Raw genomic sequence first — 72,089 nt, 5'->3', positions numbered from 1 at the left:
ATGGTTAGTTGGGCTTAAAAAAAGGTTGAGACATGTGAAATCAGAGGATAAAACCTCACAAATTTTCTATTTTGGTTAGGGTTTTTACCCACAAGTAATGTTCAAGCTTAAAGCTTGATGATTGTATGATTTAGGATTAACTTGGGCTATCCTACTTGAAAATCCACACATTGCATGATGTTTTCTGATATGCGCAAAATGCAACATGTAAATTATATCAAATGTGGCATAAAACTAACCTTTTTTTAGTACTAATGTTGGAAAAAGTGTGTTTTTGTCTTCCTTTTGTATTTTCAGGATTAAATGAGCTCAAATTAACAAAAGAAGCAAAAAGACAGCAAAATCTAACATAAATACAAGAAAAGGAGCTAAAGTGAAATGCCCGACCCCTCAACAGCATCTTCCCAAGCAAAACCAAGAAAACAGAAGACTGAACACGCCCCGTGCTCAGCGAGCACGGGGCCGTGCCCATGAAGCAGCAGAAAAGATTTTCACCATTCATATCTCCACGGTCTATATGGAGGTATGTTGGCTACCTGGTCGGGGGTTAAGGGAACGGTTTAGTAAAAGTCTTGCCATTGTTCAGCGTTTAGAGATCCTGCAAGGGACCTGGGTCAAATTTAGTAGGACCTCCTTCAATACCCAAAGGTGTTGGATGGCGGGGGTCCAAACTCTTTGATCCCCTCATAAGTTAAACTACTATTAAAACTTTAACCCAGCTACTTAGGACTGTATCCCTGCTGACTCAAACTACTTAGCTGAGGTTAACGTCGCCTTCAAAAGAGGGGCCTACCACATTATGCATTAATAACTTAATTAATTATCTTTCAATAATCCGACCCTTTAGGATTGTATCCTTGCTGACTCAAACTACTGGGTTCAGGGTGACGTCGCCTTCAAAAGAGGGGCCTGCTACAATAACTAAGATAATCTCTTAAATAAGTGCAAAAGTGCGAAAATAATCAAAGGTTACACTAACACACGAGTCGGATCCAAGTGATTCATCTTGTCTATCTGTTTTTATTTTTATTTTTATTTTCAGCATTTTAGTTAGTTTTATTTTCTTAGTTTAAAAATCTTTTCCTAACATTTTGGTTTGATTAGACGTTGAGGATAAACCGGTACTAAAAGCTCTTGTGTCTTTGGACGACCTCGGTATCTTACCAACACTATACTACGTCCACGATGGGTGCACTTGCCCATATGTGTGTTTAGTGTTAGTAAATATCGTGTTTTATAAATTTAAAACTTGGCTAAAAAGTGTTAAAAGGGCTTAAAATACATACCTAAAATATAACACACTTCACGCACATCAAGTTTTTGGCGGCGTTGCCGGGGACACAAGGATTTTAAGAAAGTTAGGAATCAATGGCCTAATCATTTTTTTTATTTTCTTTTTATTTTTTTAGATTTTCTTATATTTTTCAGCTTCTGCAGAACTCAGCACGGGTCGTGCCCGCTGAACATGCCCCGTGCCCAATCTTTGGAACTGGCAATCCTATTTTAAGTCAGACAGTAAGCTGAACACGGGGCCGTGCCCACTCAACACGCCCCCGTGCCCAAGATTCAATTACTGAAAACAGAAACGTAAGATCCCGATGGTTGGTAAATTCTGACACAAAAAAAATAAGTGATGATGATTTTTTTTACTTTCGGCACTCTTATGGTACGTGGTGTCAATTATGTGGAGGCGAACATAAAGAATTAGAATGTTATTTTCTAAACTATAAGCCCCACTATATAGACCCATCGTTCCCTTGTATCCTTAAGAGGGGCGGAAGTAAAAATAATCCTTATCTCTCACTCGAAGGCGCCCAATCAGATATTTTAGGAGAAATGCTTCTTGATGAACTATTTCAACTAGAAGATCTGATTCTTGATTGGTTAAAGGAAATTAGGATGGATTTTCTAAATTCATCTCAAGACAATAACCAAGAAGAAGTGTTGAGATCGCATTCAAACAACCTCGTTGATCCCGATAATACCTTCGACTCTAGCAAAGACTTGGACGATAGTCGTCCCTGTGTCGATTGTGCCATGAAGGACTCCCCATCGACTTCGTTCGATGCATACATAGACCTGAGCGATTCGGCATACACCTTCTTTAACAAGAGCCCGGAAAAGGGTTGGACTTGTCCACCTACATATAGCATAGGAATCACCCTCACCGACAACCTCTTGCGTTCTCGTCTTAACCTAGGTCAATTAAGGTATCTTAGGCACTTTGGGTTTGTTCCATCCAGTAAGGAACCACCCGATCCGGATAAGTTCCTTAAGACAAAATACAACCTTCCTAATCAGCCCTTCGACACGGGGCCGTGTCCGGCCAACACGCCCCCGTGTCCACCAAAAGATTCTTTTCTGATTTTATCAGAATACGGACAAAAATGTGTCAGGATTCTGTCTGCACATGGGGCCGTGTCCAGCCGACACGGGGCCGTGTCCAACGTGCTGTCGTTTTCTATAAATGCAGCATGATTCCTGCTCATTTGGACCACTTCAAAAGACAGAGATTCCTGAGATCTTCACTCATACTATCCTAGGTATGTTCTAAAAGAAGGTTCTCAAGAACCATCTTGTCTTTTCCACTTTTGTCCATTACCTTCTTCCTTAATTTTTAATTAACACCTCCATTACAGTTGGGAACTTTATGATTCCAACCTTTAATGTAGTGTTTGTAAGATCTTATTCAAGAAATCTTGTCTAAAATAAGTCATGCAAACTTTGTTTTAAATTATTTGTGCTTAAACTTTGCATATAAACCAGTAAAATAATTTAAAAACTGCAAGATTTCTTAATATAAAAGCTTACAGACATCTGGACACGGGGCCGTGCTCAATGAACACGGGGCCATGTCCGAGGTACTGTTTTACAAAAAATTTGAGCTCGTTACGGTCTTTCCTCTCAGAATGGCAAGCAGAACAAGCGGAACATCTGCATCACACGCAAGGAACAACCGAAACGGAAGGAGGTCATCTACGGCAGAAGACTCTCTTGTAAACTATGTTTACGCCCTAAGAGAAGCTATAGATGAAATGACGGGGGTGGAAGAAGCCTTGGTCGACCGCATCAACCATCTAACGGTAGGACTGGAAGGATGTCTCCGGGAAGTTAACCTCTTGCACCAGAGGTTGAACATTCTCGCATCTCCCCCTTTGGTACCTATAATGACCCAAAGGGCATGGAACGTGGTGCCTGAAGTTATTATACCAGCCGAGTGGTATGCCATGCACCCAGGGCCTCCTAGGGACATATTACAAGGAGTTCCGGCTGGCGCTACCCCTCCTCCGCAAGATGTTGAGGAAAACAAAGCCACCTTCTTTCTCCCAAGAGAAATAGAAGAATGGCTTTAAAAGCATCTAGGAAGATAACACTCGGCTAAGAAGTCCTACTACATTACCGAGAATGAATTCCCGGAATTTTGGTTCTTAACAAGGGATTAGGACTCCTTATGATAACTTTATGTTTCACTAAATCTATCTAATTTAGGACTTTTTATTTCTTATTTATTTTAAATTTTTAGGACTATGTAATCCTCTCTATGATTATTAATGAAATGATGGTTTGGATGGTGTTATAAGAAATAAAACACACTCTGGATGGTGAAGGATAACCAGGGAAACGAGAAACATCGCCCCATGCACTGAAACAGAGCAATCCGACAACGATCTCCCATTACAATAGGCTCAGCACGGGCCGTGTCCACCCAACACGGCCCCGTGCTGCACAATCTGCAGCAAATCGCCCAGTTTAGGTAATTAGACACGGGGCCGTGTTCACTGAACACGCCCCCGTGCCCAGGCTTCTGTTTCTTTTCTTAAAATTTTGTCACTGGCACCTGAACACGGGGCCGTGTCCAGACTGCCAGTAACATAAAATTTTGCTTTAAACACCATTTTACGCATTCAATCAACCTAAAAACTTATTTTTGGGACACATTGAGGACAATGTGTAATTTAAGTGTGGGGGGGATGTTAAAACCTTGAATTTTGCAAGTCCTAATAACAAGCCTTACACAAAACTCTATTGGAACCGCTAATCACCCCAAATTTTTTCCAAAAAATTTTCATTTTTTTTACTTGTCTAAGTTTAACTTGGGATTCAAGACTTAACAAGGTTATATTTTTACAAATTTACAACCGATAGCGTTGTGATAAAAAGAACCAACATAAGAAAATTATGAAAAGGCATGACAAACTTAGTTAAAATTTGATTATATACTTGATCACATAAAAAAACCCTTTTCCCACAAAAGTGAGCTTTGAGCCTTTAACGAGCATACAAATATATATATCATTACACTAGATGCTCATTTTTCGTTTCTTGTGTGAATAGCCGCTTGGTTCATACGACTCTAGAACTTGCCACAACAATACATTCCCGGTCCTTACCAACTTAAACCCGAGTATGTAAATGATGGAGGCATTAGGACTAACCCTTTTTCATTCTATACCATTATTTTTCTTTTTCTTTACCACCTACCCAAAATCCCCCTAGTTAACCCCTTTGAGCCTAAACCTTTCCATTTCTTAACCCAGAACAACCCTTTTTACCCACCTAAACCTTTTATTTATTTTTTTAGTAACAACGTTCGGTTCTTTTATGACTTTCAAAATATATATATATATATATATATATCGATGAAGCCAAACAAACAAACAAAGTTTATCAAATCTCTTTGTTTGAACAATCCATCGAAATAAAATAAAAATATGAAAAATAAAAAGTCTTTCAAACCGACGTTTGTTACGCCTTTCGCCCTTTTTACTAACCACTAACCCAACTATCCACCTTTAGCCCAAGCCAAAAAACCCATAAAGTCCTCTTGATATTTACAAAGGTATATAGTTAAAAAGGAGGAGGATTGATTGCTTGGCAAGCTTATGGTAGAAGTAAGTTCCATGCCGCTCTCGAGTGATTCACTAAAAATACACCTTCGGCCGAGTGTTGAGTGATCTCCCGTGAGGTATGTGAACTTGTATATAAATAAGATTTTAAAAAGGTACGTTATGCCCAAATAAGTAATTTATCTTAAGGAATGTTCTTAATAAATCATGCCGAATAGGATTGTAAATAAATAAAAATAAAACCTCAATAAAGAATCTTGGAAATCCCGACACTCTATGACAAGCCCAAAAAACCTTCTCTTCTATCAATTCGATTTGGGAGTGAATAAAGCCACATTATAAAGAGTTTTGCTTGAGGACAAGCAAAGATTCAAGTGTGGGGGTATTTGATATGCGCAAAATGCAACATATAAATTATATCAAATGTGGCATAAAACTAACCCTTTTTTAGTACTAATGTTGGAAAAAGTGTGTTTTGTCTTCCATTTGTATTTTCAGGATTAAATGAGCTCAAATTAACAAAAGAAGCAAAAAGACAGCAAAATCTAACATAAATACAAGAAAAGGAGCTAAAGTGAAATGCCCGACCCCTCAACAGCATCTTCCCAAGCAAAACCAAGAAAACAGAAGACTGAACACGCCCCGTGCTCAGCGAGCACGGGGCCGTGCCCAAGAAGCAGCAGAAAAGACAAACCTTTAGAAGCTTCTATTGCCCACCACGGGGCCGTGCCCAGTGGACACGGGGGCGTGGTCAGACTCCTGCAGGCGCATTTATTGTAATTACGAATTACAATTAATGAGTAGAGAGACAAGGATGGACACAGGGCCGTGCCCAGCGGGCACGGGGCCGTGCCCAAGCTTCTGTTCAGCCTATAAATAGGAGTGCTTGGAGGCATTTCAACTCATCCCTTGGCACACCACCTCTCTCACACTTCACCCACCACCCACCACCACCATAACACCATCATCCACCACCATCATCCATTGTCCATCATAGAGTGTGTGAGTTGTCTCGGGATCCAAGATTGATCGTAAGAGTTCTTGACAATCAAAGGCCATGATTGCCTAAGTCTCTTACATCACTTGGTGAAGACAAGTGTTTAGTGTAATACTTTTTATTTTTAATCTTTTGCACTTTTTAATTGGTTTTGTATTAATGACTTTAATTACTAGTTTCTTATGTTGAAGGTGATTCTTCCTTATCGTTTGTCAGTGGTGTCTTGGCATTATTTTACTGTCTATATAAAATAAAAGATTTTCACCATTCATATCTCCACGGTCTATATGGAGGTATGTTGGCTACCTGGTCGGGGGTTAAGGGAATTGTTTGGTAAGAGTCTTGCCATTGTTCAGTGTTTAGAGATCCTGCAAGGGACCTGGGTCAAATTTAGTAGGACCTCCTTCAATACCCAAAGGTGTTGGATGGCGGGGGTCCAAACTCTTTGATCCCCTCATAAGTTAAACTACTATTAAAACTTTAACCCAACTACTTAGGACTGTATCCCTGCTGACTCAGACTACTTAGCTGAGGGTAACGTCGCCTTCAAAAGAGGGGCCTACCACATTATGCATTAATAACTTAATTAATTATCTTTCAATAATCCGACCCTTTAGGATTGTATCCTTGCTGACTCAAACTACTGGGTTGAGGGTAACGTCGCCTTCAAAAGAGGGGCCTACTACAATAACTAAGATAATCTCTTAAAAAAGTGCAAAAGTGCGAAAATAATCAAAGGTTACACTAACACACGAGTCGGATCCAAGTGATTCATCTTGTCTATCTGTTTTTATTTTTATTTTTATTTTCAGCATTTTAGTTAGTTTTATTTTCTTAGTTTAAAAATCTTTTCCTAACATTTTGGTTTGATTAGACGTTGAGGATAAACCGGTACTAAAAGCTCTTGTGTCCTTGGACGACCTCGGTATCTTACCAACACTATACTACGTCCACGATGGGTGCACTTGCCCATATGTGTGTTTAGTGTTAGTAAATATCGTGTTTTATAAATTTAAAACTTGGCTAAAAAGTGTAAAAGGGCTTAAAATACATACCTAAAATATACCACACTTCACGCACATCATTTTCCCATAGATTAGTTATTCTTATTCATTTATTACTTGTACGTTCATGACCCTACTTGTTGTTTATAACAACAAGTGTAGTGGTGAACAAAGAGGTGCCTAAATGGAAGACTTGTTCTTCCTACCTCATGCATGATTTTTATGAATTCTAAAGAGGTTCCTAAATGGGGGATTCATCCCTCTACCTCATGCTTGACCAATATGACATATTAATATCCATATAACTTATATTGTACATTCAATAAAACCAAACTCTTGATGATGATGAACAAATGGCCTTATGTCAAAAAAGTAGGTTACATCATCTTAGGCCTTGATAACTTGTCACGATTCTAATGGAACCTTGTTCCATGAAAACATTTAAACCCTTAGAGTTTCATAGTGTCAAGAACAAGTGTCATGGGTGCTAGATGATTATTTTCATATGTTTATTTTTCATGTTATTTAAAACTCCGAATCTATAATCTTCCGTTAAACTCTCAATACTCACACACTTATGTTTCTTCGTGTAGAAGGACAAGGTGCTCAACTCTAAACAACCAACTCTCGCGGGATTGTCAAGTAGGAAAGCTTGCAAAACCATGAGTATATTCGATCTCGTTGTCCTTTTATCACCTTTGGGTGCAACATGTATGTTATACGAAATTACACTTCACATGAAGCTATTTTAAACTCTATCCATGCTTAACATGAAACTATATGATGCTTGTTAGACTTGTATGCTAATGTAAACTATTTGTGTCGATTATATGCTTCATTAACTTCGCTAGCCTAGTTTAACAATTATAGCGCTATAGGATTAACGCATCGCCCACGAAACTTGGGGTATTGTTAAGTTAAACATGTTAACCTCCCGTTATTCTTTGGGATAGGCTATATTAACGCGTTGGATTCTTGGGTTTGAACATATAGTACACCGTTTCGGCATGCTTGTAAACTTGCATATTGTGATTCATGTTGGATATGAGACTTTAAACAATTTTTATTCTATATTATGCTATGTAACAAAACTTGTATACTGGCCAACTTTTGGTTGATATATTTTAATACATGTTGCAGGTTGATTGATGAGATGATGTTACAAGATGAAACAAGATTTAGGTGGACTAGATACACACCTTGATTAATTTACTATTTTTATGTTATGTTTGTTTTTGAGACAATGTTGTTCTTTTTATTTGAATCTTGTATGACAATTAGTTTTGCAACGAAATTTAAATTTAATCTATATTGTCACATAGTGTTATGAAGTCTCTTGCAATTTCATTTTCGTCTCATCCCGATGTTTCCGCCATCGGTTGGGGTGTGACAGATTGGTATCAGAGCCATAACTATAGGGAATTAGGAAAAGTAGGAATGTTTTGCCCTAGTCTATAGTTTAAGGAATTTGATTCTTATTTGTCATTTAAAACTTCATGCATTCTACCTTATTTGCTTCTTATTTCTTCTTCTTTGGTCTATTAAACTTACATGCCTTTCCTAAGGCTAACACAATACACTTTTGAAGACTTGAAGACACTCGTAACAAAAACGAGACAAATTTACCAAAATAGGCGTGAAATCCAAAATTTGGTAAACGACTCTCATTCCGTCCGATTCTATTTTTGCACGAAATTCATCATTAAACTAGGAATGAAATCCACATTTTAATGGTAATTTACATTTCAAACTCTAGTGGACCCTCGTCAAAGTGTCGAAATTATATTTTGACCCAACGAGTACCAACCACATTAGGGTACGAAATCTTCAAGTTAGGGGTGAAACCCGCATCTTGTCGATTAAGTCCCATTCCTCCATTTTCAATCTCGCCAAAGTCCCGATTGTTTCAATCGATTAGAGACGTGTAGTAACTGGAAGGGTAAGATACCGTTAATCGCTTCTCGACGAGAGTATCTTACCTATAGGCCAAAGCACGATTTTCTCTAATTCGAAAGGACTTTCAACACACTTTGGAATAGTCAACGTTTCTCTACCCGAAACAATCCAATGTTTTATGAGCCTCTCTTTTATGTTATCTCAATTTATATGTGATTTTATACTTGAAACTTCGTTCATTTCAAAACTGTTACACAATTCGCACGTTTATCGCAATCAAAAACAATATTAATCTCTCGTTAACAAACTAAATTTACGATGCTTTCATTATTCATTGTTATGCTATGTGGAATTCATGATTATGCTATATGAAACGTTGGAACCTTTTATGCTATGTGAATCAATTTGAACGCTCTTATGCTGTGTGAAGTTAAGACACTAATGATGGAATAATTTTGCTCTCCGCATGAGCAACAATGGTGGGAAGAAGAATTTTGGGCTTTAAAGCAAATTGGCGACGATAACCTAGCCTATACTACCCGTTTCAAACAGCTTAGTTTCGTTGTTCCCCAGCTCGTTATGACCACCGACCGCAAGATAAGGAAGTACATCAATAGGTTACTCTCCACAATGCGTGATGCTCCCGAGGCAGCCAGACTCGATAATATCGAAGCCGTGTACCGTTTGGCCGCTTCCCTGAATAACAATTGCATTCGTGATAAGCAAGTTGCGAACCCTGTTTCATCCAAGCCAGCCATATAGTACACCGTTTCAGCATGCTTGTAAACTTGCATATTATGATTCATGTTGGATATGAGACTTTAAACAATTTTAATTCTATATTATGCTATGTAACAAAACTTGTATACTCGCCAACTTTTGTTGATATATTTTAATACATGTTTGCAGGTTGATTGATGAGATGATGTTACAAGATGAAACAAGATTTAGGTGGACTAGATACACACCTAGATTAATTTACTATTTTGATGTTATGTTTGTTTTTGAGACAACGTTGTTCTTTTAATTTGAATCTTGTATGACAATTAGTTTTGTAATGAAATTTAAATTTAATCTATATTGTCACATAGTGTTATGAAGTCTCTTGCAATCTCGTTTTCGTCTCATCCTAATGTTTCCGCCATCGATTGGAGTGTGACACATTCTCAATATAGGCTAGAGTTAGTGTTCAAACTCTTTTAAGTTAACCAATACGACTTTTTACCTACACATTCTCACGTAGTAAATAAGCATACCCCTTAATATATAACAAGTTTTTTTATCCGCCGCGCGTTGCGGCGGCGTTGTACGCAAAATGATAACGTATAGACTACAATCCACCAGATTTGGTTTCGAACTAAATTTACGTAGAAACGTATAATAACTCAAATTTATATCGTCGAATCAAAACATATTAAATTTACGTCAAAACATAGTTCACTTAAAACGTACGTAAAAGAAAACATTTTTATCATTGACCCGACTCATCTTCAAACAAAAACTACGTTAAAGCGTATATGAACTCGAATTTACACAGACACATCCATAAAAAAAAGGTAACAAATGAGTATTATGGTAAAACTTTAGAAACGTGAAGGGGTGAGAAAGTGACATTTACAAAGTTAGAGAGTTACCTTTTACATAATAGCAAAGTTTGAGGGTAGAATGGGTTACATGACAAAAGTATAAGTGTTAAAGAGAAGTTAGAAAGTGTAGAGGCTTTTTTGTAAAGTTAGAAAGTAGAGGGTCATATTGTCAATTGTTAATTTAATTTTGTCTGCATATCACATAGAATAGTTGAGAGGGTTTTTTGACAAATAAGAGTCATGGTCACCGACCATGCTCTTTAATATATATGTAATGTAATATATCTCCAACAAAAAAATAACATTCAAATATCCTTTTATTTGATGTATACTTTCTACAACTTTCATCTATTATTAGTGAACAAACAACCTTTTTTTACACAAATAACAATCAACAAATGCCAAAAGTAGTCACCGTAAACATGAAAACCATCAAAAATTGATCTAAAAAACACCTAAATGGAAACATGCTTCTTACAAGTTTGGTTCACAATCTCTCGGCTGGTTACATTAACGGAAAAAGAACAATTCATAGTTACCTTAACATGTCTCTTTATAATATTCAATATCTTAACCCGCCATCAAATCACTAGCAAACTGTTGGTTTCTGGCTATCTCGGCCACTATCACCTCAACCGTAACGTTTAATCTCATCGTCCGTCTCGCCTTGGCTATCCCCGCGGGTATATCCGCCACCCCCACCACCTTACCGTGGTACAAAAGACTTGAGTTAGATTTTTCAAACTTGAACGCCGCAACATTAGGGTTCTTCACGGACACGTCTGCCACAACGGTCAGGTTCACATTACTTATGTCGACTCGGTCAAGCCCGACGATTGTAACCGAGTTCATTTTGATTTTAGGGTTTTTAACATGGAGCACGGTGAAACCTAAGACTAACATCACAACGGATATGATGAGTATAACCGCGGTTATGATGCCGCAACAGATGGTGCGGTTACGAAAGCCTTTCTGCTGTTTACTCAGTTCGATGGACAACTCTTTGTCAACGGTGAGTGGCGGAAGAGGGGGCTTGATCGCCGGAGCTAGAGGCTTCTCTTCGTCTTCCTCCGTCATGATCGAGTTTTTTTTTTTTTTTTTTTTAATTTATCTGGTGGAATGTTATTGTTGAGTTGTGGGTGGGGTGGGAGTCATTTGTATTGGTGAATCGAGCAGTGACTTTGACCATTGACGTGGTCGTTGGATGATTCCAAATGTGAGAATTTTCTTATGGAAATGCAAGCTAGGTAGTGGACGACTTGACGAGCAATAGCATCTTTATTGACTAAAAAGTATAGATTTTTGCCTCGGCATGACGCAAAATGTTACTCCCTCCGTCCCATTAAAAGTGTCATGTTTTGAATTTTCAAAGTCTTTATTTATAAACTTTGACTTTAATTATATATTTTTTTTGTTATATAAAACTTGATGAAAATTAACTTGATAAAAACACTTGTAAAACACACTCAAATCATATAATTTTCATCAATTATTATCTAACACAAACAAAATTATTTAAGGTCAAAGTTTATAAATAAAGACTTTGAAAATTTAAAATATGACACTTTTAATGGGATGGAGTTAGTATTATGTAAAAACATGACTATCCAATAGCTTATTAGTATAGCAAATAGTTACAAAACTTTGAACAAGTCTTCGAGACACTCTTTACTTTCTCAATGACATCATTGTTACACCTTAATATGTTCCCAATTTGTTCTTTAAAATTAGAGTAAATTACGATTTAGCCCATGTGATTATATCACTTTTACCTTTTTAGCCTCAATTTTTTTTAACATCTGAGCCCCCAACGTCTTTTTTTAACCATTTTGACCCCTAACGTCTTTTTTTCTAACCCTTTTGGCCTCTAAAATTTAATGGATGAGGTTAGTGTTAGAGGCCAAAAGGGTTGGAAAAAAAGACGTTAGGAGCTCAGATATTAAAAAAATAATTGGGCTAAAAGGGTAAAAATGATATAATCACAGATGCCAAAATCGTAACTTACTCTTAAAATTAACTTCACAGTGCACATATCACATAAATTGATATTATCGTTTACATATTTAGTTTATACAATCACAATGTATAAAATGAAAAATGGTTAACTCATCAGAAGAGTAATTTATATTTAGGGTAAATTACACTTTTCTTAATTTATGTTTGTATCGTATTGCAATGGATACCATTTAACTTTAATAATTACAGTCACAGTCCTTTCTTTATTAAAAGCCTTGCAAGTCACGTTCTTTTCACTAACGGGGTTAGATTTTTTTCAGTTAAATTTGATAATGTGCTAGTTACATTATCAAATCTATACTATATATTAAAAGAAACCACTTTAGGGACACTTGTCATTATATTAGACCATCTCTTATAGATAATTATTATTTTAATTTACTTTCTTCTAATTAATTATAGATAACCCTCCTACAAAATATTATTTAGTTTAATATCTTATATTATAAATAACCCTCATATTAAATATTATTAGTTTAATATCTTAATTACATTTTTTAATTTAATTAAATCAATTTTTTATATGTATTAGATCTTTTACTTTGAATCCCAGAATATGCTTTCTTTTATATCAAGTCGTTTTCTATAACTAAATTGTAACTTCGTTATTGCTATCTTAATTTTTGGTTTCCTTTTTTAAAATTATCATTCCCAAACACTTAATAAATGCCATCACCTTTTTTATTTACAATATTTAATTATAAATTATATAAATACAATCCATTAAGTGTATGTTGCATAATGACAATCAACAAAAACTAAAGACATCATCTATTGAGCTGCTTTGTATTTGAAATAACCTGTTTTCACTCATGTTCAATTGTCTGTCGCTTTATCAAAAGTAAAATCTATATATAAAGTCAAATTACTAATATTAGACAAAGACGACAAACCCACAATTAAAACAACAAATGTGGTGTATAAAGAAATTTTTAACGACTTGTGTTTTTTTTTTGTATTATTTTTTGGGGAAATGGATTTTATCACCCTAAACTAAGCAAAATTGGCCAATGTCACTCCCAACTTTCATTTTGGTTCCCACCACCCTCTACTTTTAGTTTAAACTCCTTCTCATTTATAATATTATTTATTTGAATTAATTATATTTGGACGTTTTGTTTAGTTTGGTATCCAATAGATTTTACGAAACTTAAAATAAAATTAATTATTATTATTTATCATTTATACATTTACGGAGTTTTAAATAAAGGGTTAAATTTACTGAGACTTCGTTAACAAATTTTACAACAACAGAATAATATATTTTTATCACGAAAACTAAACTTTGTATTATTATATTAAATATTTTTGTTTTCACTATACAGAATTACATTTACTCAACCCAGGTAATACATGAGATTTTTTAAGTTATAACTTTTTATTATTTGATATATAAAAATAGATTTATTCAATTCGTACAATACACGAGGTTTTTAAAGGATATATATTTTTTTGTTATTTAGTACAGAAAATTACCTTTATTCAAACTGTGTAATGCGCATATTTTTAAAGATGTATTTTTTTTATTATTTGATATATAAAATTACATTTAGTCAACCCATTTAATAAATGAGGTTTTTTAAAGATGTATTATTTTATTATTTAGTAAACAATATTACATTTATTCAACCCGTGTAATACACGTGGTTTTAAAGATATAACTTTTTTATTTGATATATAAAATTAAATTTATTCAACACGTACAATATGGTTCTTATAGATATAACTTTTATTATTTAATATATAAAATTATATTTAATCAACCCATAAAATAAATGAGATTTTTAAAGAGATATTATTTTATTATTTAGTATATAAAATTTATTTATTCAACCCCGTGTAATACACGGGGTTATAACCTAGTTAACATTAATATAGATAACTCCAGCCCCAATTTTTTATCTCCAAGTCCACCCATTTCTTTCTTCATCTCCACCACACCACCTGCAACAGTACCACCACAGTGTCGGCGGCCACTCCCTCAACATACAGAGGTATCCCACCGACAAGACACCACCACCGTATCCCCACTCATCTTCATCTCTGTCCCGATGTGTTACAGATCTGGGATTTTCAGTGGCGAGATGGATTTACAGATCTGGGATGTTCACGAATCGAAGGGTGAAAGCCATGGCGAATGAGGGAGTGAATTGTGTTTGGTGGGGATTTTAACGAAGTGCAGATGTTACAGATCATGTTCTTGTTCTTCATGTTCTAGATATGTTTATTTATTTATTTATTTATTTTTGTTTTTAGGTATTCTTTTGAATTATATAACTACGGTCCATTTGTTTGTTTCTTTTAGTTATTCTTTTCAATTATTTGCAATTACTCAAACAGGATTCACTTTTTTTCTTTGGTTCATAAATGATCTGGTTGAATAGGTTGAATGGTTGATGGTGGTGGTTTGGTTGTGATGGTGGTGGTTGTGATAAGGGATTAAAGAGTAAAAGATGTTTATTTTAAGTTTTGGTTCAAAAGTTTAAGTTAATTACATAAATAGTTCCTAAGATAGTAAAAAAGACGAATTTACACTCATGTGCAATGCACATGACAGGATATAACTGAAAAAAATTAATAAGGTTAGGGCCAAAGGACCTAGGATGTAATACTTTTGACAAAAAAAGTACTGTAACTGTAATTATTGAAGTTAAAGGGTATCCATTGCAATCCGATACAAACATAAAAAACGAAAAATGCAATTTACCCTTATATTTAAGTGAGTTTATAATATGGGATAGTATTATTCAATAATTTCATAATCCAATAAAAAACTTGACATATCACCTTAAAACACGTTCACTTGCTAATTAAGTTAAGCAAATAACTTTAAACTTCCAAAATTTTGGCCATGGGGTATGGTACCAAAGATCAATAAAGAACCCCAAAACATTTCCGGAAGTCTTTTGCCAAATGTCACAACCTCCGACCATACTCTGGACGGGATCCATGAACAGTCAAGTGGTACCGGTGGTGTTACACCTCGGAAAATCATGTTCAATGTAGTAACGACACGTGTCATAAGCTTTAAACGTGTAAAGAATTGATTTCGAGGGACTAAAGTTGACAAACGAATAAAGTATCTATGTGAGAGGATCCAAAATGTCAACATTTTTAAATTTTGCCTTTCAACGACCCCACACGATGTTTATACCCTTAAACGAGTAAATTGTGAAACGTATGAAACCGTTTATGAAAGAAAGTGGAAGTTTACAAGACGCAAGGGTTAAATGTGTCAACATGTTAAATTAATACCTCTGAGTGACCTTTTAACGAAACCGGAGCTTTGTATCGATGAATTATACTCCCTAGACTAAGTGACGAAAATTTCACAAGGTTTCGATATCGTTTGAGATAAATACGTTAACTTTCGTAATTAAAGGGTTAAAAGCGTCAACGAGGCAAAACTTGTGCTTTCGGTTATCGTTTAACGAAATCGGACCTAACGACGTTTGGTTATATCTTATGGATCATCAAAATATAAATTATATGGGTTAAATGTGCTTGAAATGAAAGATATTACGTTTTAAAAGGTCTAGGGGGTGAAACTGTCAAGTTTGAAACTGGTTTGGCTGGTAAACCTCATGGTGGCGTTGCGCCACACCTCCATCCCTCTGCAGTCGCGCGACGCGACGGCGTGATCTGATCAGAAAACATGCACAGGTGCAGATTCTGCACCTTTCTTCTCCAAAACAGCCATGCACTCACAAGAACTCGATACTAGGGACTATTTGACGTTATTATAAAACCTCTAGACACCTGTATGCATCAGATTTCACTTGGGGGACACCTGCATTGATCCTATTTCACCTCCTTCACTATATAAAGGGCCATGTTTGGAGCTCATTCCTTGCACTTCAAAAATTCTCAAACTCTCAATCTCTAAAGCTTTCAAACTCTTTCTCTGGAGCATCCTGACTTGGAAGGAAGCTCTCTTAGTCTAATTTTTCGTGCTAAGGACTCTTGTAAGTGTTCTTAGCCTCTGTAATTAAAGTTTTCATTAGTGTAATGACCGAAAGTCAAAGATATCGTAATTACGCTTTGACTTTGTGATTAATCACTAAAGGTCCAGCCATTATTCGAATTGAAAGTGGCTATGTGTTGGTAATTATGTAGGTGATAAAGCCTTAAAAGGGCACCTTCAAATTATCACGTTATCTCAGTCAATTGTCGGGTCAAACTACTTAACAGAAAAGTCAAGTGAGTCAGTTTTTGCAAAATAAAACATAACTAATAATGTAGAAGCTATAAATTACATTTTATCACTTAAACAACTTGGTAAATAATATAAGAACATGTTTAGGCATGTTCAACCCGACAATTCTGAGTATTAGGCTCGGTTCGCAACCAAAAGTCGTAAAAGTAGACTTTTGCTTTGATTTTCAGTTCTGACTCGATTTAGTGTAGTTTAGATATGCCTTAGGGTTACTTTGGGACCACATTACATGTTAGTATAACCCTCTTGAGATTATACTATATGGTTCCATAGAAATCTGAATCATTTACATGTTCCCGTTAAATGCTTTAAAACAGACCATTATGCCCTTTTTATACAAAAATGAGATTTTTGAAAATGTGAGAGGACAAAAATCTTTATTACTGATTTATATGTATGTCCTAAAAATTTGACATCAATTTATGGTCTCAAATTAAAGTTATGCAAGATATCGTAAAAATGAAACTTTTGTTAAGTAAATGCCATTTTCAGCATAAATTATATTTAAACCCAAATTTTTGGCACCAAACTTGCTACACACTGTTGTGAAATAATTTTTAGGGATTTTTGTCAAATTTTATACTGACCATAACATAGAGTTCTAGCATAAATTTGGTAAATGACGGTAATGCCATTTTTGTTAATAAAATAAGTTTAACATATGATTTGAATACCAAACCTTTTTCCTACTGATATCATATGTTAAATAAAATATTTTAAGCTTTAAAGACTGATCAAAACTTTAGAATTTTATAAACATGTTGAATACCATCAATTACCGACTTTTACGCTTATTAAGCGCATAGTATGGTTTAAAACCATATTTAACGCCTAAGACTTATTACCTACAGATTTTAAAAATAAATTTTTATACTTTAACAGTAAGTATAAGTCTTGTACTCAGATTTCCAAATTTAACCTTAAAAGCTTATGTGAAATGACCAAAATACCCCTACGGTGCATAATTTGGCCATAAATGATTAAACACATATATGTATGATATCTTGCTGATGTAATAACATAAAATAAATATTTTTACAGAATGTTTGAGACCAGAAACTCAGTTTATGTTTAAACCTCTTTTATAAACTTTAAAATGACCAAAATACCCTTTCGGGGCTTAAATTGGTTTTAAATTCGTTTTGGGCATAATGGGAGATATCCTACTGATATCATTTCATATTTAAAGCATATTAACTTATAGAACTTGTACATGACTCATTCGGATACCCGTTATGCATATACGCGTTCGGTACGGTTTATGTAACTAGTTTGCATAAATTAGCCGAAACGGGTCAAACCTTATCATTTTTACTTCAAAATCCAGAATGTGTTTAGTTTACCAATTATACAAGTCTTCGTACCTGTCGGGTCTAAATCACATTCCAATCCGGTCATCGCTTAATCTTGTGTTTCGTACCGTAAACTTTCCTTTAAAACTAACCGGTCAAAGTTATAACTTAAATAAGCCCCGTTAGAAATCTAATAGGTTATTAAAACCTTCGTTCCAGATTAGGAGCCCAGTAAAAGCTCCCTGCACTTGCTGATTAGAATATACGACTGAGTTTAATTTACATTTTAGCTCAGATAAATGCTATTAACTTATTTTCCCTTATATGGGCTTGGGATACGGAAAATTATTACTGCTTGATCGGGTATTGAACATTTAATCGATTAGTGGTTAAATCATTGAGATAACCCATTTTAGCCTGTTTTGTTTGATCTAAGCATTTGGGGGTTAATATGACCGTGCCCTGGATATCCTCGGCTCATTAATTTGAAATAGCCACGACTTAAGCACGGGGCGTAGGCATACACCTGACAGTTGCGTATGTAAAACGGTATCTCACTCGTGAGGAAACCTCTTGTGGGCTTATACTAGTGGTGTGTCTATTAATCTTAACCCGACACTTCTAACCCGGGCTACCGAACGTACGATAAACATGTAAATCTGTATACAATATTATTTTAAATATTTGTCCCATGTTATGAACGATTTATTCCTTGTGCATCCAAACCAATTTTATAAACACTTTTCAAAAGAGTCAGTTAATTGTATTTACCAGTGTAAACTGACGTATTTTTCAAAAAGATTAAGTACACGTACTACACGAAATGGGCTGGAAGCTCCTGAGTATTACTTAAAGAGTCTTGCAAGCTCTTAATACTTTAAGTCTGATGAACAATGTTTACCTTTTGTTTTAGATCTGCCTGTGGATCCACTTATCAACCGTTTGTGTAATATTTTATTATACTTTCAATTCGGTTTGTAATATTACTTTTAGACTTTCATTGTGCTTTTAAGCTGTGATCACTTGTCTATGATGATATCAACTACGTCACGATACTCCCCACCGGTAATACGTGGAAATATTGGGTGTGACAGGTTGGTATCAGAGCCAACATTGAGGGAATTAAATACTAGTCTTTTGTGTTTAATCTCAATGACACAGTTGCACATTCCTTGACTTCCGAGTATAGGCAAAGGACTCAGGATTAATCCTAATCTTAATTGGTTTTTATCTTTTGTTGTTTTCTTTTGTTTTGACAGGAGCAAAGACAAAATGCCACCAAGAGTGAGAGGCCGAGGAGGAAGAGGAAAAGCTCCAATGACTGCTAGAAACGACCACAAAGCCGGGCCACCTCACCGGCGTACTCCATCAGCAACACTTAGCTCTAGTCCTCACGAAGACTAGAGAACTTACTTGGAGCCCGCGATACGTTCAGTCTCACTCAGTTTCTCACCATCCTACCAACATTCTTTCGGGGCACAACAAGACGAGGAGCCCCATGATTCGCATCATTCTTTTATCCCGTTGCAGCGTTCGGGTTCTCACACTTCTTTTCAGAACCCAACTCCCTATTTCCGAAGCCGGTTCAACCCGATGAACCAGGTACAAGAACCATAGGGTCCAAACCCTTTGGGACCAGTTGATCATTATCCTGAGATGCAGGATATGGAGATGGACGAGGATCCAGATCCCGAGCTACCACTGACTAGGACGCCAACGCATCCCATTGAGATTTCTAGCGGATCAACCTTTCATGGTTTGCCTTACAGGGGCCCTGACATTTTTGCTGAGAGATGGGCTACATATAAGTGGGAGTACACTCCCCCTCACCACAACTCACCACCTGACCAACAGGTCCCTTCTGAGGACCCGCATTTTCAGGCTGTCACGCCACCGCCAACACCAGAGCAGCAACTGCCTCCAGAACCACCGAGGCGAAGAAGAGGGGCATGGATGTCCGTGCGTGGGGGATTTCACTTCAGCACTCCCAACACTCCAGCAACACCCACTACCCGCCGCTGTATGAAGACCCGCAAATGGGTGGGCCTTCAAACCCAGTTTCTGAAGTCGACTATGCGCCAGTCACACCAGCACCACACATGGGTTATGAAAACCCAATCCCATCTTACCCAGGTGTTGATGGGTACAACCCGTTCGAGCAACCAGCTTATTCAGGTTATAATTACAACAATGCCCCTATCGTTGACCCGTATCTCGAGGCAGCAAACTACAACGCTCTCTACCCTGGACCCTTTCCAGCTACATACCCAACTGGGTACCCAGCCTATGGGTATCAATACCCACCACCTCCTCAACCTCAGCAGCAGCAGCCACCGCAGCCGCCACAGATTCAACCACCGCGGCAGCAGGAGATCCTCCATCGGTTGCACGAGGTGGAGCAAAGGGTAGAAGAGGAACGTAGGAGCCGCCGCGGTCTACTTAAGGGTTTGGCAAACCTTATAAAGGGGAAGAAGAAGAGGGATTATTTGTAATTTTATTTCAATTAAGTCCCTGTGAGGACATTTTATTTATGTATTTGGTCCCTGCGTGGACTTGTCTTTCTTATTTTAGTCCATGTGTGGACAAGTTATTTATTTAAAAGTCCCGTTTAGGACAGCTATGTACTTCTTGCAATTTATGGAATGTTTCATTTCTAAAATCTATTGTCATTATATATATGCATGTACTATATAAAACAAATCAAAAATATCACTTCCATTTTAATTTGATCTGCCAATAAATGTTAACAGAAAATCTTAAAGGTATAACATAGCCTATATGTCATTTTAGACATTGCTATGATGGTAAAACCTTTTTAAGATAATAAATCCTTGTTAACACCTGAGACCGTGTTAGCACTCTTGGCAAATGTGATTCGATAAAGTCACACTAGTCATCCTTATATTGGATTTTTCCAATTTCTTCTTAATGATTTAAAACATCCATTAGTGATGAAGTGCTTGCGGGCCATATTTATTGTCCTTTAAAGACAAATGGCAGTTGTAGTCTATGACTCCCTGTCAAGAAAGGTAATGAACTATGTTCGAACCTTAATGCCTCGATCTTGTAAGATCATGGCCTGTGCTCGTGACTAGGCCTTTTGTGCCAACATCAATATCCTTAATAGTTTATAACTGGGATTAATTATAAGGTAAATTTTAAAATAAACCTAATAATAAATTAACCACTATGGTCTATGCTTACCATGGTTAATGATTCACCAAAAATGATGATTCCATAATAAACATCTGAACAAACTATTATCAATTTGTTTTATAGCAATCAAGTTTCAGCATGTCTGAATCAAAAGAGGTTAACAGTCATCCAAGGGAGAGAAATGATACCACCAAAATAAATGTAGCTGGTGCAGATCTTCAAGCATTAATAGACAATGCTGTTACTAGAGCTATTGACAGACAGTTGAAGGAACCGAGTAATACGCGTGCAAAGACTCAATCTGTAGCTCATAGTAAGCCCCCTTCAAAAACACATGAGTCAAATAAGGACAATTCTCGTCACTCATCGAATCAGAAGAGTCTCCCATTCAAGCAGATTGTGTTTAATCATGAGCCACGTATCAAAACCTGTTCTTACAAATACTTTGTCTCTTGCAAGCCAAGACACTTCACAGGAGAAAAAGGAGCCATTGACTATATGACATGGCTTGATGAGATGGATACTGTGGTTGATATCAGTAGTTGTGCAGAACAGGATATTGTAGAGTTTGTCTCGCAATCATTTAAAGGTGAAGCTTTGGCTTGGTGGAGGTCGTTAGTCCAAGCCACAGGGAAGATTCCATTATATAACATGTCTTGGGAACAATTTGTAGCATTGATCAAGATAACTTCTGTCCTCAGCATGAGGTAGAAAGATTGAAACAGACTTCTTGACTCTGGTCATGAAGAATTTGGATTGCCAAACTTATCTTACAAGCTTCAATACCATGTCCCAATTGGTTTCTTATTTGGTCACACCGGAACCAAAGCGCATAGCGCATTTTATAGGAGGTCTGGTTCCAGAGATCAAGGGAAATGTGAAAGCATCCAGACCTACCATCTTTAGGTCCGTGGTTGATCTGTCTTTATCTCTCACACTTGATGTGATTAGGAAAAGGTCGACTAAGACCTCTGAAGAAGGAAAACGAAAGCGGGAGGATGAGTGTTCTCGTCGCTCTGACAAGAAAAGAAAAGGAAACTTTGAACATAAGAAGGGTTCTGGGTTTAGAAGGGATACCCAGCAGACAGGGGAGAAGCCCAAGTGTAAAGTCTGCAAGAAACAACATTTTGGAAAGTGTAGATTTGAATCACAGTCGCAATCGCATTCACAGCCTAAGATTTGTGGGATCTGCAAGTCCAAAGAGCATAGAACTTTGGATTGCAAAAAGATGAAGGATGCAACCTGTTATGGTTGCAACGAGAAGGGGCATATAAGGACTAACTGCCCCAAATTTGCAAAGAAACCTGAAGAGGTAAAAAGACTAATGCTCGATCTCCCAAATGAATGTACAGGAAGCAGTACAGAACGATAATGTTATAACAGGTACTTTCCTTATCAATGATGTATATGTCACACCCTGTCTTTTGCGGAAGCGTGATTATGTGTGACTTGCTTAATATCATTGTATTCAATCACAACAACAACTATATGATAAAAAACCATAGATGGTCATCCATTAGATAAGCTTAAAAAATCACAAACAACAATGTTTAAACATAGACTGCAAATTCACTAGCAAGCTGTTAGAAGAAAACCTAACTGTAACATCACCCACATTAATGCACCAAACTACAGTAGAACATTAAACATTTGACAATTCAAAACATGTTTAGCCTGATTTTTAACCACATGAAAGATGTTTAAATCTCTCTTAGCAGTCAATCGAGAACTATTCTTTTGCCCGAAAATATGAGTTAGTTTCACCCCTTCCAAATGATCCAACAGGTGGTCAGGATGATCGCTTGTATTGTTTGTTTTTTTAATCCCCCTGCATCGACTCTTTTATGCACCGCTAGTAGGTCCTTGAAAGAGAAGGCAAAGATTGGTGGTATTTTACACCATTCGCTTAGCTTGTTCCATAGGTTCCCTGCAATAAAACAAGACGAGAAACCGTGGGATGTTGTCTCCATGTAATCACCACACAGTCGACATGTTGTCGAACCCCTTATAATTTGCGTTGATGTAGCCCTTCTAAAGTTGTCTCCATGTAATCACAACACAATCGACAGTGTATTATATTTATGCAAGTTACTGATGTCATTGGATTTGTTCGGCTAATGACACTAATCAGGAGGATGTATTTCTAGTTGGTTCAGGTCCCACTCCACACACTCACGTAGTTATAGTATGTAATGTATGTGAAAAATAGAAAAGCTTTGAAGTCACTGTTGTGTTCGATATTCAAAAGAAAAGGTTATTATATTCACTAAACTAACGGGCTATAAATAGCCTTTACAAAAGCAAACGTGGGATAATAAAACTAATAAAACACTAAAACCAATCCTAAAGAATCGGTAAACAAGACAACCCACTCTTCCACCTAATGTGTATTTTCCAATAGTTTGTTTCCAGCAATCTCGGTCAACATTGACCAACCCCTTTAGACCCAGTTTACTGCTGACCCGAATTTGACCCATACGACCCGATAACGTGCCGACCCATGTGACCCATAAAACAAACCGAATAACCCAACAATTATTATTGGGTTAAATGGGTTGGATTGGAACAGGGTCAACATGTTAATGGGTCAAACGGTTGTGAGAGATCGTTGGTTAATGAAGATTTAGCCTAGGGTTGACCTAGTAAATAGGTGAATGGGAGATATGGCACATGGGATATGATGAACCATATATGTTACGTGGGGTGTTTTATATTGTTTTTATTTCCTATATAAGCATTTTTAGATATAGTTTTTTATTCAGCTCTTGTAACCTTTGATTCGATCAAATTAAGAGAATATAATTTGTGTATTACGTGAGTTTTGTATGTGTTTGCCAACCCCTGAAACCAACAATATTTCTAAGGTATTTCTTTAGCAAAATTCTTTTTTTTCATTATTTCAGTCAAGTGATGTGTCAGGTTGTGGAGATGATGAAAAGTTTCGCCATAAATGAATCATAGTTTTATCGATATGTTGATCTCATTACAAGTTCAATGCGTGTCACTTTTACGATTTTAGTATAAAAGATACGGATTTGAGTTTGATGAGCAAGAAATAGAATGATGGTTCATACATGCTCATGAATATCCACCAAGTTCGTCAGAGGTTGTGGGGAATGCAAGTTTCATCTGAGTTTTACAAGGATTGAGGATTTTTATTTAGAGTTTTTAATTAGTTTTGATAAATGGAGAATGAATGCAAAAGGACGTAGTTATCCTTGAACTCTGTTAAAATTAAATTGAGTTAAGTGTTATTACTCTAGTTTGTTACAAATTAAAAAGTTAATACCTTAGAATGTTACTTTAAACTAATAGTACCCTAGACTACATTCCACAAACCACAGGGACTAACGGCGTAATTAACCCTTTAGTTTAATTTAAGAATGTTTTCTTGTACTTTAAACTCTTGTGTTTAGCTTTACTTATTTAACTATTAATTCATAATAAGCCTGGTGGATGTAGTTTAAAGCCCTAAGGATTTGTTATGCCATGTCAGCTCTACGTAGATGTCACCTCGGATGAGGGGTTTTAAAGTCTCTATCATAATTACCTAATTGTTTTTTTTATTATATTTTGTATTTTGTTTTAATTTAGGGGAATTGGCCTGTAATAATCCTACCTATACCTTATTGGCCATTAATAATCCCACCTCAGAATATTCCCCCCGACCAGTCCCACCTTTCACCTATTTTTTCTACAACGGTCCCTCGTTAAAAAACCTTAACGGAGTTAAGCTTTTTTCCAAATTACAAACAGATTTTTTTGGGTTTCTGATCAGAACGGTGATACGAGTCCATTGATGTAAAATTTACTTCGAAATGGTGCTCCATGTGACTTGATTTTGGTTAATTGGAAATTTAATCACCCGAATTCAAGCGCCGTTTTCATCATTTGGAGCACCGTTTCGAGGCAAGTTTTACATCAATGGACTTGTATCGTCGTTCTAATCAAAAGCCCTAAAAAATCTGTTTGTAATTTGGAAAAAAGGTTAACTCCGTTAAGTTTTTTTAATGGGGGACCATTGTAGGAAAAATAGGTGAAAGGTGGGACTGGTGGGGGAATATTCTGATGTGGGATTATTAATGGCCAACAAGGTCTAGGTGGGATTATTACACGCCAATTTCCCTTTAAATTATATACCATTTTTAATTAAAACAAAATAAAAAAACATAATTTCAATAAAATAAATAAAAGAATACAAACTACTTAAAAATAAAGAAAGAGTAAATTGCCAAAATCCTCCCTTAGGTTTGGACATGTTTGCCAGTTTCATCGAAAACAAGTTTTTTGTGCGATATTGCCCTTCACATTTTGCATTTTTTGCCATTTTTATCCAAACCTTTAACCGAGTTTGTTTTTTCTGTTAACTTTTAAATAAAAAAAAACTAATTATAAATCCTACCCCACCCCACCCCATTCTCTCTCTCTCTAAACCTAAACCTCTTCACTCTCTTTCTCTCTCCAAACCTCTCATCTCTCTTTTAATCTGATCGGATCCTCACGACATCACCACGAAACCATGGTGTACTACCGCAGCTGGAGACCTTTGTTGACCCTTGACCACCATCGCACCTCATCATTCCGATGTAAACCCAGTCGCCGCAACCTTGACCACCGTTGCCAACACCCTCAACACTGTCCTTCGTTGTCATAAAAATGGAAATTATGTTTCCGGTGAATAGATGTTGAATATGAAGTAGACGTGCTCTGGTGTGTGTATTTTAGTGATGTTTTTTTGTGGATTTTGGTAGGTGACTGTTGAATTTTGATTATATGTTTTTTTTGGTGTTGTTTGAGTTTAAATTCAGCTATTGGTATGTAAGATTTAACTTAGATATTTTGTGAATTACGATATTGATTTTGGCATATGATGGTTAGAACTTCGGTGAGGGTGTCATGATGGTGGTGGGCTGGTGGTGATGGATGGTGGTGGTGAAGTCCGATAGCGGTGGTTGATGATGGCGTCTGGTGGCCGAAAGCAGAGGTGGTGGTGAAAATGGGAGTACGGTGGCGGCATTGGATTTGGGCTTTGATCGGTGGTGATGATGTGGTGTTGGTGGGGTGGTGACTGAGTGGTGGTCTGGTGGTGAGGGGTTATGGTGGTGACGGTGTTGCTGACTGAGTGGTGGTCTGGTGATAGTATTGTGGTGGTCTTCTGATGATGGTGACTAAGTGGTGTTGTGGCGGTGATGGGGTGGTGGTGGTGTGATGATTATGTGTGTGCATTAACAGCTTGTATCAAGCTTTAATATGTTGTACGTTACCTAAAAGACAAAAGTGCTTCTCATCTTAAGAGAAAAACAAACCCAGTTAGAGATTTGGATGAAAATGGGAAAAAAAATGCCAAATGTGAAGGGCAATATGGCACAAAAAACTTGTATGTGATGAAATTGGCAAACAGACCCAAATCTCATAGACGATTTTGGCAATTTACTCAAAAAAAAAAAACCCCTAAAGTTACTTAAAAATAAAAATAAAACCCTACTAAAAAACCACATATATTTTGCTTAGATTTTTGTCTTACGAGCCTCTAAACTGACTTGGTCCTCCTTCGGTAGGTTGGAAAAGTCTTTCTCGAGAAACTTCATATCTTTCTCGATTTTTTGGGGTACCACGCGTTTTGATTGTTGGAAAAAATTGTGTGAGTATGATAAAGTTTATAGAATAGATGGAGAATCTATATGGTTTGAATAAAATAAGGTAGGATATATATAACGTGACATTTTAAAATTAAAAGTTAATGTTTAATGTTATCGTTATCAACGGTAAAGTGATGGGGGCCACAAAACTTCGAGTCGTTGGCGCTCGTTAGTGTGCTGACGAAGTGTCAATACCCCCCCCCCCCCAATGGCGCCTGGAAAATGGGATAGGGGCGTCAAAGGGCGAATAGATACATGCACATCACCATAACATTTAACATGTTAAACAGTTCTCACATAAGTATCAATCAAGTTCAGGCATTCCATGATAATATAAGCAACATGCAAACACATATAAATCAACATGTCATAATTCGGATTTGACTCCTAAAACTAGGTTGTTTTCGATGATTTTATTAAAATAGTAAATAAGCTTCAAAAATTACGAATATTTTATGTGACACGAATTTTGATTGGCTAGGCTTTGTGTAAAATTCACAAGTCCTAACTTTTTATACAAACAAATTATGGAAATTCATTTACTAAGCAGTGGCTAGATTCGTCATTTTCTGACTACATTTAACGGAAAAATTTATTAAAAACCCTCGTTTACTTGATTGACCTGATTCCACATGGAGATTCGTACAAACACCTAAGGCTATCTACTATATAAATTTCATAACAGAACTCCAATTATTCACGAAGATATGACATAAGACATAACACATAAATTCTGCAGAAAATTGCAGCTTTGACCACTGAAACGATTTAATTCTTTAGGCAGACCAAACGAGGTGCAAAAATTATGAAACCAACGCGCTTTGAATCGTATTTCAAATAGGTTCATTTTAGACTTCAGAAAATCCATTTTTATTAGGGTTTGACCCGTTTATAGCCAACTGAAGTCGACTGTAAACATCAAACAGCTTTTTGTTTTTCGCTCTTAACTTTCTAACGTGAGTTCTAGTGGTTCCGTTAACATGTTTAGAGATCATGCAACCTAACAACTCTATATATATTAGTTTACACCCATCATTTATCGTATTCCTCAAAACACCTACCCGTATTTGATTAACTATCAACAAGATCATAAGTTTTAACAAACCTAATCATGTGCAAGTACTTCTTATGCCTAACCGAACCCATGTAAACCCGCATGTACCAAGTGCTATGATCATAAACTCGACAAGAGACTACCAACACTATAACATAATAATCATGTCACTCAATATATATATATATATATATGTTCATCTAGCCAACAAGAACACGTATCAAGCATCTTTATCAAAACATAACATATGAGCATACTAAGGATTCACACATACTCATACCAGGGATTACATATCATGACCCATTGCTTAGGTTGATTTCTCCACCCCTAAAACCGGTTACGACAACCCCTCAATCCCCACATATAACACACTCATACAACAACACAACACAACACAACACAACACCTTAACGAAGACATAAAAGTTACCTGGCAGTTTTCTTGTGATTGCTGGCCGGAAAGAAACGAAGAGGAGAGGGATCCGAGAGAGAGGAGAGGTAGCGAGAGGGAGAGATGAAGGCAGTTAGGGTTTTGTTTCAATCTTGTTGCATACATATAACCATCGCACACACACACACACGTACTGGTTTTATGAATTAGGGGGGGGGGGTGGGCCGAGATGGAAGTGGGCTGGTGGTTATTGGGCCGCAGGTGTAAAGGGGACGGGGTTGGGTTGAATTTGTTTAGGCCGAGAGCGAGGGAGAGGGAGTCAGGTTGGGTTGTGCACACATGGTTCAGGTTGGGCCGAAAGTGTTTCGGGTTTCATTTCAAGTTTTTAAATAATACGCAACACACCTATTAAATTATATTTTATAAAAAATAAACTAAGTTATAAACCATAACGAGAAGTGACCCAGGAAAGATACCTGATTTTCCGAGATGTCATAGTTTGGACACATGACCTAACGATACCCTATATCGTTTAGGTTATCCTAAAACGGAAACAACCATGCAAATGATAACCAATGTTGTTTGACTAAGTCAAAAAATGGCAGTAGGATGTCGTTTGACTTGGTCAAATTACACAAAATCAAACAAAACATTAACCTAATTCGTTTAAACAATGACCGAAAGCTATACATCAAAAACTAATCACTAGCTACTTGGTATAGTCTCTGATGTATTGTGTGACACGTCAACTCCGATTGAGCCTAGGTGTTACATATATAGAGAAGAATTCAATCTATCTAGTAGTGCATGATAGTTATTCAACCTCTCATTTGAAATATACAATAGTTACAAAAAGAACATCCACTTTTATTGTTTCTTACATATAGTACACATGAAAAATAAAAATAAATAAATAAAAGTTCCCTTACGATGTTATCCTAAGCTCACTTCGCTTAACAAAGATTCCAGGACCATATGTTGAAGAGATGAGATCAATAAGCAAAGGTAATTGCAATGTCACAAAAGAAGCAATTGGTAGACATGTTATTGCAGCAATTGGGATCAGGATCCATGAATTCTCTTGCCCAAACATAATATATAATGTTGTACTGAAGGCTATTAACATGGTTGTCACCGACATGAATAACATCACAAGGCCAAGTATTAATCTCTTTGGTAACTTGTGGAGAAAATCCTCTTCTGCATAACGTGTTGTGAGAATGGATAGGAACAACAACAATGAGGTGGTGGATGTGAATAATGAGATCGCATCCGAGATAGCAAATATTATGAAGCTACTCCTCCTTTCAAAAATTGCTTTCCCAGTATCCCCATTGTTTCCACCTGGTACAGTAATGGCAGCTGCAAAAACTATTGTGATAATAAGTGCAGCTGTAATTGTGTATGAATCGGCTGTTTTTTTAATCCACTCTTCACCTTTTTTTCGCAAATCCTCATGTTCGTTTTTAAATACCATCATTGGGGTTTCCCCTTTTTTGATTTTAGCTTCCCTATCCTTCGAACGCATTAATTTACGCACTTCCTGCAAGTCAATAGATATTAAAGAAAATAAGTTTATACTTAATTTATATAATTTTTTATTTGGATATAGAGAATAAAATTTATACCTGAAACCACTGTAACTCCCTTTGCATTTGTAATGCCGCACCAGTAACCATATTGAGTTTGTATGCAGGTGCCAATTGTCCAGCCAAGTGCAAAAGGTTATTTCCATCTTTGTCAACAATTGAATTATGCAAATACTTCTCATGAGTAACCTCGTGCACAAAATAGTTATAAACATGTTCACAACGGTTCTTGATCGACAATTGAGAAAGTACGTAACCATCACTGTTCGTGGTCCAAACTGATCTAGGAAAAAATTCGGTTAACGCCTCTATTACCTCTGGAGTATCATTAAGAATGGCGGCAATATATGCAGATGAATAATATCCGAAATGGTTAGATTGTAATTTAACAACTTCTTCGCATATAAACCTGAGTATCATAATAGCTAGATTGTGTTTCACTTTGTCTTCATGGAGGTGCATGATATGTGGTACTGTAGACAATTATTAATAGAAAATCAATTATTAAGCACAATTTATAAATTCTGCAGATTCTTTGAGTTACCCTTCAATGCTTAAGACAATTAATAGAAATTCAAGTGCTTGGCCATATTTTGGATAGAAATCATTCTGTCATTACCAGTTACAAGTTAATATGTGATAGAAATGATAAGCAAGCTTAACTTTGGTTTGAGAAAAACTTATATATTTATTTTTGTATCTATGAAAGACAACTTTCAAATAATGAAAAAATGGCAGCATTTATCAAGAAAAACCAATAAAAACTTTCGTACCATGTAGTAGTGCAACCTCCCAAAATTTGACATAAATCATCTTGATGACTGCAAAGAAACAAGATTCAATAATGAAAATCATCAAATAAAAGTTCTCATAAATAAATAAATTCCTACAATTTGTTGGCTAATCCAGATTCCAGATCGTTCACCAAATAATATAAAGTTATGGATCAAATATGTAATTAAATATGAAATGTAAAGGGGTTGAATACAAAATATGTGTATCATGTAATTGGTATTAGGATTAGAACTAAAGGTTGTGTCTTTTGTGAAATAAAGTGTTGATTCTCACATCTGTATATAACCGATCAAATGGAACAAAGAAGAGTACCAATCCCACTTTTAAGATTCAAGATTATTGTATATTGAATGTTCAATATTCTGATCGCATGCCAATTCTCAGAACACAATTAAGGCATCAACAATGAGCACAGAGATGGTAACTAGAGAATTAACTCGAGTAATTTTCCATAGGTTCCAATATGATCCTGACTAATTCAAGTGGTGAAACGACGTGATCACTTGTGTAAATAAATTACCAATAAATGAACTAGCATTGATTATTTGATTTGAGTTTATCATGGACGCCTGAAAGAGAAAAGTGAGAACATAATATGGTTGATATAGTTAGACTTATTGAATCACAAACCAGAGTAGCTCTTCGTGCACTTGGTCACAACACTGGCACTATTTGTCTCTTGGTTCTCAATATCTGGAATCTTATGTGTATCTTCTATGCCGTAACTCTTTGTCGACACATCTACAATGTAAATAAATTTAACTAGATAAAAATCTGTATATTTACATTGGAACTAAAACGAAACATAGAAACAAAGCTCAAGGGACTTGGATATGAGTACAAGTGAAGATTTTGGTGACAAAAAAAAAATTTATAAATTATTAATTTTTTTTTAGAAAGTGTGTTGTGTGTTATCCGATTGATTCACCATGATTCCCAAACATGATTATGGCGAATCTAGTTCTGTATATAATGATGATGTGCATGACAAACTTCCGCTGCCAACATGTTGTATCAGAGCCACATTAGATTATAAAGGAGACAAAGTCTACGCGTCTGCATCGGTGCTTCCTTGTAAACATTGTTCTGATGAACAAAGATAAAGATCGATGGCTAAGATGATACAAAAGCGGTCTATCAAATAGCCTTCTGCAAAGAAAAGGAAAGTGATGAAGCAACTTTGTTGATCAGGTAAGCCATAAACACCGAGACACAAATTCAAGAAGAAGACAACGTTAGAGACTTAGAATTCATCATCAGTGGCACTGACGGTGGTCTTTGGTCGGAAATTTGGTATGTGAATACAAAATTCAAACGTCATTTTTCCAGTAATTTAGATTCTTTCAAAAGAATTAAGAACATATTCGGTGTTGAGGCAAACACCGGTGAAAACCATTTTTACTTTATACGGGGCATAGGGGCTATAGATGTTGTATCCGGAAGTGAAAGATTTCGAATCCAAAGTGTGTATTACACACCGGAATTGGATAGAAATATCCTCAGCCTTGATCAACTCATTTTTCAAGGTGTCATAGTACAGTTTCACGGTGAAAGATGCAAATTGTTTCGACATTTAGTGAACCGCTTCTGAATAAGAAAAACAATCTAACGGGAATAACAAGGGAGGATGAAATTGGTGCAAGGGGGAAACAGTTAATATTAGAGAAAGAATCCGAACATTAAACTTTCAAGTCTAATTACTTGAATGATTATTTCGAGAAGTTGAATTTATCTTCCAACGAACCCGATTGGAATGTGATGATTCTGCAATCAATGAAATTTAAAGAATTTCAAGATTGCAAGGCACTCTTAGATATGCTCGATGAAAGTGAGTATGTGATGAAATATAAGTATGTAATAGAAGGGAAATTTGAAGAGATGATTGAATGGTTCTTACAAGTAAAAATGGGAATCTATACAAGACCGGTTCCGGTGTACATGAGTAACAATAAGAAAGTAAACTTGTTAGAACTTTACATGGTAGTCAAGAGAGAAGGGGGTCATAGAATTGTGACATCAAACAACTTGTGGGCAATGGTCTCGAAGGATATGGGCCACAATTATGAAGACGGAGAGTACATGAGGATAGTGTATGCAATGTACTTAGATGTTATTATATACTACTATAAGTTCAAGACAATACCAGGTAATGTAAGAGAAAATCAATCTCGAGGAGTTGCTGAGAACGACGACAGGGCTGCTGAAGAAGGAAGAAGGACAAGGAGCACGGGCTGCATGCCGGATGATGATAGATAGCACTATGCACTGTTCGCTGGGAATGATTGGATAGGAATGAAGAAGGCACAAAAGCGACGTAGATTCGATTTCCGGCAAGCTGAGAAAGCAGTGAACGAGGCCAACCGAAGTGTTTTAATGAACTCCCGAGGATATAATCCAGTTTAAGGGGGAGTATTAGAACTTATAAACTTGATTATATTATTTTTAGTTTATGTATTAAGTAATTGTATGATTATTATTATTATTAAGTGTGTAAGCATCGAATATTATCGAAGGGGTGTGTCACACAAGACACACCGGTTTGAATGGAGGTTATTGGCGCCAAAAATAACCGCCGGAATCAACCACCCATGCGTATCTGTATATAAACAAATTACCGGAATTATAACCGGTACCAAGATATTATCTTTAATATCCTCTCTTTCATAAATTCTTCCTATTCTTTAGAAAGTGTGTTGTGTGTTATCCGATTGATTCACCATGATTCCCAAACATGATTATGGCGAATCGAGTTCTGAATATGATGATGATGTACATGACAAACTTCCGCTGCCAACAAGAACACAATTAAGGCATCAACAATGAGCAAAGAGATGGTAATTAGAGAATTAACTCGAGTAATTTTCCATAGGTTCCAATATGATCCTGACTAATTCAAGTGGTGAAACGATGCATGATCACTTGTGTGAAAAAATTACCAATAAATGAACTAGCATTGATTATTTGATTTGAGTTTATCATGGACGCCTGAAAGAGAAAAGTGAGAACATAATATGGATGATATAGTTAGACTTATTGAATCACAAACCAGAGTAGCTCTTCGTGCACTTGGTCACAACACTGGCACTATTTGTCTCTTGGTTCTCAATATCTATATCTGGAATCTTATGTGTATCTTCTATGCCGTAACTCTTTGTCGACACATCTACAATATAAATAAATTTAACTAGATAATAATCTGTATATTTACATTGGAACTAAAACGAAACATAGAAACAAAGCTCAAGGGACTTGGATATGAGTACAAGTGAAGATTTTGGTGACAAAAAAAAAACAAATTTATAAATTATTTAAATTTTTTTTAGAAAGTGTATTGTGTGTTATCTAATTGATTCACCATGATTCCCAAACATGATTATGGCGAATCTAGTTCTGCATATAATGATGATGTGCATGACAAACTTCCGCTGCCAACATGTGGTATCAGAGCCACATCAGATTATAAAGGAGACAAAGTCTGCGCGTCTGCATCGGTGCTTCCATGTAAACATTGTTCTGATGAACAAAGAGAAAGATCGTTGGCCAAGATGATACAAAAACGGTCTATCAAATAGCCTTCTGCAAAGAAAAGGAAAGTGATGAAGCAACTTTGTTGATCAGGCAAGCCATAAACACCGAGACACAAATTCAAGAAGAAGACAACGTTAGAGACTCAGAATTCATCATCAGTGGCACTGACGGTGGTCTTTGGTCGGAAATTTGGTATGTGAATACAAAATTCAAACGTCATTTTTCCGGTAATTTAGATTCTTTCAAAAGAATTAAGAACATATTCGGTGTTGAGGCAAACACCGGTGAAAACCATTTTTACTTTATACGGGGCATAAGGGCTATGGATGTTGTATCCGGAAGTGAAAGATTTCGAATCCAAAGTGTGTATTACACACCAGAATTGGATAAAAATATCCTCAGCCTTGATCAACTCATAATTCAAGGTGTCATAGTACAGTTTCACGGTGAAAGATGCAAATTATTTCCGACATTTAGTGAACCGCTTCTGAATAAGAAAAACAATCTAACGGGATTAACAAGGGAAGATGAAATTGGTGCAAGGGAGAAACAGTTAATAATAGAGAAAGAATCCGAACATTAAACATTCAAGTCTAATTACTTGAATGATTATTTCGAGAAGTTGAATTTATCTTCCAACGAACCCGATTGGAATGTGATGATTCTGCAAGCAATGAAATTTAAAGAATTTCAAGATTGCAAGGCACTCTTAGATATGCTTGATGACAGTGAGTATGTGATGAAATATAAGTATGTAATAGAAGGGAAATTTGAAGAGATAATCGAATGGTTCTTACAAGTAAAAATGGGAATCTATACAAGACCGGTTCCGGTGTACATGAGTAACAATAAGAAAGTAAATTTGTTAGAACTTTACATGGTAGTCAAGAGAGAAGGGAGTCATAGAATTGTGACATCAAACAACTAGTGGGCAATGGTCTCGAAGGATATGGGCCACAATTATGAAGACGGAGAGTACATGAGGATAGTGTATGCCATGTACTTGGATGTTATTATATACTACTATAAGTTCAAGACAATACAAGGTAATGTAAGAGAAGATCAATCTCGAGGAGTTGCTGAGAACGACGACAGGGCTGCTGAAGAAGGAAGAAGGACAAGGAGCACGGGCTGCATGCCGGATGATGATAGAGGGCACTATGCACTGTTCGCTGGGAATGATTGGATAGGAATGAAGAAGACACAAAAGCGACGTAGATTCGATTTCCAGCAAGCTAAGAAAGCAGTGAACGAGGCCAACCGAAGTGTTTTAATGAACTCCCGAGGATATAATCCAGTTTAAGGAGGAGTATTAGAACTTATAAACTTGATTATATTATTTTTAGTTTATGTATTAAGTAATTGTATGATTATTATTATTATTAAGTGTGTAAGTATTGAATATTATCGAAGGGGTATGTCACACAAGACACACCGGTTTGAATGGAGGTTATTGGCGCCAAAAATAAACGCCGGAATCAACCACCCCTTCGTATCTGTATATAAGCAAACTACCAGAACTATAACCGGTACCAAGATATTATCTTTAATATCCTCTCTTTCATAAATTTTTCCTGTTCTTTAGAAAGTGTGTTGTGTGTTATCCGATTGATTCACCATGATTCCCAAACATGATTACGGCGAATCGAGTTCTGCATATGATGATGATGTACATGACAAACTTCCGCTGCCAACAAGAACACAATTAAGGCATCAACAATGAGCTCAGAGATGGTAATTAGAGAATTAACTCAAGTAATTTTCCATAGGTTCCAATATGATCCTGACTAATTCAAGTGGTGAAACGATGCATGATCACTTGTGTGAATAAATTACCAATAAATGAACTAGCATTGATTATTTGATTTGAGTTTATCATGGACGCCTGAAAGAGAAAAGTGAGAACATAATATGGTTGATATAGTTAGACTTATTGAATCACAAACCAGAGTAGCTCTTCGTGCACTTGGTCACAACACTGGCACTATTTGTCTCTTGGTTCTCAATATCTGGAATCTTATGTGTATCTTCTATGCCGTAACTCTTTGTCGACACATCTACAATGTAAATAAATTTAACTAGATAATAATCTGTATCTTTACATTGGAACTAAAACGAAACATAGAAACAAAGCTCAAGGGACTTGGATATGAGTACAAGTGAAGATTTTGGTGACAAAAAAAAACAAATTTATAAATTATTTAAAAGAATTTTTTTAGAAAGTGTGTTGTGTGTTATCCGATTGATTCACCATGATTCCCAAAACATGATTATGGCGAATCTAGTTCTGCATATAATGATGATGTGCATGACAAACTTCCGCTACCAACATGTGGTATCAGAGCCACATCAGATTATAAAGGAGACAAAGTCTACGCGTCTGCATCGGTGCTTCCATGTAAACATTGTTCTGATGAACAAAGAGAAAGATCGATGGCCAAGATGATACAAAAACGGTCTATCAAATAACCTTCTGCAAAGAAAAGGAAAGTGATGAAGCAACTTTGTTGATCAGGCAAGCCATAAACACCGAGACACAAATTCAAGAAGAAGACAACGTTAGAGACTCATAATTCATCATCAGTGGCACTGACGGTGGTCTTTGGTCGGAAATTTGGTATGTGAATACAAAATTCAAACATCATTTTTCCGGTAATTTAGATTCTTTCAAAAGAATGAAGAAAATATTCGGTGTTGAGGCAAACACCGGTGAAAACCATTTTTACTTTATACGGGGCATAGCGGCTGTGGATGTTGTATCCGGAAGTGAAAGATTTCGAATCCAAAGTGTGTATTACACACCGGAATTGGATAGAAATATCCTTAGCCTTGATCAACTCATAATTCAAGGTGTCACAGTACAGTTTCACGGTGAAAGATGCAAATTGTTTCCGACATTTAGTGAACCGCTTCTGAATAAGAAAAACAATGTAGCTGGATTAACAAGGGAAGATGAAATTGGTGCAAGGGAGAAACAGTTAATAATAGAGAAAGAATCCGAACATTAAACATTCAAGTCTAATTACTTGAATGGTTATATCGAGAAGTTGAATTTATCTTCCAACGAAGCCGATTGGAATGTGATGATTCTGCAATCAATGAAATTTAAAGAATTTCAAGATTGCAAGGCACTCTTAGATACGCTCGATGACAGTGAGTATGTGATGAAATATAAGTATGTAATAGAAGGGAAATTTGAAGAGATGATCGAATGGTTCTTACAAGTAAAAATGGGAATCTATACAAGACCGGTTCTGGTGTACATGAGTAACAATAAGAAAGTAAATTTGTTAGAACTTTACATGGTAGTCAAGAGAGAAGGGGGTCATAGAATTGTGATATCAAACAACTTGTGGGCAATGGTCTCGAAGGATATGGGCCACAATTATGAAGACGGGGAGTACAGATGTTATATACTACTATAAGTTTAAGACAATACAAGGTAATGTAAGAGAAGATCAATCTCAAGGAGTTGCTGAGAACGACGACAGGGCTGCTGAAGAAGGAAGAAGGACAAGGAGCACAGGCTGCATGCCGGAGGATGATAGAGAGCACTATGCACTGTTCGCTGGGAATGCTTGGATAGGAATGAAGAAGACACAAAAGCGACGTAGATTCGATTTCCGGCAAGCTGAGAAAGCAGTGAACGAGGCCAACCGAAGTGTTTTAATGAAATCCCGAGGATATAATCAAGTTTAAGGGGGAGTATTAGAACTTATAAACTTGATTATATTATTTTTAGTTTATGTATTAAGTAATTGTATGATTATTATTATTATTATTATCATTATTATTATTATTATTATTATTATTATTATTATTATTAAGTGTGTAAGTATCGAATATTATCGAAGGGGTATGTCACACAAGACACACCGGTTTGAATCGAGATTATTGGCGCCAAAAATATCCGCCGGAATCAACCACCCCTTCGTATCTGTATATAAACAAATTACCGGAATTATAATCGGTACCAAGATATTATCTTTAATATCCTCTCTTTCATAAATTTTTCCTGTTCTTTAGAAAGTGTGTTATGTGTTATCCGATTGATTCACCATGATTCCCAAACATGATTATGGCGAATCGAGTTCTGCATATGATGATGATGTACATGACAAACTTCCGCTGCCAACCAGAACACAATTAAGGCATCAACAATGAGCACAAAGATGGTAATTAGAGAATTAACTCGAGTAATTTTCCACATGTTCCAATATGATCCTGACTAATTCAAGTGGTGAAACGATGCGTGATCACTTGTGTGAATAAATTACCAATAAATGAACTAGCATTGATTATTTGATTTGAGTTTATCATGGACGCCTGAAAGAGAAAAGTGAGAACATAATATGGTTGATATAGTTAGCCTTATTGAATCACAAACCAGAGTAGCTCTTCGTGCACTTGGTCACAACACTAGCACTATTTGTCTCTTGGTTCTCAATATCTGGAATCTTATGTGTATCTTCTATGCCGTAACTCTTTGTCGACACATCTACAATGTAAATAAATTTAACTAGATAATAATCTGTATATTTACATTGGAACTAAAACGAAACATAGAAACAAAGCTCAAGGGACTTGGATATGAGTACAAGTAGGGCTGTAAACGAACCGAACGTTCAGCGAACAGTTCGTGAACCGTTCGGGTGGAAGTTCATTTATGTTCGTTCGTTTAGTAAATGAACGAACACGAACAAGAAATTTTGTTCGTTAAGTTAAACGAACGAACATGAACAGAGGCTGCGTTCGTTCGTTTATGTTCGTGAACGTTCGGTAATGTGTTCCTTATGTTCGTGAGTGTTCGGTAACGAGTTCATTTATGTTTGCTTGTTAATATTTATTTGTGTTAGTTCGTTAAAGGTTTTTATATGTTGTATTTTGTTTTATTATTTCTTGTTTTTAAAATTTTGAAACACTAGTTATCTTATATGCCTCTTACAACATCCCTCATTTCACTATTTCAGTTTTCGTTTGTGTTAAGGCTTAACAAACTCTTAATTTTGTGTTTATCATGTTTTTGATAATCACGCCAACTCTGTTCGGATGATTATGTTAAGTGTTTATTTATTTTTTTGTGGATTCTTCGTAATGTTTGTGATGAAAATGCAGATTTTATTCTAAAATGAATATTGTGTTCATAAACGTCATTTGTGTTCATTTATGTTAATGATCATTTGTTAAGACTTCATTCGCATATGGTAAGTGTTCGTGAACAGTTCACGAACATGTTCGTTTCCTTAATGAACGAACACAAACAAGAAATCTCGTTCGGTAGGCGTTCGTGAACAGTTCATGAACAAGCTTATTCCTTAACGAACGAACACGAACATGGCATTGTTCGTGTTCGTTCAGTTCGTTTACAGCCCTAAGTACAAGTGAAGATTTTGGTGAAAAAAAAAACACAAATTTATAAATTATTTTTTAAAAAAAATGTGATTGTAGTTTGGAGGTTTGAAAAAATTGTTTTTCACGAGCAAATTATGATTGTCTCAAGGAAAGCCTACCTAAGTTAAAAAGTGACATGACACATATACAGAATGAAAAGAATGAAAATTTAAAGAATTTAGAGTAAGGGAAGAACATACGAGAATAAAGAAATCTTTGGTAGAAGTTATAACATTTGGCACTCCGAAATGCATCCTTCTCTTTCCCAATACTCCATAATAGAGAATTATAAGGCGGGGCAATTGTTGTAGCAAGTTCAGGATACTCTGTGAGCAACGCATATGCAACATCTACAAGTGGAATTCAACATACAAAAAACAAATTTAACATGGGGCATATTTCCAGAAACATATCCAAATGTTTGACAAGTGTCAAACTAGAGTCAACTCTGTAATAGGGATAGTAGAAGCTCACCGAAAAACCCTGACCATATTGTCTCATTGAGAAGCATGAGACCGTATTGGCCCATAAAGGGGCTGTGATATCCTTCCTGTTGGCTGAGCCCAATATATTGTTTGCACACTTGAAGCAAATAAAGAAAAGTGGCCTTATGAGAATTATAAATAGCTTTCTGGATAGGCAAACAATTATGTTTGTCGAGAATGAATAACAAATGTGGGTTTTTCCCAACCAACTTCTCTGCCGCCTCCCTGTGGTCAAGCGTTGCAGCAAGGTGCAATGGATTATGACCATCATTATCCACCAGCGTTGGAAGTGACTCTGGGTTTATCAGGTCAAGGAGATTATCAAGAAACTTGACATTTTCAGGATTACCAATTGCAAGATGAAGTGTTCTCTGTCCAAAATGGTTGAGTTTATTAATCAATGCATCTTTGTCCTCGTTGAAAAACTCTTGAGCTTTCTTCCAGTCTCCCATTCCAATAGCTCTGCATAGTGGCACGTACTCTTCTTCGCCTATTGCCATGTGAAAAGATTACAATTGTCATAAGTTCAATGAAAAATTATAAAGGTTTCGCAAGGAAACACGACAAATTAATATACAGTACATTTTTCCTTGTCTGTCTGGGTCTGGATCTCGGCGTCAGTGCTGCTGATAGGAGCAGGCGGAGTAGTAAAGATATTCTTTAGCTTATTCCAAACCTCATGAGCTGTTTCAAGACCGATAACATCGTCCATATTGTATTCACTTATGGAACCAAAGATCCATCCTTTCACTAGCGCGTCCGACCTGCTCCATTCTTTGTACTTAGTCTTCTCCGGCTTCCCTTTTGGACCACCATTCGCTTGGGGTTTCTTAAACGTGCCATCGATAAAACCACGCATACCCTGGCTGTCCAGGAGACACAACATCTGTTCTTTCCACGCCACATAATCAAGGTGACTGTCCAGCTTTATAGACAAAAAGCTAGACGTATTCACGTGAGAGGGGCATGGGTATTGTGGTGACCCCCAGATTGCTTCGTGCACTGCAGATTGACAGTGGGACGTTTGCAGGTGTCGGTAGACGTCGGTGATCGCTTGGCATGATGGGCAGCAGCCGGGTTCTGCCCCCTTCCTCTTCTGATTCTTCTTGTTTCTGTTTCCTCTTTTCATTTTAAATTGCATTTTGATTTTTTTTTCTTTTAAAAAAAAAGTATGGAAGATGCTTTTACAAGAAAGAGGATTGGGGTGGTTGGTACAGTTGTAAATGGCGCTGCTGCTCCTTCTGTATATATAATAATGTTCCCTGCAACGTGTGAATAAGGGGAAAACGCGTTGAGGAGACAGGAAATATCAAAGAAGTGGTTGGAATTTTAATTAGGGGTTTTGTAATAGCACACCCTTTGTTTATTCGTACATTTTTTCAATTTAATACGTATTGTATAGACCTATACGATGCGTATTGAAATAAAGTAAAAGACATAGCAGGCTGACATGTGTAGGTTATGTCTGGCGGCGGGGTTGATACGCATTGTATAGGCCTATACGATGCGTATCAATGCACTGATTTTTTGAAGTTTATTTTTTTGTTGTGTTGTGTCGAATGTGAACCTGAGAAACAAAAGGGATTTCGGACAGTTGGTCGATGACATGAGAAGTTGGTCGATAACATGATAGATAAAGATCTTGACACCATCATATCCATTTTCAAATATTAGACTAGATATTCCAAGATAAAATATACTAAAACCATTTATGCCCACCAGTCTATAATATGTTATGGTGAGATTTTTCAAGTTTGCACAGTGAGAGAAAAGACCAGCACCCTTGTCAGTATTGTCATAATGCAATGAGACATAACTGAGATTTAAGCGGCATGTTAAAACGGAACATAATCACAGATTGTCTAAAGAAACGCTTTTATCATGTGTCATGTGGTAAACAAATACCAAGGGTGTATTCAGATCTCCATTCGGTCATCTTTCCGAGCTTTTACACACGAATTTGTGGTTCCCAATTTGCGGAACATAATCCCAGATGTCTAAAGAAGCGCTTTTATCATGTGTCATATTAGATGCGTATCACGTGGGATAAACTAGCTAGGACTAGACCCCTGAAGTTGTCATTTGATAATCACACGTGCCAATCACACGTGATACTTCATTTGATAAAATATGTCGGAGAAAAGACCAGCACCCTTTTCGTTCCGTATTTTCTCCTTTTCTAATTCTCGAATAATCTCGTAACGTATTCTCTGTTTCTCTAAATCGTATGTAAAATTATGTTTCTCTAATATGACACACGATAAAAGCGCTTCTTTAGACAATCTGGGATTATGTTCTTTTTTATGACACATGACACATGATATGGCACGCTTACCTTAATCACATCTTCCATGGAGTCACAGATCCGACAATAGGGCCCATGGATCTTATGCCCACCCGACGACCTCTGGATCACACGTGGGTAGGGCTGTAAACGAACCGAACGAACACGAACAAGGCCATGTTCGTGTTTGTTCATGAAGGAACAAGCTTGTTCATGAACTGTTCACGAACGCTTACCGAACGAGATTTCTTGTTCGTGTTCGTTCATTAAGGAAACGAACATGTTCGTGAACTGTTCACGAACACTTACCATATGCTAATGAACTCTAACAAATGTTCATGAACATAAATGAACACAAATGACGTTTATAAACACAATATTTATTTTAGAATAAAATCTGCATTTTCATCATAAACATTACGAAGAATCCACAAAAAATAAAGAAACACTTAACATAATTATCCGAATAGAGTTGGCGTGATTATCAAAAACATGATAAACACAAAATTAAGAGTTTCCTAAGCCTTAAAACAAACTAAAATTGAAATAGTGAAATGAGGGATGTTGTGAGAGGCATATAAAATAACTAGGGTTTCAAAATTTTAAAAACTAGAAATAATAAAAGAAAATACGACATATAAAAACCTTTAACGGACTAACACAAATAAATATTAACAAGCAAACATAAATGAACTCATTACCGAACGCTCAAGAACATAAACGAACACATTACCGAACGTTCACGAACATAAACGAACGAACGCAACCTCTGTTCATGTTCGTTCGTTTAACTTAACGAACACAATTTCTTGTTCGTGTTCGTTCATGTAGTAAACGAACGAATATAAACGAACTTCCCGTCGAACGGTTCACGAACTGTTCGCTGAACGTTCGGTTCGTTTACAGCCCTACACGTGGGAGAAAAGACCAACACCCTTGTCGTTCTGTATTTTCTCCTTTTCTAATTCTCGAAGAATCTCGTAACGTATTCTGTATTTCTCTAAATCATATGTAAAATTATGTTTCTCTAATATGACACATGATAAAAGCGATTCTTTAGACAATCTGGGATTATGTTCAGTTTTATGACACATGACACATGATATGGCACGCTTAACTTAATCACATCTTCCATGGAGTCACAGATCCGCCAATAGGGCCCACGGATCTTATGCCCACCCGAGACCGACAATAAGGCCCACAGATCTTCTCCTTTTCTAATTCTTGAAAAATCTCGTAACGTATTCTCTGTTTCTCTAAATCGTCTGTAAAATTATAAAAAAAACAAACTATGCGGGCTTTCCATCCATATATTTCGTCCAACATATGACACATGATAAAAGCGCTTCTTTAGATAACCTGATGTTCCGTTTTATTACAGTCGTGAGGCGGTCAAACCTTTCTAAAAGTAGAAAAAAATAAAACAGAAGAAAGTGTCCTCTTTGTTACCAAGCATATCATCTGAAATAATCAACAAGACATTGTGAACAGGGAGAATCTATTGGAACACCTGACATTAACCGTTTGTCTTTGTTACCAAGCATGTCATCTGAAACAATTAATAGGACATTGTCAACAGGGGGAATCTATTGGAACACCTAATCGAGAGAAACTTCTTCGAGCTAACTATCGATATCTCATGCTTCTTATCTTGCTATTAAACGAGATATAGTAGCTAATAAAATATGTCTAACTTTTGAAGGTTCTTTATATGCTTCTTTCCTGATGCATGTCTGTGATGAACAGTTTCTCCCTCGCTAATTTCTCCACTCACCGTGAAATCGAACAGTTTCTTAATAGATTTCGTATGGTTTCAAAGCCGGTTGAGGATTATTAGTGTTCTAGACTCGTTCAAGGCATGCTTGTTTGTGCGATTTACAGAAATAAGGATGCATTCCACAGTAAACGATGCAGCTGATGAAACCGAAGTTGTTATTTCGGTTGTTCAGTACTTCCGAGATGATTCAATTAACAGGACATTGTTAACAGGGGGAATCTATTGGAACACCTGATCGATAGAAACTTATTCAGGCTAACTGCCGATATCTCATCCTTCTTATCTTGCTATTAAACGAGGTATAATAGCTAATAAAATATGTCTAACTTTTGAAGGTGTAACGCCTCGATTTTCCGCATCCTTATTTTAGAGAATAAATATTTGTATCATAATTAGAGACGTTAAAGCATAATAAAAATATATGTATATATTATTAATCGTTATTCGTACAGTCAAACACTCAATATATATATATATATATATATATATATATATATATATATATATATATATATTTATACGCAACTCGGTGCGTTCTTTTTTTTCAAAACGCCATCAACGTCAAATACCGATCCTTTTGACATATGTTGGATCTAAATAATATAATACGACGCTCTACGACGATCGGGTTTTGACAACGGGCCTTGTAGGAATTACGGGTCACTTAAGACACACGACTGGGCTTGTAGGCCTTGGACCCAAGCCCAAGCTCACTAGATTAAACCTACCTATATATGAGAAGCTAAAACCCTAACACCTCATTTTTTTGGTACAGCCGCACATGATAATCCTCTCCCTCCCAACCCTATTTTCTCCTTCTCAGACATATCTATAGACACACAGACTCCATTTTCTAGTAAAACATATGCTCATAAAACCACCACCTCCCCTCTAGATTTCATTTTGCCACACAAAAGAGGTTCCAACCTCTAACCTCATCCATTCAACACCCCCCCCCCCCCACCTCACTTCGCTCGTCTCCTATCTCCCTCGGTTAAACGGATACCGGCCGACACCACACACACCCGAAACGAGCAGCTCTCCCTTTGTCTCCACCCTCGCTTATCTCTCTCTCTCTCCTAAACGAACGACCGACCACCGGAGACGACGGTGGCGGTGGTTCCTGCAAAGAGGATGACGACGATGGAGGTGCCAACGGAAGCAGTAGCCGTCGGACTTACAGCGGCGGTGATGATGATGATTGGCGGCGGTGTTGATGGCCACGGCAGCCGGAAACACCAGTGACGGCGGCTGTGGTGGTCCGACAGAAAACAGGGGCAGTGGAGTGGTTATTCCGGTTCGATTCTGGTTCGTCTGAGTTAGGACTTTGTTTTGGTTGTTTTGTTTCAGTTAGACTCGATCCCAGTAAGTGCTATTCTTTTAGTCTTGGTTCAGTTTTGGTTACGTTGCTTCAACTGGTTCGGGTTCAAGTCACCGTCTTCCGATGGTGGTAGTGGTGTTCATGGGGTCGGTTCAGCTATGGTTCCGGCCGGTTTGGGGTCAATGTTGATGATGAGGTGATGATTCGGGTCAAGCACGGTTTGATCAGTCGGTGCACTCAGTCAACTCGGGTCAACCCGGTCAACTGTTCGACACGAGCTTGGTAAAATATCGAAGCGTTTTCATTTTTTATTGATGTATATATATTGTTTTAAATATGCAATCGAGCTTTAAAAATCGAACTGTTACATTCGTGCTTACGTTTTTGGCATTTGACGAAGATTTTATAAGTATTGTGATTGAATCGTTGAGCCTTGAAATATATTGATATTTCATTATTTAATGCGTTTGATTAGTAAACGACAACTTTACAAAAGATATATATATATATATATATATTGTTTCGAATAATTGTTGAGTTTTGAAAACTATATCGACAACAGAGGGAACTCTGCCTGATTTTTGTAAAAATCCGCATTGTGAAAAGCGTCTATCACACACTAAAGCCTATCAAACTCAAGTGACCGTTTTATAAAAATAAATATAAATGTATATTTTATTTTTTTATAACATTCGGCAACCTCTAATATATATGTACCTTCGTTTACCCAAGTATGATGACATCGGTGTTCGTTGTTCAACTCTTCAACTCCTCGCGGGATTTCTAAAGGAAACTTCGCAAAATGTGAGCATACTCGATCCTTTTTACGATTTAAAGCATTTTTGGGTGCAACATGTATACAAAATTCACTTTACGAAATCGATTATAATTAAATACTTAAACCATCGAACACGTTGATTGTTATGCTTAGGTTGTTTATGCTTGTTAGTTTCAATTTGCTTTCCCATGATATTGTTATGCTTAGGTTGTTCATGCATGCTAGTTTAAAATTCATAACTTCATTCTATTTGCTATGTTTAAGCTATTTATGTATGCTCGTTTCAACGTGAATAATAAATGCTATGTGGATTTGAGACAAACTTTTATACGTATATTTATATTCAAACTTGTATGTTCGCTAGTGCTTTTGTATTGATCCATGCTTTTAATACATGTTGCAGGATTGTGACAGATGAATCCAGTAGGATTGTCTAGAAACGCATTTAAACTTTATTGCTCGTTGTATTGTAATTTACTTTCAATCCTGTTGTATTCTGGTTCTAATACTTGTAATAAACCTTTATTAATGAAATGAAATATAAATATTTGAATACTTATTGTGCATTATTTAATTTAAATTTGTTATATTCTAGATCAAACCATGTAAAATGTAAACATTAAATATTTGACAAGAAAAAGTGTTATGAAGTCTCGAGCAATCTACACACTTCGTCTCATCCCGATGTTTCCGCCATCGGTTGGGGTGTGACAGATTGGTATCAGAGCCATAACTATAGAAAATTAGGTAGAATTGCATGCTCGACCTAGTCTATAGTCTAAGTACCAAATCTTGACCATTCCTGATTCCTGCTTAATATGTAATTCTTCCTATTTGCTTCTACCTCTTCTTTTGTCTAAATATACAATGTGTCTCTCTAAAACATTTCACACAATACATACTTGAAGATAGTCGTATTCCATAATCGAAACGACTCACTAGAATAAGGGTGATTCCCGCCTTTAGTGACAAATTTCAATCCATCTTGCATGTTATTTTGCATGAAATTTCACCATCAAGTCAGGAGTGATATCCGTATCTTGATGGGAATTTCCATATCATACTATGGTGGTTCCCCTTTGATGAGTCGAGAGTTTATCTTGTTTCTTTCAATAAACCACATTTTGGGGACGAAATTGTCAAGCTAGGATTGATATCCACACCTTGGTGACTGGTCCCGCTCTACGATTTTCAATTTCGCCAAAGTTTCGTATTTTCAATCAAATTAGGGACATGTACTAACTGGAAGGGTAAAATACTGTTAATCGCCTGGCGACGAGAGTATTATACCTATTAGGCCAAAGCATGTCTCCCTAATTTGAAAGGACTTGCGATTCACTTTGGAATAGTCGAAGCTTCTAAACCCGAAGCACTCCGATACTTATCAAGCCTCTCTTTTATATTAACTTAACTTTTATGCGATTTAATACTTGTTACCTAATCATCGTTTTACACAATAAATAAATACACGCCTACTAATACGTTATACTTGATTCGGGATTACTGGACATTCTTTATGTGATAAATTGGTCATTAACTTCGGATGAAGCCACACCTTGACATATGTAGTGCTTGTGAAGCACTATAGGAGTAGAGCACCGCCGCATGGATTTGTGGTAATGTCAAGACATTCATTCATACATTACGAATCTTTTCATAGCAACGAAATGATGACATGTGCTATGATTAGATGATGCTTTATACATTACAGATCTTTTCATAGCAACGAAATGATGACATGTGTTATGATTAGATGACGCTTTATACATTACGTATCTTTTCATAGCAACGAAATGATGACATGTGCTATGATTAGATGACACTTTATACATTACGGATCTTTTCATGGCAACGAAAAGATGACATGTGCCATGATTAGATGGCGCTTGCGTTAAACGTTGGGTTGACATTTTGTCATTAACTTTGATCAAGCCACACCTTAACATATATAGCGCTTGTGTAGCGATATAGGAGTAACGCCCGCCGCATGGATTTGCGGTCATGTTAAGTCATTCATACATTCATACATTCATACATACATATATACTTGCGGACACGATGGTTTGACAAGTGAGATCACATGCCAGTAATGCGTTGATCTAGTTAACTAAAATATCTCATGTGGACTATTCAAATAATTTAATCATACTCATGCCTATACTTGCACCTTATGACCTCTCTCATACTTAAATACCAATCATGCTTACATACTTAAATTACTATACGCTATCATACGTTAATAAACCCTGTTTGTGACACGGGACGTAACATGGCATTGATTAGCGAAACGAACGTAATATAGTATGAACACGGTGGATACGCCGATGGTACTTCCTATATATAAGTGTTCCTCCTATATTACCAAACTTTCATGAAAACGTGCCATGAGGAATTCGGTGTTTCCCTGCTGTAATTATATACAAACTTTAATCATTCACCAAACCATTCCTCGTCTATACCCACGTGCACTCCGAAAATGCCATCTTTTTCAAAGTCTTTCATCTTGAATAAATTTCGGGACGAAATTTCCTAAAGTAGGGGAGACTGTAATGCCTCACTTTTTCGCATCCTTATTTTAGAAAATAAATATTTATATCATAATTCGAGGCGTTAAAGCATAATAAAAATATATGTATATATGTATATATTATTAATCGTTATTCGTACAGTCAAACATTCAATATATATATATATATATATATATTTATACGCAACTCGGTGCGTTCTTTTTTTTTTCAATACGCGATCAACGTCAAATACTGATCCTTTTGACGTATGTTGGATCTAAATAATATAATACGACGCTCTACGACGATCGGGTTTTGACAACGGGCCTTGTAGGAATTACGGGTCACATAAGACACGCGTCTGGGCTTGTGGGCCTTGGGCCCAAGCCCACGCTCACTAGATTAAACCTACCTATATATGAGAAACTAAAACCCTAACACCTCATTTTTTTGATACAGCCGCACATGATAATCATTTCCCTCCCAACCCTATTTTCTCATTCTCAGACATATCTATATACACACAGACTCCATTTTTTAGTAAAACATATGCTCCTAAAACCACCACCTCCCCTCTCGATTTCATTCTGCCACACAAAAGAGGTTCCAACCTCTAACCTCATCCATTCAACACCCCCCACCTCACTTCGCTCGTCTCCTATCTCCCTCGGTTAAACAGATCCCGGCCGACACCAAACACACCCGAAACGAGCAGCTCTCCCTCTGTCTCCACCCTCGCTTATCTCTCTCTCTCCTAAACGAACGACCGACCACCGGAGACGACGATGGCGGTGGTTCCTGCCAAGAGGATGACGGGCGGTGGAGGTGCCAACGGAAGCAGTAGCCATTGGACTTACGGCGGCGGTGATGATGATGATTGGCAGTGATGTTGATGGCCACGGCAGCCGGAAACACCAGTGACGGCGGCTGTGGTGGTCCGACAGAAAACAGGGGCAGTGGAGTGGTTATTCCGGTTCAAGTCTGGTTCGTCTGAGTTAGGACTTTGTTTTGGTTGTTTCGTTTCAGTTAGACTCGATCCCGGTAAGTGCGATTCTTTTTGTAACACCCCCAAAATTCCACCTGCGGAAACCCCGCGAGGCGTGTTACGCATCAGAGTTCGAGCCACCAATCACATTGAACCAATAGTAAATACTTTAATAAAACATGTCATTAATTACCAATAGAAATTGTCAAACATGATATCAATTCTCAAGATGTTGTGTAGCGGAAGCATGTAATCGTTTAGCAATCGTTCCATAATAATAATCAAAATCAATGTATCGTTTATAAATGAATCCAAGAGTCTCGATCCATGACCACTCCAGCACTCCCAGATAGCAAATCCATGTTCCAAGGCTAACGACCTACAAGCATGCAAACAAGTGTGTCAGACTACGCTGGTGAGTTCAAGGTTTTGTTAACGTGTTGAGTTACCAGATGTATGTTAATGCGATTCAATGTTGCGTTACGATGTTGCTCATGTTAGTTACCCTAGGGACTACGCCCTTACGTAACCGAGGAGTGTGCCTCTTAACGACTGATGCTATGTTGCCATCGCTAGATACCCTAGGGAGTGTGCCCATATGTATCCGAGGAGTGTGCCTCTAACAACCATAGCCAAACCCTGATAATTAGTTCACGCCCGTCCTTACGGCCCGGTGTGAGGTTTCCCACCTAATAGCGCTATCAACTAATTACCCCCATTGCCCTCCAGGCAATCCGATGATAGATTCCATGTTCAATACCCAGAACCGATTAAGTTGTTTACCCAAAGTTTCCCTTCCAAATGTTTACCAGTTGTCCCAAACCACCGGGACGCATGCTTGAGAAAATGCATTGAACTCACCTGGGGTTGCTCGGTTTGATACACGAAAAGATTCAGTTAAGCTACAATGTGATCAACCACGTCCTAGCAGGTTTACCATACAAGTCAGGTTTTGACTCAAGTAATGCACGTATGTATCACATAAGTTAACACGTTAAAAGCACGTATAGATCATGGTAACACTTAACAGTCAAACAACACATATAACTTGTACGAAATGTAATAAGCCCAATCATGTCCGGCCCAACATGTTGTGCGATCCACAACATGTTGTGCGATCCAACATCCCGGCCCAATTATCATAACAAATCAATAATACAAACTCGACCCAAATAATATACGTGAGTGACTTGTGCGATCCTGATTGGATTGTACGATCCGATCGGGTTGTGTGTTCTAAACCAGCCCAAACCCAACTTAGTAACCGGCCCAAACTAAACAGTGTCCACTTGGTTTGTGCGATCAGACTAGCCCAACCCAATTAACCATCCGGCCCAACAGTTCAAGCGAACATACAACATGTGCGATTCAGAGGTCCTTGTGCGACTGGGGACCTCTTGTGCGGTCTGATCCTCTTGTGCGGCCAGGTCTGCTTGTGCGACTGGACATCTTGTGCGAACAAGATGCCTTGTGCGATTGGTTAAAAATCCGGAAATTATGCATGTTAGTTACAATCCCTAAATCTTGCCAATCAATTACCAAGTTTCCAATTTATCACATATCAATTAACAACTAATCGGTTTCTTTATTTACAATAACAAATTAACAGTTTCTTCCTTAACCAATATCCGATCAAACAAGGGTTTCCATCACAAAATTCATATGAGTTCTAATAAGAATCAAAGCATGAACAAGAACATAATCAACATTCCTAACACTTATGCATATTACCATGATTCATGATTTCGATCTCTAGCATGCATCCTAACACATCATCACCACGATCCGTCCATTCATAAGCACAATCACAGCCGACTATCATGCCAATACATACGGACCAATCAAACATCTAACCAAGACACAGTCGATTACATATGTTCGATCCTGTTACCTCTTTACATGTGAACCGATTGTCTTATTATCACATCATGATTCCTCATACAACCTATGTTAACAATGACTAACAAGAACCCTAATCATTAATAAGATCATAGCAATCATCATATCACCTAACACATAGACATAGCAATATACAATAACAGTGAGACTGACCGGACTTGATGCTAGAGCAAAGATGATCCGAAGAGAGCTTCGAGAGAGAGAGAGTTGTGGCTGCCGTCGGGTTTTGAGAGGAGAGAAAGAGAGTAGGGTTTCTTTGTGTGTGTGAGGTGATTGTAACCATTGAGGGCACATGAGTGTTTATACATTTAAGAGGAGTGGGCCGAGCCCAACTTGGCGGCCTATGGGTCCGCATACAAGCCACACGACCCAAGGAGGCTTGTGCGATCGAGAGAGGATTGTGCGATCGAGTCATATAACATTCACATACATTCATATAACATATATGACACATCATTCACATAAAATTCACTTTCATAACAGTCACGTATCGTACACCTACGTTACATCAAAGTACAAAGATCGGTTTGGAAACGAGTTGTCACAGTATCCCCAACTAAAAAGAAATTTCGTCCCGAAATTTGGTACGCACTCACTGAGAAAGCTAGATAAGTTAAAGCTAGGTAAGTTATATCGTTTGCTCGTTTTTCCTGGGGTGTCACATCCTCCCCAACTTGAAAGAAATTTCGTCCCGAAATTCACCAGTGATATCAAGAGTTGGTTCAATACCTTGAACAATTGAGAACATTGAAGTTTTAACATATCCTTCCGTTCCCATGTGAACTTCAGTCCACGTATTAGAGTTTAACAAGCCCTCATGACTGTCATATGACTCATGCTAGCGAACCTTGACTTCTTAGCCCATGCTTTCGATAGGTTCCCTGATATATACAACCGATCCGATGACCTCAAATTCCTGTAAGGGTATCACCAGGGTTTCATCGGGTAACCACTGCCTTAAACCTAAGGCATACATACCATCACGATAGTTATCCCGTTTCATCAATTAGCCTGAGTTTGTGAGCCAAGTCACCGTTTGTTCCAGTAATCCGAATGTCTCACGCGTCGTAAAGTAAGCTTGCCATGTTTTGTATAGCATACCGCACCCCCCAGGGTGGTGCTTTCGATAATGACACGTTTGCCTACAACAAACTCCCAGTGTTTCCTAAGCTAATCAGCTTCCCTAGCGCTCATGCGCTGCCATCAAACAATTTCCGATCTAAGCAATGTTCGAGAGTTTTGAGCTCAGGTCCTGGACCTGCGATTACGTTGTCAACTACATTAGCCCAGTAAGGAGATTAGAGTTACTGTCCAGGTTATGCCTCAGCATGGGCTGTATGCATACTATCATGGTGCAGCCGTATTAGAGCTTCTCCCCAAGATAAGTGTCCTTCCCAAACGTTTACTAAAGTCAGTTATGCACATACTTACAACATGCCTTCGTGTGTTCAGATGGTTCGTCACTTTGCTCGATTGTCCTACAGTAATAAGCAATGTTCATGTCAAGACGTGAGTCAAAGATGTGCGCCATGCCCGCCTTAAATTAGGTATAGTCCAATAGGTAATAGGAGTTGGCACCTCATGCCTATAATCCGTCTCTTCCAGAGAAATTTTCACAAGCTGAGAAGACTCATCAGTTCCCTTGACTGCAAGGGGGTGTGCTGGTCACATTCAGCGATCAACGATTGTTACTGTTTGTGTTTCCATTTCGAGTTGTAAATAGGCTAGTGGCAGCATTCATGGCAGTCTGCTCCCATCTTCCACATAGGTGTTGCCAGTTTCTTATACTTCGCCTTGACTTTTCCCAAAGTCAAAAGTCATACCCATACATTGTTAGACGGGTTTTCATGCCCAATCATCAGTACAAGGTTTACATGTCCAAACGTCTTTCTTTAAAATCCAGTTGAATAGAATTTTCGAAGCCAGCGTGTTTTGCTAACCACGACTTACCTACCGTTGCTGTGAAATGAGATTTATAGTCGTTCTATGAGTTAATGAATATCGTTCGTTTCACCAAGGTTGCTCTTCCATGCCCCGCATGGACTCAATTTGAAAATTCTCTCCCGTTAGTTCCCTAGTTTGTACAGAACGAGTTGGGTCAGGTGGGTTAGAGTCGATGGCGAGCTGCAAGTCCATACATGTTCAGGTTCCACAGTCGTAATCCACCCAGAAGTTCCATCCAACGATGCCATTTACTGATTTAGCTCTTTCGAAACCAGAGTACACGGAAAGCCCTTGTGATCGGTCTAAGTAACGCATTTGGTACCGTCCAAGTAATGCTTCCGTGTAACTCCAAAGACCACGGTTTCCACCACCAGTTGTGTGTCATGCAGTTCTTCTTTGTAATTTCATTACGTAAGTCGTTATTCTCTCGTGTTGCGTCGGCGTGTAACTGGGACTCTAATTCGGACCATCGTGGTATACCACTGAATCACCCGCACCCTCGGGTAAAGATGATGCTCAGTGAGTTGTAGGGTTGGAATTCAAAAGCTGAAAGGACGCCTTGCTGTTTTGTCTTTCACAAACGCAACCCCCCTGCTGCACTAAAGAGATTTAAGCTGTGCAACCTTCGAATACCCGGTGAGTAAGCTGCGATAGTATCTAGCAAGGCCAAGGAGTTGCTGCATCCCCGAAGGAACCTTTGGTGTCGGTCAGTTTCTAACAGGATGCATCTTGGCGAGATTCACGTGCATTCCCACTTCGTTGGTTATATGACCCAAAAGGGTACATCTCGCATTCAGAAGTTACCTTATCAAGACTTCGCGTGATGTGGCTCCTCCATCAGGACCTCCCAAATAGGATAAAAAGTTGTCCATGTTGCTGCTTTCCCCCTGAAAGGGGTTCAAAATGTCACCCAATAGCACGGTCGGTTCACATGATCCATGAGGCTGCTGGTGTGATGATCGCTCTAAAGGTCTTGGAGTGCAAAGTTGTATGGCCGAATTGCGTCTGGTAAGCTTCTTTAAGAACTTTCTCCCCTTGGGTTTCCATTTGATAATAATGCGCTCGTAATTTAACCCTCGAATGAAAGCTCGTCTCTTGCAACTAGTCGATCGGTTTTCGATACATGGCCGCGGCAAACGGTTCTCAACTGCCGTCTCGATGGGTGCTCGATAATTGGTACGTGCACACAAAAAGGCTTATCTTCACGGATATAGCCGGGGCTTCCCAAAGTGAGAATTAGGTCCAACAAACTCTTGTGCAACAATTCTCGTAGTAGATTACACGGTTCTTGCAACCCTCCTGGCGTAAGACGGTAAGAGTATGAGTATTCGGAGCTCCCTCTAATCGTGAGATCACTGAGTTTCTGACTAATAGTTGTGGTAGTAGACCTGAAAGCTCCTCCAATTGCACTTCGAGATGAGTCACAACAATCGGTGGGTCCTCGATCCTATCTTACTTAGCCTGATCATTAGATATAGTTGCTAATATAGTGAGGTCCTCCTTTCATAGGCGCTTTCGAGGCTGTCATTACTGGCATGATGCTAACCTTTTCACCACTCTGGTACTTTAGAGCATATAGTGACGCTAAATTTCTTCTCACAGGGTACGTCTGGGCGATATGTCCTAATAACCCACCAACACTAACTATTGCGCTGTAACTACCAAGGATAGCAGAGGTAACTCCGGTGTCGAATGTCTGTCCCCCGCAATATCGAGTTTGCATCCCAACTAACATATGTGGTTTCCGCTGACCTGTCATCAGCCGGTTTCATAACAGGTTTGGTTTCAAGAAGCTTCAGGGTTAAACGGAATCGAGCCGAAGCGATTTGCTTTCCATCCGAACTATCATGTTGTCATTGTCCTGTCGTCGCCCACGTCAATCCTAAATACCCTTTCGCGAGCACCACTGCCGGTGTTATTGTTACAATCACACGGATTTCTACCATACTGTCATCGCTCCCTCGGTTGTTGTCGTCTTGAATTATCAGCTGCCATTACATGCCGCAGGCACCTTCATTTCCATACTGTAAGCTACTGTTACAAGTACCTTGATGTCACGATAGTTGTTGCTTCTAATGTTGTTGCTCGAAACAGGACTCTACGATCCTTCACCAACGATGTCCATCGCCTCATATTTCGTGCTAAGTTCCAGGGTGCTACTCGTTGTGTTGGAAGTTACACAGTCCACATCCTGGTCGCTTGTCATCGTTTACGTTTCGATTGATTCATAAAAGTCGGCTCCCATAAGTTGCTGACTAGAATTAAGGATTCGTTTGGAGCCAATTCGTTGATGTTCATTGTCAATAATTGAAGTCGTTCAAATGCTGAAGTCGGCAGAGTACTATATTTACCCTTATGCCCATCGTTCTTACAAGTTGACTGGGTAAAACACGGTAGGTTTCCAGAGTGTTGCAGGTGTGACCGCCCTTCAGGGTCTGAGATGTGAGTATATTGAGTTCAATCAACAAAGAGGAGTGAGGGGAAAGAAAAGGTGTATAAACCAATCATGGACGCTGCAACATCCACTTAGGGACGTTCGTACAAGCACCTAGCATTCTACTTAGTTCGCTAGGCGTTCAGAGGGACGTTCAAGTAATACTTGATAGCATTGCGATTTCAAAAGGATTCAAAGAGAGGTGAGAAAGTCACATTTGAGTAGGAGACGATCACTGTTATGACTCCTATTAGTTTGTTACGTTTCACACTGATCAATTAACAGAGCGGAACCCCTCCTTCACTTGTTAAGCCTCACTGGGACTCGCATGCACCCCACATTATTATTATGTGTGCACCCACAATAATATTGTGATTTGCATGCTCATCTCAGCTCCTCCTAACTCATGTCGAATGGTTCCCCCAACTCGAATAGTAAACAAAGAGCATCACATAACATAAGTCACGAATGTTTAGGGAATTACCACCCTATCAGTCATATAACATGTGCTAGGAATACGTAAGTTCATACTATCGTGTTTAACGTGCACCAGCATGCAATATCATGTGTAAGTGTCCACTAGTTACGTAGTACAATGAGTATACGAAAGACGAACCTTGCAATCTGGAGCTGAGTGTCATGATCGATTTTCGAAGGTGTTCGGTTATAGTCTGGTTTTACAAAAACGTTTTAAAACCTAGTTCACTATAACCAATGGCTCTGATACCAAACTGTAACACCCCCAAAATTCCACCTGCGGAAACCCCGCGAGGCGTGTTACGCATCAGAGTTCGAGCCACCAATCACATTGAACCAATAGTAAATACTTCAATAAAACATGTCATTAATTACCAATAGAAATTGTCAAACATGATATCAATTCTCAAGATGTTGTGTAGCGGAAGCATGTAATCGTTTAGCAATCGTTCCATAATAATAATCAAAATCAATGTATCATTTATAAATGAATCCAAGAGTCTCGATCCATGACCACTCCAGCACTCCCAGATAGCAAGTCCATGTTCCAAGGCTAACGACCTACAAGCATGCAAACAAGTGTGTCAGACTACGCTGGTGAGTTCAAGGTTTTGTTAACGTGTTGAGTTACCAGATGTATGTTAATGCGATTCAATGTTGCGTTACGATGTTGCTCATGTTAGTTACCCTAGGGACTACGCCCTTACGTAACCGAGGAGTGTGCCTCTTAACGACCGATGCTATGTTGCCATCGCTAGATACCCTAGGGAGTGTGCCCATATGTATCCGAGGAGTGTGCCTCTAACAACCATAGCCATACCCAGATAATTAGTTCACGCCCGTCCTTACGGCCCGGTGTGAGGTTTCCCACCTAATAGCGCTATCAACTAATTACCCCCATTGCCCTCCAGGCAATCCGATGATAGATTCCATGTTCAATACCCAGAACCGATTAAGTTGTTTACCCAAAGTTTCCCTTCCAAATGTTTACCAGTTGTCCCAAACCACCGGGACGCATGCTTGAGAAAATGCATTGAACTCACCTGGGGTTGCTCGGTTTGATACACGAAAAGATTCAGTTAAGCTACAATGTGATCAACCACGTCCTAGCAGGTTTACCATACAAGTCAGGTTTTGACTCAAGTAATGCACGTATGTATCACATAAGTTAACACGTTAAAAGCACGTATATATCATGGTAACACTTAACAGTCAAACAACACATATAACTTGTACGAAATGTAATAAGCCCAATCATGTCCGGCCCAACATGTTGTGTGATCCACAACATGTTGTGCGATCCAACATCCCGACCCAATTATCATAACAAATCAATAATACAAACTCGGCCCAAATAATATACGTGAGTGACTTGTGCGATCCTGATTGGATTGTACGATCCGATCGGGTTGTGCGTTCCAAACCAGCCCAAACCCAACTTAGTAACCGGCCCAAACTAAACAGTGTCCACTTGGTTTGTGCGATCAGACTAGCCCAACCCAATTAACCATCCGGCCCAACAGTTCAAGCAAACATACAACATGTGCGATTCAGAGGTCCTTGTGCGACTGGGGACCTCTTGTGCGGTCTGATCCTCTTGTGCGGCCATGTCTGCTTGTGCGACTGGACATCTTGTGCGAACAAGATGCCTTGTGCGATTGGTTAAAAATCCAGAAATTATGCATGTTAGTTACAATCCCTAAATCTTGCCAATCAATTACCAAGTTTCCAATTTATCACATATCAATTAACAACTAATCGGTTTCTTTATTTACAATAACAAATTAACAGTTTTTCCTTAACCAATATCCGATCAAACAAGGGTTTCCATCACAAAATTCATATGAGTTCTAATAAGAATCAAAGCATGAACAAGAACATAATCAACATTCCTAATACTTATGCATATTACCATGATTCATGATTTCGATCTCTAGCATGCATCCTAACACATCATCACCACGATCCGTCCATTCATAAGCACATTCACAGCCGACTATCATGCCAATACATACGGACCAATCAAACATCTAACCAAGACACAGTCGATTACATATGTTCGATCCTGTTACCTCTTTACATGTGAACCGATTGTCTTATTATCACATCATGATTCCTCATACAACCTATGTTAACAATGACTAATAAGAACCCTAATCATTAATAAGATCATAGCAATCATCATATCACCTAACACATAGACATAGCAATATACAATAACAGTGAGACTGACCGGACTTGATGCTAGAGCAAAGATGATCCGAAGAGAGCTTCGAGAGAGAGAGTTGTGGCTGCCCAAACACACAGACATCTTCGATTACGAAAAGTTTAAAGGAGAGGAAGCAAAGCGTAAGGCCGAAGAAGCCGAAAGAAAGAAGCGAAGGTTGGAATCGGTAGTAAATGTTAACGAAGATGATGAGAGTGAAGAAAAAGAGGTGGATAGGGATGAGATGCCTGCAAGATTTGTTGAGTGGGGATTGGAGGAAGAAATTATATATGAAACAGAGGATGATGATGAAGTGTCCCTACAGCATCCTGAATGGTTCAAGATGGAAAGAGAAAAACTTCCCAATTTCTATTAGGTAGTTTCTGTTGAAAAGACAGAAGCTATCGATAAAATCATTAGTTGGAAGTATTGTAATTTGAAAGGGATATTTATTGTAAAGCGACGCGGTGGGGTCATACAACATTTCAAGACTGGTTTAGACATGCAAAGCTTGCCTCGGTGGGATATCCATGAGCTTGGAAATTTGGATATGATCAATCCTACTTATAGCAGCATCGGAGCTGATTTCGAAAGATTAATATTACGAGAATGCAATTGCGGATTCACTATCTTCAAACCCGGACATCCACGCATAAGGGTTTCGAAGACCACCAAAGAACCGATTACTGGAAAAGGCAAGGTCAAGTGGGTCATCGACCCTGCAAAAGTCGTGACAAAGATCAAGATCCCTCTGGAGCATCCAGTGACACTCACCAACTTCATGAAATGGTTTTACGATGGAAAAACTAGTGAAGCTGTCATCAGATCAACCTCCAACGAAGATATCCATATTGTGGATCCAATGGATATCTTCATGCTCTGCTTGCCCGGTCAGAACATCCTATACGGCCATAAAATACATGTCGGTGCTGGAAATGAATACAAAGAAAAAGGCATGTTGTTTAAGAGGGCAGTAGAAACGGCGAGGGAACGAAAGATAGAAATGATGGAAATTGTGAACATAATTGAAAAGAAAAAAGAGCGAGACAAAGCAAAGAAAAATAAAAGCAAAGAAAAGAAGAAAGAAAAGTCTCCGGCTCAGCAGAAAGATCCATCACCAGAACATGTTGCAACAGAATCTCAACCTCCGACCTCATCCACATTGGAGGTCACAGTGGAGGATCCACCAATCACAAGTGAAGCTATTGTTAACCAATGTTGCAACAGAATCTCAACCTCCGACCTCATCCACATTGGAGGTCACGATGGAGGATCCACCAATCACAAGTGAAGCTATTGTTAACCAACCTCCACCCGAACCGACTCCAGATCAAGCTGCTGCAAATCTAGAAACCGAAGCTCAAGAATGAAAAACAATCAAGTACGCAACGGTCTAGGGGGAATATTGTTAGAGCTTATGAGACCGTTGGTACTTAGTTTTAGTAGGTTTTGGATTGTTTTGTAATGTTTCGTTATGTTTTAGAAAGTTCAAGGACTAGATATGCAATACATGTAAAAGTTATAGGCGCGACCTATTTAAGTTACTGGCGTATTTATTAAATACGCCAGGCAATTTGTAAGTATATATATGTATGGAATGAAACCCTAATGTCCAAGGTTCTTGAACAAGGTTCTTTTGTGATTTATTTTGTTGTGATTCTCACCAACTTACTTCTTGTGTAATATACGAATGTGAATATTATTAATTAGTTATAGTTCCTAAAGCATAAAAATAGATATCAAGATTATATTGACAGGTGGCTAGAATGTATACCTCATTTGGGTCAAGTAAGGATGTTTCCCATAGCAGACTTGTCATTCCTTTCATCCCACCTAGTACCTTTATAATTTGTAAAACACGACATCGGATATTAAGAAATAGAAATGGTTTACTAAACAGTCCCGTAAACTCACTTTCAAACCCGATAATTTGACCACGATAAAAGACAATAACTCGTATGTGAGACCCACTCTTCACATTCCACATTCATGTTCTTCCTTTACACACCCTCTCTCCTCTCTCACCTTAACAAACACGCAGATGACAACAATAAACCCTATAAAATTGTTATTCCAATATGTTGCGTCTATGATCCCTTTCCATTAATCCAACAAATTCTCCTAATCCAACGTCATTACTCTCATAATTCTTATACTCCCTAACTTGCTGTTTAAGCTAACTTAATTCCAAAACATAAAACGGTATGATGTTGTTATTCCAATATGTTACGTCTATGATCGCTTTCCATTAATCCATCAAATTCCCCTAATCCAACACCATTACTCTCATAATTCTTATACTCCCTAACTTGCTGTTTAAGCTAACTTAATTCCAAAACATAAAACGGTATGATGTAAGTTAATCAATTATTCAACTTCATCTTTTTCTCTATTACTTTTATGTTTCGGTTTTTAGATAAAATGCAGCTTAGAGAGATACCAATAATAATAATAACAAATCATCTGACTTGTTGTTGTGTTTCTTTTTATTGAAACTTACCCTTATCCCACCACCATCGCCACTCTTCTCAATCTTGGGACCTTAAAAACAAATTTTACACAGTTAATAAAACCCTTAACAACTTCTGTAAAGAAAAAGAAATATGACTTGGTACATTGCCACTGTCGTACACGAAGCCGAACCTTCTCTAACCAACAAAAACTCATATAGCATTAAGTCCTAAAAGTTGAAGAAAACATCATATTGTAGGATAGACATTAAAGAGTTAGAAGAAAACTTGCATGTTTCTTGATTCCAATTTCGACCACGACATTTGTACACACCCTCCACTACACCGATGTTCAGAAGCCTCCATCGCCATATGACGGTAGTTGCCACAAATCTATACATATACGAACAAAATAAAAAAACAGACAAAGGAATGTAGATGGCCATATACGAACAAAAAAGGATTATACGATTGCATAATCAAAGATCTGTATAAGCATATTTTTATAGGAAACGAAGATAGGATGTGATCGGTAAAAATAGTAGTGCGTATGGGCTAAGTAAAAAACGCGTGGGTTTGTATGTATAGAAATCTCTAGGTGGCAATTCACAAAATCAATGGCTTTAAAAGCTTAAAAAATTTTGGGCATTTTTAATGAAATTTGAGTAATATTATTAAGTTTGTTAAGGCATTTCATCGAACAGTTTGTATGCATCTTGAAACCTCTCACTCTTAAACAACATGACAAAAAGCAAAAAAAAAAAATAGTTATGACATAAACGTCTGCCAAATGTTCACAATCATATCAGATTTGTAACATATATTAGCTCATGCACCATCAAAAATGAAGCTACAACTATTCTCTTAATTCTTAAATAAATGAAGAAAACATCATCCCATGAACTTAAACTAAACTAATTCATATCCAAAAGGCAAAATCAGAAAGAGTTAAACCCTATCTACAAAGTGAATCACAAAAGATTCAATCGACTAATCAAACAAACATTGCCTTGCAAAGGTGTATCTTGAAAACCTATCTCATCAAAACTCGATTTGAAAAACTCAAACCTAGTCTGATCAAGAGAAAAACTCAAAAGTGAATCTGTAACCTCCAGACTGTGAAAAGAAAAATAGTGTGCACCACAATCTTCTTCAGCCTCGGCACGTTAATACCTCACCCTAACTCTATAATTTGTTTTAAATCATCAGACAGATATGGGATAATCATCAGACTGATATGGGATAGGACTTCTGACCCAGACGCAAATCTGTTAGTGCATTTATGTCTATCGCCTTCGTCAATCCGAGCCGTAGCGAGAAACCGAAGAAAACAAGCTTATATTGTAATAATTAGATAGAATTAGCAAGGTGGCATTTTGGTAATTAATGAGAGGTCTCATTAATTCCAAGGCCTATAAATAGGGATGTTATGTCATAATTATGGAACTTTTGGCTTATCTGTGTTTTGGAGAGCTCTAGATCTAGAGAGAGATTCTAGAAAGAGAAAGTGATTCAAGGTGCTTGTTTTTGTTAGATTTCTAATAGAATCACGTTTATATTACGTATTGTGTGTTGGTCACGTTCGTGTACGGTTTCCGCACGTCATACGTTCGTTTCACAATCGTTTCGGAGTCAAAACCGGTCCTACAAGTGGTATCAGAGCCAGAACTCGATTGCACTGATCCAACACACATTTCCGCGCGTGATTTCATCGATTTCAGATCCAAATTCATCTAGATTTCATCTATTTCTTCATCTTTTTCATTTTTCATGTTTTTAACTAATTTTCTTCAAATTGAACGGGTTTTTACGGTCCAAATTAGCTGATTTTCGGCTATGTTGTGCGAAAACACCTGATCTACAACCCTATAAAGTTTCAGATCCTAATTCCTAGCCGTTTGAGAGAAATTTGAGATTTTTGGTCCGATAACGAGTGACATCAGGTTGATTCCGCACGAAACAACCTTATTCCGCTTGAAAAAGTCTAACTTCGTTTGAAAGTGCTGTTGATTTCACACGAAATCACTAATTTCGTTTGAAATTGCCCTTGATTTCACACGAAATCACTAATTTCGCTCCAAATTGACCTAATTTCGCTTGAAACTTAGCTAATTCCGCACGAAATTAGATTTTGTTTGGTGATTTCGCGTGAAAACACTATTCCGTGTGAAAACTCTGATTTCGTTTGAGTTGCTATTCTGTGTGAAAGCCATATTTCGTGTGAAAAAGTCTATTTCTTGTGAGTCCTATTGTTTGAAAAAGCTTGTCAACTTGTTTCAGTAGTTCACGTGTTACAATAGTCTACACTGATCCATTAATTGTTAAGAAGTAATTGGTCCAATAACAATACATCATTAAAAGTAAATTGCATGTTAACTGACAATATATATTTTTTGAAAAGAGGCGATTTTATTAAGAAAAAACAAAGTAACCAAACCATAGCAAGATGCTAAGTCATAGTTACCGGTACATCAAAGTAAACTAAGAGGATAACAATGAAACTTAATACATGAACATCATATGAAACATCTAAACTCGCCCCATTCATTCGAGTCTAGATCTTTCTACCAGCCCGTGCTTTAGGCCATGGGGTATGGGGCTTGGGTTGGGGCGTGGGTTGGGGGAAAACGCCCAAGCCACCATCCCGGGTGGGCTTGGGTTAGGGCGTGGCCCTTGGGGCTTGGCTTTCAAGCCGGGCGTGGGCGGTATGGCCATGCTAGCTGGCTGCCTCCCATTCGCTCACCCGCCACGTCATAGCGGAACATTCAAAATTTGAATTTAAAATTCAAACGGTTTGGGGACACCAAACCGCCACCCGGTAACCCAACTACCCCCTATATATTGTAACCCCAACCCACTGGTCCCCCCCATCCCACGAACCCAACCCCAACGGCTACCCACTTCTCTCGAACACGCTAACCCACTGGTCCCCCCCGTCCCACGAACCCAACCCACTGTTCCCCTCCGCTATGGCATCCTGGACCCATGAAGAAGAAATGGCACTCGTCACAAGCGTCGTCGACGCTATGAAGGGGCGGCCACCGGGCCAAACAAAATATTTGCCGGAAGCATTCGCGACATAATGTCGGTAACGACCGCCACAACCTCAACGCGTGCCAACATAAATGGCGCGAGCTACGGCCCAAGCTGTAGGATCGAATTTGTCCTTCGTTTGAGACAATCGGAGCTAGCACCTACCGAATATGTAGTGGAAATACATATTTGGCATGAATCAAAGCAAAACTATAGAAGAAATGAGTAGAAATAGAAGAGATACACTTTAACACCGTTTTCTCATTCAACTTTCAAGAAATACAAGGTCAGCAGGTCGGCTACACTTGTGACATCAACGTCCCAAATGAGAAAACACAAAGGGTATATATAGGTGTGGTAGTTTCGCTTGAAGGATCATGACCATATAAGCGAAACCTTATCAAGTAGTTTCGCTTATATGGCAGGAGTCCATTCAAGCGAAACCTCAACATGAAAAACATACTTTTACACCTTTAACCCCTGTTCAATACATAATTAACCAAAACAGACCCTATACATTGATCAACTACAACTAAGACGCAGGCTTTAGACATTATGCACCAACAAACTCCCCCTTGGATAAAGCCACAGTCTTTTTCTAGTCTTCGGGTCTTCAAACAGCTCTATACGTCTCTTCCCTTGGCTTTGGCTTCCTGCTCAGCGCAACCCTTATTCTTTCATTCTCTTTCTTCCTCGCTTTCTCTTCTTCAGCTTACATCTTCATAAACGTACCTTTCTTTTCTTCTAGCTTTTGACGTTCACGTTTAGCTTTCCTTTTCATCTTTTCGTCAAGCGACCACCAAGATGATTTCCATTTACTTTCAGAATTAATACTTTTCTGAAAGCAAAGAGAAACTACACGTTGAAACTGCTACGCTTGTTCTCTATCTGCTGGTTGATAGTGAATCTTGTTGATGAAAAGACATTCTATATCCTTCACCGAGCAATTTACCAGCCACATTGGATCATAAACATGTATTTCTCAAATCTCCCCACCAGCTCTGTAAGTAATAATTGCTTCGGTTGAAATACAACTGTACACCCAGCCAATGAATCCTTTATAGAATTCTTGTTCCATCTGAGGCATTGGAATTGTCTTCATTGTTCTCGGAGGTTTGATATTAAGGATAGTCACTGTAACACCGGTATCTGGATCTACCCTCTATACACGCTTTGGATGATGTGGCTTCCATTTACGAAATTCTTTCAAAGACTCATACTTGATGTAACCCCACATAGCCACATCATTCTTCCGAACAGGATAATCCAAACATCTAACCTTCGGTAACTCGTCAACATCCCACCAAGGTAATGACATGATGTCATATAAACATTCAAAGTACTGAACTCCGTATTCTCTTCGGATTGCATATGCATTCACCTGTGGTAAAAATCCCCAACTGATGATATCACCAAGAGAAACACTTTGATCACGTTGAAAATATTTCAAAGGTCTTTTAAACTTTCTCTCGTGACTTTTCTTGAACCACTTCGACCTATCTTCCTTTTCCATCTCCTTTTGAGTATTGTCGAAGTTTTTATCTTTCACTGCCTCAGCAACTTTTTGTCTTAACTCTTCTCTGTTTTCCTCAGCAAAGAATTCCATGAGTGTAGGATACTTAGAAGTATCTTCAACTACATCTTCATCATCTGTCCAATCTTCAATCTCAACTCAATCATACTTATCAGCCTCTTCAACATACTTATACGAATATTCAGGCTGTTGATTAATATCAAAAGACTCTAACTCTTCTTCAGAATCAATCTTGAATTCAGGATTCACATTTTGCAACATTTCTCTGTGAACATCTAAACTCAAGAATAACTTTTCAGAATGTTCAATGATCTGAGACTTACCAGACTCCCCCTTTCCACTAGCTTCCCCTGATTCTTTTTACAGTGTCATTCATCAGATTATCAACATCTTGTTCAGAAGAATCTTCAGTAACTCTCAATCCAGTAGCACCTTGAGCATCATCGTCATCATTATCAGAACTGTGACTGCTCGCAGAGAATACTTTCTCATCTTTATCCTCTTTCTCTTCTTCCTCCTCTTCTTCATCATCTTCATCACTACTAGATCCTTCTAACTCAGCAAGATGTGTTTCATCTTCAAACAGACCAGATATTGCAGAAATAGGCTCGGGATTCTCAACCACCATTGAAGGAACTATTGATCTTTCTGTCACAGCTGAACTACCTTCAACTCCCTTACCTTTATCTTGCATCTGTCTATCCATTTCTGCTTGACGTTGAGCCCTGATCTCCTCTACTAGCAGCTCTTCGAATTTTTGTTCTACTAAAGTTCCAAGCATGCTTTCAACGACTTTACTTAGCATATAGAACTCATGATCTCTTGATTTTTTAGCTGCTTCCAGTTCTTTATTCTTTAACTTGAAGTATTCGTTTTGTTCATCACGTCTTGTCTTCTCTTCTTCAAGTTCAGCCACTTTAACTTTCAAGATATCAATTTTAGATTGATCAGCGTCGATCTTTTTCACCAATTCTTGATTTTCATTCTCTAACTTCTTCACACGTATCTCAAGAAGTCTTTCTTTATCAGACACTTTCTTATTTTCAGCAACAAGCTTCTTGTTTTCCACTAACACTTCATCCATCCTTTTCTCCAACTTCAATAATTGATCATTATTTGCAAAGTCGAAATTTCCGATGTCTAAAAGATTATCCTGTGGAGTATAAAGACCTCTGCTAGACGAACCAGGTTGCATTTGAGTGAGTGGAGGTGTACCAAATAGATCTTGTGAAGTGAATAAAGTTTGTTGTGGTGGTGGTGATTGAGGAATAGGTGATGGTGGTGGCGTTGGTTCATGTGGTGGTGTGGGAGGCTTCTTACTTTCTTTTGTTGGTTTCTTCTTTAGCACAATCTTCGGAGTCTTCTTTGAAGTGACTTTGCGTATTTTTGGAGAAACTACTTTCTTGCGACCTCCCGCTTTCTTTCTAGCTTTTGGAGAAGACTGTGATCCTGAGACATGCTCTGGAGAAGGCACATATACATCATCATCATCTTTCTCATGTCTCTTTCTCTTTCTTAACAGCTTCTCTTTTTCTATTTCTTCTTGAATTCTCTTTCGACTTTCAATCTCATCAATACCATCATCTGAAGAACTTGATGAACTTGTTGTACTTTTATCTACATCGTCACCCTCAATATTATCAACAATCTTTTCTTTCTCTTTCAGTGCTTCAACATCTACAACTTGTTCAGCATTAGCGACAACTTCTGTCCCTGTTTCCAAAACATCTGTATCAAATAACACATCGACATTAAATGGATTATCTGCTGTAGCTGCCACTTGTTCTTTCTCTGCAGTTACCACCGGATTATCTTCTTCCGGTTCATCAACCAAAGACATTGTTGCTGCTTTCTTTTGCTTCTTTCTAGGTTTTGATGACGATCCTTCACCTTCTTTAACAATAGCAGTGGCTTTCCTACGTCTTCTCCAAGATTCCTTCACATACCACTCATTCTTTGTGTTTTTGAACTCGGAAAGAATTTTCAACTCATCAGCATATGCCGCTTCTTTCATCTCTTCTTCATTTCTCCAGTTCTGGTGTTCAACTGGATCTGGATCGACGTAATTTGCATCTTTAATGGCACCAAAAAATACAACATCAATTTTCGGTTCTGGATGGTTCGGATGATATCTCACAAGCTGTTTGATAGTGACTTCATTCATGTGAGATTGTACTAATAAATCATCCTTGATATTTCTGTCTATCTCAGGATACGCATGATCTGAACGAATCTCGGATACGTCCAAGACTTGACCTTTGATGTAATGTTCTCGGCCATGTAATGAAAAATGATGTGTGAAAAGTTATACTTCTTGTTTAACACCAATGCAGTCACCATATTCATTTGGTAATCTCTCATTGCATCATAACTACCTTTGGTGTGACTTAACGACAACAGAATACAATGAATCAAAAACTTGTAAGGCTTAGTGAATTTAGACTTCAAATAATTTCCGGCATTCAACGCTCCTTGATATCCCATCCTCAACATACATCCCTTCACCATTCTTTCTGGAAATCTCATCGGAGAATCTGCGTCATCGGGAAAGTTAATCACTTCACGTATGAGAGCTTCAGTAACAAGAATATTCTCCAACTTGCCATGTACTTCTACCACTGAAGAGATAACTTTATTCTGCTCATCGTAGACGGCATTCTTCCAGAAGCGTTCAATATGAGATCTATACAACGGTCTATGATCAGTCAATGCCTTTTGAATTGGAATACGTCTCATGAACTCCAAAATACCACTGAAATTAACCAGGTCTGGATATTTTTTAACATCCAAATCACAACAGTTGTTGTGAAGAGGATCAAATATCACATTAGACACCTGCAAATCACAAACACACTGAATCAGTCACTTTGAAATTTTTTTAAACATTAAAACTTACAAGTGCACAATAAGCGAAACATCTTGATGATCATATAAGCGAAACATACAAGAAACTTGTAAGCGGAACCATGTGTTGAACAAACAAGCGAAACATACATGATCATACAAGCGGAACATGTAATGACCATTCAAGCGAAACATATAATGCACTTATAAGCGAAACATATGAATGAACTTACAAGCGGAACATGTGATTATACATATAAGCGAAACATGACATTGTTCAGACAAGCGAAACATATCACTGTGCATACAAGCGAAACATCTGACATAAGATCATTTAAGCGAAACCTTCTATAAGCACTTCAAAATTGATCAAATCCTAAAATTGAACTAACCCACCTGTTATTTTGACAAAACCGAGACTAGGGCTATATTTTAATTTCAATTTTCACATTTCTAAAACCCTAGATCTACAGCTGTAACATTCAGACCTCAACAAACATCATCAAACAGCAATTTTGAAACAATCAAAGCATAATATCATGATCTAGACATCAAAACGACTGCACATCATCATTTTCAAGGTTCAATTTCATATGCACAAGCTAAATCTATGTTCAGTTCAAATACAAGTACCGACATATCAAATTGAGCCTGATTTTGAGCAAATTAAATGATCACTTACCTTGCCCATGTTGATACACTAATAATGTAACAGAAATTGATGAAAAAACGGGCAGCACAACGTTTGAAAATGGCCTGAATAGATTTCGCTTCAAAATCGCCAGAGAGAAATGATCGTACAAGCGAAAGGTTAAAGTGACAGAATAAGCGAAACCTTGGGCCTTATATATGAGATGAGGTTTCGCTTTTGTGACCATTGAGACATAAGCGGAACCCCACATGTAGCTATAAGCGAAACCCTTGAACCGGCCATACAAGCGAAACCTTTGTTTGGGTGACAAATGAGCGAAACTATTTTATTTGCTTGTTGTCAAAAGATTAACTTTTTGAACTTTTTCAGATTGACCACCATCACACCCAGTTGACCAAGTCCAAGTCAATGACCTTGGTCAACTGTTTTGACCCACCAAGTCCAAGTTAATGGCCTTGGATGATCAGATTTATGAAGTTTGCTGACGTTTTCTTTCTGAAATCAGTTCAACTGAATGAACTTTTGACCAATTTGAACATACACACACATTTTAACTTCCAAACAATTATACCAATCACAGCATAGCAATCTCCAGCTTACCCATCCCTAATCAAAACACTGACATGTTCTACACTTAGGCTTTGATCTTTCAATTCCCAACATCGGTTGTCGAAAAATAAGATGAGAAAAGAAAATCTTTTTGTATTTTAACTGGATAAACTGAAACTATGTACACACAATATTTTTGCGAGTGTGTTAGGGGATCATATCAGCTGCCGACTAGACACAAGCACCGTTAAGCTTTTATATCATTTTAAGCATTAAACAATTCATTGTAGATTGCCGATATACTGATCCTTTTAAATTCTCACAAAATGTTCAAACTGTTCGGGATACTGAATTAGTGTTTTAGAACTTAAACATCTATATGTGTCCCACCTCAATATATACTCCCGTATCCGAATCCCAGTATTCAGTCTTACAGGTAATTATACATCAATGATATATGTACATAAATTAGGGGAATGCGAGGGCTGAGGGATCTCAGGTCGATACTTCCGTATGCGCAGAGAGATATCAGCTTCGACTTTTCGGAATGTCCCCTTTAGAGGATCTTTTAGCTACAACAGAAGATTATCAATTTTATTGTCTAATCAATTGAGGGCTAATGCTACGTTTCAAGCATTTTGCGGAAAGTATTATCCAAGGATTAGGTCAGAACTTCCGTTCAGCAGAAGTCCCAGAATAATACCCCAGACATCATTGAGTCTAAAAACCTAGTATATCAGAATACGAGACACTTCAAACAAGATTTCAGGGGTTACCTATATATCCTGGAGGTGTTCCCCACATAGACGCAAGTGAAATTTATGTTTATGTCCCAAACTGATTTACTAATTTTGTGAAAACCTACCAGCACATCCTTAACGAGACTGTTTAATTGCTTTTTATACGTTACAATTTTTTAGCGTACTGTGTCAAGTCTAGCTGATGTACTATCATTTCCCCTATTCTACACAACTCTTTTTGCATTTTCTAATGTTTTTGGATTTTATGGTTTTCTATTGTTTTTGGATTTTTCAATTTTATCATGTTTTTGTATTTTTCTGCAAATATCTCCCCCTAAAACTAAAACATATTTTTGTGTTTTTGTTTTTATCGAAAAGCAGAAAATAAACTGTACAAAGAAAAATTGACAACACGACACAGGTTCATGTCAGATCGCCGCCCAGCTCGGCTTCACATTCGATTACCCTCCCAGATTGTAGATTCTTCATCCCGTTTAATTTTAAAAGATAATAAAATCTCTTTTTGTCGAATGGTTTAGTGTAAAAATCCGCTTTCTGATCATCGGTGTTAACGTGTTCAATCCGAATCAACTTTTTCTCGTGACAATCACGGATAAAGTGATGACGGATTTCAATGTGTTTAGTTTTCGAATGATAAACCGGATTTTTTGTAATATTGATGGCTGCTTCATTGTCCACGAAAATTGGTGTATCCAAGAATTGCAAACCGAAGTCGCGCATCTGCTGTTGGATCCAAAGGATCTGCGAGCAACAGCTAGAGGCTGAGACGTACTCAGCCTCACATGTGGAGAGCGCTACTGCAGTTTGTTTCTTGCACTGCCAGGTGACAAGCCGAGTTCCGAAGAACTGGCACCCAGCAGTGGTGGACTTAGCATTCTGTTTACAGCTACCAAAATCAGAATCAGCGAAACCGGACAAAGTAAAGTCACCCGCTCGAGGATACCACAAGCCGATGCTTGGGCAACCTTTCAAATACCGTAATATGCGTTTCACTATCGTCAGGTGTGACTGCTTCGGATTCGACTGATATCTGGCGCATAGACATGTGGGGTACATGATATCCGGACGGGAGGCTGTGAGATACATTAGAGAACCAATAATGGATCGGTATAATGTCTCGTCCATCTTCACACCTTGCTCATCTGGACTTATTCCATGATTCTACGCTAGGGGGGTAGATGCAGGACTGCAATCTGTCATATCAAACTTGTCGAGCACGTCCTATACATACTTTGATTGGTGTATGAAGATTCCGTCGGGCAATTGTTCTACCTGCAGCCCGAGGAAGAACTTCATCTCCCCCATCGAACTCATCTCGAACTTCTTTTTCATTACCTTTTCAAACTCTTTGCACAGGTCGTCGTTGGTGGATCCAAAAATGATATAGTCCACATAAATTTGCACAATCAACAAGTGGCCTGCTTCTTCTTTGGTGAACAAAGTGCTGTCTACTGTGCCTCTTGTGAACCCGTTGTCCAGCAAGTATGTCGAAAGCGTCTCATACTAGGCTCTCGGGGCCTGGTGAACACCGTACAATGCTTTATCCAGTAGATACACTTTGTTCCTGTTCAGTGGGTCTGCAAACCCCGGTGGTTGCCCCACGTACACTTCTTCTCTGATTGTACCGTACAGGAAGGCAGATTTGACGTCAAGTTGATAGACTTTAAAATCTTTCCAAGATGCAAAGGCTAGAAAAATACGAATTGCTTCAAGCCTTGCAACCGGTGCGTAAACTTCATCATAATCTATTCCTTCTTGTTGGCTGAAGCCTTG

General features: G+C 37.8%; 3 protein-coding genes across 4 annotated transcripts; all 3 read right to left on the bottom strand.

Moving 5' to 3' along the window:
• Nucleotides 1–10,900: 10,900 nt before the first annotated feature.
• Nucleotides 10,901–11,407, bottom strand: LOC110902674 (late embryogenesis abundant protein At1g64065). Its single transcript, XM_022149155.2, has one exon. The coding sequence runs from the start codon at nt 11,405–11,407 to the stop codon at nt 10,901–10,903; it is 507 nt and encodes a 168-aa protein (XP_022004847.1).
• A 17,532-nt stretch (nt 11,408–28,939) lies between these two features.
• On the bottom strand, nt 28,940–41,086 carry LOC110900846. Of its 2 annotated transcripts, XM_035981567.1 has the most exons (10): nt 40,464–41,086; nt 39,871–40,371; nt 39,597–39,746; nt 38,393–38,503; nt 35,952–36,062; nt 33,524–33,640; nt 31,108–31,218; nt 30,456–30,503; nt 29,722–30,155; nt 28,940–29,636 (listed from the first exon to the last, which is right to left on the bottom strand). In XM_035981567.1, exons 1-10 carry the CDS (start codon nt 41,020–41,022, stop codon nt 29,019–29,021), a joined length of 2,760 nt encoding a protein of 919 aa, XP_035837460.1. In that variant the 5' UTR covers nt 41,023–41,086; the 3' UTR covers nt 28,940–29,018. The 2 variants fall into 2 exon arrangements, with proteins under 2 accessions (XP_035837460.1, XP_035837461.1); XM_035981568.1 differs by lacking the exons at nt 31,108–31,218; nt 33,524–33,640; nt 35,952–36,062.
• Nucleotides 41,087–65,648: 24,562 nt separating this feature from the next.
• On the bottom strand, nt 65,649–67,674 carry LOC110900845 (glutamic acid-rich protein-like). The gene is made up of 2 exons (XM_022147704.1): nt 65,943–67,674; nt 65,649–65,860 (listed from the first exon to the last, which is right to left on the bottom strand). The coding sequence occupies exons 1-2, from the start codon at nt 67,672–67,674 to the stop codon at nt 65,649–65,651; spliced, it is 1,944 nt and encodes a 647-aa protein (XP_022003396.1).
• Between the last annotated feature and the right edge of the window lie 4,415 nt (nt 67,675–72,089).

The sequence above is a fragment of the Helianthus annuus genome, chromosome 13, assembly GCF_002127325.2.
Source record: "Helianthus annuus cultivar XRQ/B chromosome 13, HanXRQr2.0-SUNRISE, whole genome shotgun sequence".
In the NCBI taxonomy this organism is placed as follows: Eukaryota; Viridiplantae; Streptophyta; class Magnoliopsida; order Asterales; family Asteraceae; genus Helianthus; species Helianthus annuus.
Note: the sequence above shows the minus strand (reverse complement) of the source record. Positions and strands in the feature narration are given on the sequence as shown.

What these genes read in the sequence shown, in the direction of transcription:
- LOC110902674 (XM_022149155.2), bottom strand. Translation starts at nt 11,407, where the DNA reads ATGACGGAGGAAGACGAAGAGAAGCCTCTAGCTCCGGCGATCAAGCCC.
- LOC110900845 (XM_022147704.1), bottom strand. Translation starts at nt 67,674, where the DNA reads ATGAATGAAGTCACTATCAAACAGCTTGTGAGATATCATCCGAACCAT. An exon ending in TGATGACGATGATGCTCAAG is followed by an intron (nt 65,861 to 65,942) that starts GTGCTACTGGAT and finishes AAAAAGAATCAG; the next exon opens with GGGAAGCTAGTGGAAAGGGG.
- LOC110900846 (XM_035981567.1), bottom strand. Translation starts at nt 41,022, where the DNA reads ATGCAATTTAAAATGAAAAGAGGAAACAGAAACAAGAAGAATCAGAAG. An exon ending in CCAAAGATTTCTTTATTCTC is followed by an intron (nt 38,504 to 39,596) that starts GTATGTTCTTCC and finishes TTTACATTGTAG; the next exon opens with ATGTGTCGACAAAGAGTTAC. An exon ending in GTGCACGAAGAGCTACTCTG is followed by an intron (nt 31,219 to 33,523) that starts GTTTGTGATTCA and finishes TTTACATTGTAG; the next exon opens with ATGTGTCGACAAAGAGTTAC.